Here is a 72,060-nt window from a genome sequence, read left to right on the forward strand (position 1 = left end):
GGGGCCTCGGGCCTTCGACCAACACATTCTCAACGCTGCCTTCCCGCCAAGGTACCAACCACCAACCAATATTCCAAAGTACTCTGGGGAAACAAACCCTAGACTATGGTTCAAAGACTATCGGCTTGCCTGCTAAGCCGGTGGTGTAGATGATGACGATTTCATTATCCGCAACCTTCCACTATTCTTAGCCGATTCAGCATGGACATGGTTGGAACACTAGCCGTCCAACAGAATCCAAAGTTGGGTGGACATGAGGGAGATCTTCATGGGAAACTTCTAGGGCACATACAAGTTCCCTAAAAACCCATGGGTCCTGAAAAACTATAGGCAGAATGCCAGAGAAACCATCTGTGGGTACATCCGGGGCTTCTCCCGGCAATGCAACAAGCTACTTAACGTTGCCGACGCCGATGTCATAGGAGCCTTCTTATCTGGGACCACCTGTGAGTCCTTGGTTCACAAGCTAGGACGCAAGGGCCCACGTACCACCAAGGAACTCTTTGACATCACCACTAGCCATGCCTCAGGCGAAAGAGCGGTCAGAGCGATCTTCGATCCTCTCGATGGCAAGGTGAGGCGGGACGAGGACACCGGCGAAGGTGCCTCCAATCGTCTTGCTAAAAAGAAGAACAAAAAGCAATGGCGCAAGAGCTCGCTCGTGGCTGTCGCTGACCGGAAGGGTGGTCGAAAGCCCGCGGAGGGCACTCTGAACCATTTCGAAAAACTACTTGAGGGGCCATGCCCAAACCATGCTTTCCCAGTCAAGCATTTGTACAAGGACAGTAGCCTCATGCGGTGGTTCTTGTCCAGAGGCTCCAATAAGGGGGAGCATAGAAAGGACCCTGCCCCCACCACAGACGATGCTGAGAAGGACGATGGCTTTCCAACACCAGATGGCTGCCTCATGATCTTTGGAGGATCAGAGGCCTACAACTCCAAGCACTGCTAGAAGATCGCTCGTCGTGAGGTCTATGCATCCAAACTGGCCACACCCGCCTTCCTCTAGTGGTCAGAATCCGCCATAACCTTTGACCAGACTGACCATCCGGATAGCATCCTACAACCGAGGAGATATCCGCTCGTGGTCGACCTGATCGTTGGTACAAAGTGCCTCACCAAGGTACTGATGGATGGGGGCAGCAACCTCAACATCCTATACGCTGAGACGCTCAATGCCATGGGCATCGACCAAGCACGTGTCCAGCCAACCAGAGCACCTTTTCATTGCATTGTGCCTGGAAAGCTGGCCATGCCGCTCGGGCTGATCGATCTGCTCGTGACATTCGGGGGTCCATCCAACTATAGGACATAGGTCCTCACCTTCGAAGTGGTTGGATTCCATGGAACTTACCACGCCATCTTGGGGCAACCATGTTATATGAAGTTCATGGCTGTCCCTAACTACACCTACCTTAAACTGAAGATACTGGGCCCAGGCAGGGTCATCACCATTGGCACCTCCTTTTAGCGCGCCTACGAGTGCGAAGTTGAGTGCTGCAATTACGCCACAGCGATCATAGCCTCTAGAGAGCTCACGGACATTAGAAAAGAGGTCACCGAAGAAGCGCTCGACCCCAAGAGGTCGACTGGGTCCTTCGAGCCAGCGAAAGGCTCTAAGGAAGTCCTCATAGACCTCGGGACCACCGAGTACAAAATGGTGCGCATTGGAACCACGCTTTCCTTCGAATAGGAAAGCGCGCTCGTTGACTTCCTCCACGACAACAAAGATATCTTTGCATGGAAACCCTCAAATATGCCAGGCATTCCAAGGGAGGTCACCGAGCATACCTTGAAGATCTACCCAGGCTCCAAGCTAGTAAAGCAACGCCTACGTCGCTTCGACGAGGGGAAACGCGGGACCATCAGAGAGGAGATAGCAAAACTTTCAGTGGCCGGATTCATCAAAGAAGTATACCACCCAGAGTGGTTAGCCAATCCCGTTCTTGTATGAAAGAAGAGTGAGAAATGGAGGATGTGTGTCGACTATACGGGTCTCAACAAAGCATGCCCAAAGGATCCGTTTCCTTTGCCACGCATAGACCAAATAGTTGACTCTACATCGGGGTGCGAAACCCTCTGCTTCCTTGATGCATACTTCGGGTACCATCAAATAGTGATGAAAGAGTCTGACTAGCTCGCGACATCTTTCATCACCCCGTTTGGATCATTTTGCTATGTCTCAATGTTGTTCGGTCTAAAGAACGCTGGGGCTACATACCAGCGTTGTATGCTCAAGTATTTTAGGGACCTCATTGGGTGGACCATTGAGGCCTATGTTGTTGACATCATGGTCAAGTCCAAACGGGCCGACCACCTTGTTGTCGATCTTGAGTAGACCTTTGCAAAACTCTAAGCCAACGGCATCAAACTCAATCCCAAGAAGTTTGTTTTTGGGGTCCCAAGAGGTATGCTGCTTGGCTTCATTGTCTCTGAGTGTGGCATCGAAGCCAACCTAGAGAAAATCTCAACAATCACAAGGATGGGCCTGATTCAGAACATAAAGGGGGTTCATTGAGTTACAGGGTGCCTCGCCGCACTCAGCCGATTCATCTCGTGCCTCGGCGAATGAGGTCTCCCCCTTTATCGACTCTTGAAGAAAGCTGATCGCTTCGAATGGACATCCAAGGCCCAGAAGGCACTTGACATGGTCAAACGGCTTCTGACAAAGGCCTCAATCTTGGTTCCTCCAATCGATGGAGAATCCCTTCTGCTATACATAGCAGCCACTACGCAAGTGGTCAGCGCCGCCCTGGTAGTGGAGCGGGAAGAAGAGGGGCATGCCCTCAAGGTGCGGTGCCCTATGTACTTCATCAGCGAGGTATTATGCGACTCTAAGACCTACTACTCCCAAATCCAGAAGCTCCTATATGCCGTCCTCATCACCAAGAGGAAGCTACGCCACTACTTCGAGTCACTCCCGGTGATGGTCGTGACATTGTTCCCCCTTGGCGAGGTCATCCAAAGCTAGGACACCATGGGAAGGACTACAAAATGGGCACTCGAGTTGATGGATCAGGGCATTATGTATGCCTCCTGAATAGCGATCAAGTCCTAGGTGTTGGCGGACTTTGTTGCGGAATGGATTGAGGTCCAAATGCCCCCAGCGGTCGTCGATCGAGAGTACTAGACAATGTACTTCGATGGATCGCTGATGAAGAAGGGTGCCGGCATGGGGCTAGTCTTTATGTCACCCCTAGGGGTACACATGAGGTACATGATTCGCCTCCACTTTCCCTCCTCCAATAATGTGGCCAAGTACGAGGCGCTCATCAACGGCCTACGCATCGCCATCGAGTTGGGCATCCGATGCCTCGACGTTTGAGGAGAGTCCTAGTTGGTTGTCGACCAAGTCATGAAGGAGTCATGCTACCACGACACCAAAATGGCTGCATACTACCAAGAAGTTCGACGGGTGGAAGATAAGTTCACCGGCCTTGAGCTCAGTCACATCCCGAGGTGCCTCAACGAGGCAGCCAACGCGCTTGTGAAAGCGGCATCCGACCGAGAGCCGGTGCAAATAGGGGTCTTCACCAATGACCAACACAAGCCCTTGGTTCGCTACGAAGGATCAGAACAGACTGATGACAATCCACCCAATCCAGGCTCGGGGGTCGATCAACCCTCAGCTCCGTCTAGCCTCGAGGTCATGGAGCTTGAACAAGATCCAGTAACAGAGCCCGACCCTCTGGTCGACTAGAGAACGCTCTACCTTAACTACCTACTCCATGACACACTACCAACGAACAAGGCGGAGGCTCAACGGCTCGCACACCGCGCCAAGTCCTTCGTCCTTGTGGAGGGCGAACTCCACAAATGAAGCCACACTAGGAACCTGTAGCGCTGCATCCCCATTGAGCAGGGAAGCACTTGTTGAGCGATATCCATGGGGGGTCTATGGTCACCACACCCCACCTAGAACCCTGGTTGGAAACGCATTCCGATAGGGCTTCTATTGGCCCACTGCAGTAGCCAACACCGAGTAGATCGTACGCACCTACAAAGGGTGTCAGTAGTATGCTCGGCAAACTCACCTCCTGGCCCAGGCACTCCAAATGATCCCCATCATGTGGCCATTCATGATCTGGAGGCTCGATCGGGTTGGACCTCTCAAGAAGGTGCCCGGAGGCTACACCCACTTACTTGTCACCATAGACAAGTTCACAAAATGGATAGAAGCTCAGCTGATCTCCATGATCAAGTCCAAGCAAGCCATACTATTCTTCCTCGACATCGTCCATCGCTTTAGAGTCCCGAACTCCATCATCACGGACAACGGTACGCAATTCACCAGAAAGAAGTTCCTTTAATTCTGCAATGAATACCACATCCGGGTCGATAGGGCTGCCGTCGCACACCCCTAAATGAATGGGTAGGTCAAGCGCGCAAACAACATGGTCCAATAGGGCCTTAAGCCTAGGATCTTCAACCGGTTGAACAAATTCATTGCACGATGGGTCACCGAGCTCCCTGTGGTACTTTAGAGCCTGAGGACAACTCCTAGTTGAACCACCGGCTACACACCCTTCTTCATGGTCTATGGTTTTGAGGCTGTCCTCCCAACCGACCTTGACTATGGAGCACTAAGGATCAGAGCATATGATGAAAAGGGAGCCAAGGTATCTCTTGAAGATGCTATGGTGAAAGCTCTAGTTTGGTTTTGGTGAATTGATAAAACCCTAAGTGCTAACCTAGTTTATCAAAGTGATCATGAGATAGGCAGCACATTCCAAGTGGTGAAACAAATGAAGATCATGACATGATGATGGTGATGCCATGGTGATGGTCAAGTGCTTGGACTTGAAAAGAAGAAAGAGAAAAACAAAAGGCTCAAGGCAAAGGTATAAGTGGTAGGAGCCATTTTGTTTTGGTGATCGAGACACTTAGCGAGTGTGATCACATTTAGGATCGATAGCTGTACTATTAAGAGGGGTGAAACCTGTATCAAAATACAGTTATCAAAGTGCCACTAGATGCTCTAACTCATTGCATATGCATTTAGGATCTAGTGGAGTGCTAACACCCTTGAAAAAGTTTGTGAAAATATGCTAACATGCATGCACAAAGGTGATACATATTATGTTTAGCACTTGGGAGCAAGGGTAAGAAACTTCACTGGTGGAGTGTTCGCCCATAGAGTGCGGACATTCAATGGTGCCACCGGTGCCCTATATAGAAAAGACAGATTTCCACAGAGTGCACCGGACACTAGCCTCAACTGGACAGGAGTGTCCGGTTAGTAGAAGTAGTGAAGACGCTGGCGTCGGTCTTCAACTGGACGCTGGGTCACTTCGTGACTAGACACTGATGGGGCGTGTTCGGTCCTGCTGATGTGGCACTGCACAGAGGAGATGTTGAGTGACCGGACGCTGGGTTAATCCGGTCAGGCATGATCGGACGCGTCCGATCATGAATTTTCGCGAATGGAACCTTACTAGAAACAACCGAACGCTGAGGTCCTACGTCCGGTCACTTCAAAGTAGCGCGCTCGGTCACAACTTAAAAGTACTGATGACCGTTGAGATCAAGCGATCAATGTTTGAAGCTAGAGCCACATGGCATGCATCGCGCAACCGGACGCTGGGGTCCAGCATCCGGTCGATCTGACTTGCTCGTCTGGTCGCCTCATTTTTCAGTGGACTGAGGAGTCAACGGCTCTATTTCATGGGGGCTTCTATTTAAGCCCCATGGCTGGCTCAAGCTCAAAACCTTTGGCTATTTGCATTGACATAGCAACCTTGTGAGCTTAGCCAAAGCCCTCCCACTCATCTCCATCATTGATCCATCATCTTTGTGAGATTGGGAGAGAATCCAAGTGCATTACTTGAGTGATTGCATCTAGAGGCACTTGGTATTCGTGTTTCGCTGTGGGATTCACTTGTTACTCTTGGTGGTTGCCGCCACCTAGGCGGCTTGGAGCAGCAAGGATCATGAGCGAAGGTTGGTCATTGTCTCTGGCTCTGATCGTGGTGATTGTGAGGGGTCTTGTGCCTCCCCGGTGGAGCACCAAAAGGTAACTCTAGTGGATTGCTCATGTCATTGAGTTACCTCACTTGTGGGTAGGTTCTTGCGGTGTCAAATGTGTGGACGAGGTTCGTGCAACACCTCTTAGCCACCAAACTACTAAGTGTTGGTCGACACAACAGGGACTAGCGTGCCGGCAAGCATGTGAACCTCGGGAGAAAAATTGGTTGTCTCTTGCCCTTTGGTATTCTCCTAGTGATTGATTTAGTATTCATCTTGTGATTGGTTCTCTCCTCTACATGACGGTATAATCACCCTACTCACTCATTTATATTCTTGCAAACTAGTTATAGCAAGCTCTTTAGTGTAATTAGAATTGAGAGCTTGCTTTGTTGTTTTAAGTTCATCTAGTGGAGCTCTTTAGTGTAGCAAGTGTGAGAGCTCTTAGTGAGTAGTGACATAGAAAATTATGTGTCTAGAGATCATAGCAACTAGAATTGTTGGATAGGTGGCTTGCAACCCTTGTAGAGCTAGAGCAAGTTTGCATTTCGCTATTTGTTATACTAATCAAATTGCTCTAGTTGATTAGTAGATTTTTAAATAGGCTATTCACCCCCCATCTAGCCATATTAGGACCTTTCACATGGACTAGCTGGATGAAGCCCGTGACGTTGCCCTCCTCCGCTCAGCCAAGTACCAGCAGGTGTTGCGACGGTACCATAGCCAACGAGTGCGGGATCGGGCCTTCGACGTCGTGGACCTAGTCCTTTGCCTCGTCCAGAGCAACAAGGATCACCACAAGCTCTCCCTGCCATGGGAGGGACCGTACGTGGTTGCAGAGGTGCTTTGTCCAGGCACCTAAAAGCTCAAAACCATCGACGACGAGATCTTCACCAATGCCTGGAACATCGAGCAGCTGCGTAGGCTTTTACCCCTAAATAAACATATACTTTCTCTTATCAGTTTTGTTATCAAAATCCCCAATCTTTCGTGACATCTGACCCCTGCAAACGGTAAAGGGTCGGACCTCACTCGGGGGGCTGATGTGAGCTCATTTATCCGACAAACATTCTCTGCGCATGCCCTCATTTTTCATGTTAATTCTGAGGAGCTTGATTTACGGGAACAATTCCTGAGTATGACTGGTAGGCTTGTGGGAAACCCATGCCTCGATGGCTACAGTCTCTTTGCTCACTAACGTGATCAGAATTGGCTCGCTCATACTTTGAGCTTTTGCGACTTGAACCACAGAAAGGGTCAGGATGCGCTAAACCTTTTTTACACAAAAGGGGAGAAGAAATAAGAAGTTGTTTGCTGTAATGAAATTTGAAAGCTTGTCCATTTGTTACAAGTTTCACCGCCTGGCTTCCCTGCTTAACTAAATTCTTGTGCGGGATGTCTACATCCATTATATCCATAGAAAATTCTTGTGTTAGCAGGTAGCCTAAATTGACCGAACGGCATGACCATTGCCAGGAAACGGATGGGACAAGCTTCCCCTTACAAAGTGATTTCATCACGAAAAGGGACTGATGTATTCATCAATACAAAAAACTGTTCACACGGGGGCTTCCTCACAACTTAAATGGTTACATTTGCTGACCACTTCTACTCTAAATACTACTGTGGCCGCTGCGCCACGCTCTCCATCAATAATGTCCTATTGCTCCATGGGATCCCTGAGGGTGCCATCGTCTGCAACGTCATGCACCACATTGGTGACCGTGGTGTCTTCGCCAGGGCATTCGGGGACTATGCCATCATGATCAGCCACAACCCTAACAATGCACCTTGGGATGAGGCAGCTCCTGGATGGGGACGTTGCCCACCGAAGTATGGCCGCCATGGCTGGTGGATGTCTCCGACATCTCATTAAACTTTATGAACTGGCCGACCTGAGCGGTTGCAAGGGCGAAACCCCCATCGGCGTAGTCCTAGATAGCTTCCCCATAGACAAGGCTCGCTCGAAAGAAGATTCACCAGAAGAAGTCTACGTACGGCTCCATCTCGACGAAGGCCTCATAGACGGTGACAAAGTTGGCGACGTGTAGCACCCTCTAGTGCGCCTCCTCCTTCAGCAGAAGCGGCCCCTTCTCAGCGAAGGTGGCTAGCACCATCTCATCTATGTTGGATGACCTCCAGCTCGACATCATGCTCCGGATTCATGAATAGATCTGTGAGTTTTCCTCTCCCTTGCTTTACCCTCTCTCACTTAGGAACCGCCATGACGCACGAACGCACTCAGTGAGAAGGAAGAAGGAGGAGAGGCAGCAGCTCAAGAATAGGCGGAAGAATGGGACGAGAACCCTCTCCCTTCTCCTATTTAAGGAGGAGACATAGCAGTTGGAGAAAGGCGAAGGATTAGGACGAAAAACCCTCTCCCTTCCCATATTCAATGCAGATGGGAATTCGATGGGATGCGTCCTGACCGACGGGACGCGCCCTGCTCGATGAGACAGCGCCAGGACAAATGAGACTTGGCCTAGGCATGGCCCACCACTACTGCATGCCAGACACAAGAAACAAGGCGCAGTCGCATGTAGGTGGCTCTCCGCCTTCCCAGGCAGGACCTGGAAGGGCCCAACGACGGAACCTCCATCGAGGGGACACCAATGGGCCTCCTAAGTCGATCGGACGGCTCAGGCGAATGCTGAGCGAAGGGGTTGAGGAACCAAATGGCCACTAAAAGATAAGCACCCTTATTTACTTACTTTACGTATCAATTTCACTACCGAGCCTCTGACCCTAGCAATGGTAGGGGCACAAACATCGCTCGGGGCTGCCGAGAGTGTCTACTTGTTTAGACATTCTCTTCGCCCGACCCCTCCTTATGTTTAAAACCCTAGAGGCACGGTGTGCAAGTATAAACTTTGAGTAAAACAGGTTCGAACCGCTAGACCCTATGCCCCAACGGCTACAATGTTTTTGTTCACCAACGTGATCGAATTCTTTATCCCCGCACCCCAAGCTTTAGCATCCACCTTCTTGAGAAGGGTTTGAAGGGGTCTACCTATAGAATCTCCTTCAAGGAGAAGCTGTCAGGTCACCTAGGTCCGATCAAACAGCTCGGATCGCTGTAGAGAGACAGAAACAAAAAATTGCGATGCTCGTGCAGGTTACACCAGCCCCGTCGCAAACATCGAACCCTGAACCCTGCACGGACATGTTTAGTAAGAGCTCCCCATCACTCATGCCACCAAGGTAACATCATCGACCCTCACCTTTGTTTCCATTATATCATACATTCATGCCATATATCCAAGTGTTGCATATGCAATTACTGCATCTCAACGCTTCGCGTCACATCATAAAGTGGTAGTTGCCTCATTCGATATGAGCGACAACTAACTGAGGTTCGAAGCCCAGCCCATGAAGGGCTCGAGGCCGCCTCATGTCAAAAAGAGCCAAGGGAGAAAAACCGAGATGAGCCCTAGCGGCCTTGCCCGACTCTGCTCAGAAGCGGACAGGGACATCTCGACCTTTCTCGTTCGATTCTAACCTCGAGCCAAGCCCATAGAATCTCCATCGAGGAGAGGCCAACGGGCCACCCAAGCCTATCGAATGGCTTGGGCATCTACCAGGAGGCAGGTTAAGAAGTAGTGGAATGGCACATGAGGGCTCTACCGACCCCGTCAGTGAATGACAGACCTAGATTCCACTCGAACATGCTCGTTAGCGAGCTCATTGAGCGCAACACTCGAGCCATTGAGGCAAGTATCATTAGCTCAGCCCCTCCGGTTGTGGAAACTGAGGATGGGGTGATGTGTGAAACACAGTCGACCCCTATCAGACCCTAAGGGGCTCGAGGGCTCGAGCCTCCCGATCCTAGATTGAGAGATCGAGGTTCAAAGGCTGGCCCGTGAAGGGCCCGAGGCCGCCTCACGTCGAACAAGAGCTAGGGGAGAAAACACAAATGAGCCTCAGTGGCCTTTGCCCAACCCGTATATAGGCGGATAGGGTTATCTCAACCTTCTTGTTTGATCCAGCCTCTAGTCGAGCCCATAGAATCTCCATTGAGGGGGAATCTGTTGGAAGGCGGGTTAAGGAGCAACGAAATGCCACCCGAGGGCTTTGTCGACCCTATCACGAGCAATGGGACTAGATTCTATTCGAATATCCCCATTAGTGAGCTCATCAAGCTCATCACTCGAGCCATCGAGGCAAGTGATGTCACCTCAACCCCTTTGGTTGCGAAAACTTCGGATGGGGCGATAGTCACAAAAATGAGCCGACCCTTCACTGAATCCCCACCACGCGCGGGGGCTCGAGGAAGGTTGGACTTGCAAGGAGACCAAACACATGGTCATAGAACGATAGCTAAAATCCTAAGGAAGGGGTACGTGTGAATACAAGAGTAGTTTCACTATCCTCTCTTCGGTCTCCAGTGACATTCGACCCCAGCAACCACAAGGGGTCAGATCTCACTTGGGAGCTGATAAAGGTATAAATACCCTCTTTTTTTAAAATAGTCACTACGTCGGACCTCTTCCTCATGTTAAGGTTAGTGGCAAGGTTTATGGGAATGAATAACCGAGTATGCCTAGTTATATTGCAAAAAACCCACACCCCGACGGCTACGGTAACTTTGCTCACCAGCATAATCAAAGTTTCCCTCTTACGCACCTCGGGCCCTATAGTCTTAATGAATGGAAGGGTCAGATTGCATGAGCCCTTCTTTTTCAAATACGAAAAGGGAAGAAAGCAAGTTCAATCAAACAAAACGAAATTACGAATTTGTTTAACGAAATGAAATTACGAATATGTTTTTAAGATACAAAAGGGTCGGCACTTGTCCACAGATTACAGATAATGTCTATTAGACCCATTCGACTAACTATCTCCTCCGAGGGAGAACTATGTCTTTGATTCTATTCTCCAGGTTCCACGCAATAGGAGTTACCACCGTCTCGATGTCATTCAGCTCAGAGGCTTTGTAGCCAAGCACGAAGCCGAGGATCATTGTCTCCAAGTCAATGCTCTCTGCATAATGAGAGTGGGCAATAACAAAGGCTTGGGTGATCCTGGCGTGAAAAGCGTCCTCCTCAAGCTGGTGCACCCGCGCCGTGATATCTATGGCATGGGCCACAAGCGAGCTGGTTCCCTCTGGCCGCGCCACCTCCATGTCATCGAAGACCACCCTGATGATTGAGTCTTAGCCAGGTTGACTCTTGCCAGATCCCCATGACTCCTCGGCGATGGTCCGTGCATAGAGGAGACTGCGGTGGATGAGGCCCTCTAGGCATTGGAGGGTGATATCAGATCTACCCCATGGCTCCATTAAATGATTGGGATGGGTGGATGCGAACTTAACGATGGCTGAGATGCGGATGCAGGGAGCTTGGGTGATTAGCGGGGGAGGTTGTAGATGAGAAGGCAAGGAGGCAAAGTATGAAATCCTAGGGTGAACCCTTTGGTTTTATAGGGGCGACGGATGCGAGGAAGACAACCATCTGCCTAGATCTCCATGCCTACCATGATACGCCACCACGTCACATCGCGGGATATGTGCCCGTAATCCCTATCCTTTCCCTCTGAAGACACGCCGAACGTTTCGCCTTCCCAGGTGGACCAGGACTCTTTACCAGCATAAGAGATACGGGTAAAAAAGCGTTCCTCTGGCCCACCTAGGCCTAGGAGTTTGAGGGCTGGCCCATCAATGATTTCGACAACTGTCCCAAGGCAGCCTTGTGATGAAGGATGGGCCCATGAGCGTCCAAAACCTAGGCACACGAGTGCCACAAGTATCTCAACCCATGATTGAGTCTCAGCCAGGCTGACTCTTGCTAGATCCCTGTGAATGGGATACCAGGATTCCAATCGAACTATCCAGTTATCAAAACACCAAATCTCATAGCTATACCCGTGAAGAGTCCGAATTACCCCCGAGTGATTCTATCCGAATCACTCGGGGGCTACACCCGTTGGGTGCGCTCACGCACACCCTCTAGCGAATAGAAATACCCTCCCGGGTGATTCTATCCGAATCCCAGGGAGCGCACCCTCTAGCAAATCAAATCACCCTCGGGCGATTCTATCTGAATCATCCAGGGGCTCGGGGGCTACTGTCAGGGACCAAATACTAGGATACCCACAGAGGAGGAGATAATAACCATCAAACGTTGATGCTTCCAAATAGACAAGAACGCAACTACACTTCTTGCCCAACGACCGAAGGTTAGCTCCGCCTCGCCCGACCACCAAGGGCTAGACTCTGCCTCGGCCGATGTCTAGGGGCAGACTTTGCCTCACCTGATATCCGAGGGCTGGCTCTACCTCACCCGATGTCCAGGGGCTAGGCTCCACCTCGCTCGACATCTAGGGGCAGACTCCACCTCGCCCGACGTCCAGGGGTAGACTCCACCTCACCCGACCCCTGAGGGCAGACTCCACCTCACCTAATGTTCGGGGACAGACTCCTCCTCGCCCGATGTCTATGCGCTACTCCTTCATAACTACGCGTATAGATAAGGCGGACACTAAAGTCAATCGCAATACCGAGGACCATACCCTGCATGCCTGTAGGAAAGTACTATCAGGATATGACAAGAGGGGCGCTTTAAGCCCTTCTAGGCATGTCAGAGTCCAAACAACGTTGTGGGCGTCGACATTTGTCTTATAGTGTTATGGGCGTCGTCATTTGCCCTCGAACACGAATCCTGACGGGGACATACGACAACCACTATGGTCCAGGAGAACACTCATGTCATCTATAGTAATGAACGTGCGGCCTCTACGCCGTCTACTCCCCGTAGGGTTGCGATTCGGCACCCTGGTGCGTCGCACCACCCGCCGGGGCAGGATGGGACGTGACCACTTGCTGAACGAAGCCAGAGCACGGCCCTATCAGAATCAACGGACATGCTATCCCTGGCATTATATGTCATGTTAGGGGGACTCGCTCAGAGGAAAAAGAGGACCCAGCATCATTGAAGGATCTCCTTGGCCTCTGGTTTTTCTTCCTTCTCCTCTTTGTAAATCCCTACTTCCCCTTGGTCTATAAAAGGGGAAGGCAGGGCACCCCATGAAGGGGATGGATCGATCCAACACATCACGCACAACATCACACATAGCTGAGTAGCATCAAAGTTCTTAGTACCCGTTTGACCTTTCCATCTAAGACTTGGGACATGTCCCTGTCACGCCTGTTAGTACCCCCTACTACGAACCTTTCAGTGCAAATAACACGAGCATCAACCTCAAACTGGACGTAGGGACATTCTGCCTAAACCAGTATAAACCTTGTATCTTTTTAGCACACCATCCAGACCAAACGCGCAATAATACAAATTTACTCGTTGGTGCTTACTCGAAACACCGCCAATAATATTCTACGGCAGCGCTGTGTAGAATATTATTCTACACCACAAGCCAAAACTGACCAGGAAAAAACACTGAGCAGTACTGAACCATGTTTAGTATCAATTGGTACTGCACCCAAGACCACGAAATACTGAACAATACTGAAATACGACTACTGAACAGTACTGGATTTTGTTCAGTAAACTTGGTGTATTATACACCTAGGGTGTATAATAGCGCATGCATATATATATGGCAGCGCTATTCTACACCCTAGGTTATATATACTATTACGGGGGGTTGATAACACTGGAAACTGCTGCAACAAACTCGAATTCAAAATTCAAAGTTAAAATTCTTGAGTTACTATTCATAGCACTATTCAAATTCAATGGTTACTATTCAAATTCGGAATATGAACAGTGCGTAGGCGCTCACCTGGGAGTGGCTCAGGCATCCAAACTCTCCTCACTATGCAAGCACTATGCGGAACACTTACGGTGGATGGTGGATGCGTGCATGATTATTAAGTGTGTGATTACGTATATGCGGATTATGGGTATACGTGTAATTCTTAGGATCTTTTGTAGGCTGGCGAGACCAAAGCTTCAGCTAGTCGTGCAACTATGCTTGTGTCAGTCCTACTCAGTACTCACCGTATGCATTACTGGCTTGCTTCAGAACTAGGCTAACCCGATCTTCTCCTTTGCTATCCCTAGCCACGCACATAGGACTCAAGCTCTATTGCCTCCCTAGGCAGTTTCACCCAAAGGAAACACTTCTCTGTGCACATAGGGTTCTCTACAAACACCACTATCAGGGCTAACATGAGAACAACACACGCAAAGCTTTCTCCTCTAGGGTCCCTAGCATAGAGACATTGTCCCATATAAACGAGCTTATAGCAGGAATTAAAATAGGAAAGCTTAATTCATTTCCACAAAGCAAGTTTACATACAACTTTCCCTTTTGGGAAATCCCAAGCACTTAGCACAAACCTTAGGAGTCACCTTACAAGCGTAGGAAGATCACGGGGACTTCCTTTATTCTCTAATTTATAAAGGTGGTGGAGTTATACAGTGGTGGTGGAGTATTACTACTAATGGTGGATGATTCTCAGAGGACTTCTGAGATTATGGTCTTCATGATTATGTGAGTGGAGAGATGGTGGAGTGGAGTGGATGAGTTGGTGGTCTTTGGTCCGATGTTCGCTTCTTCGCTGCTGAATGAATGCGCCTGACTTCTTTTTTATAGCGCGAAGGGAGTGTCCTTCGTGCTTATCTTCTGGAGTGCCTTCTAGGTGAAGTCTTCAATTATTTGTCTGAGGAGCCTTCGTGCTTAAGGAAGCGTCTGTCATCTTCAATTATTCTCCTTTACTGTTGCCTGGATAGTTAGACGGTGCTGCGTGCTTCAATAATTGTCCTGACTACAGTAGAGTGACTGTATATTCCTTTTGCACTGTCCTCTGTCGCGCATGGTCTTATCCTTCTAGATATAGAAGGATATTCTTTGGTATGGATATGGTCTTTCACGCGCCAAATAATTGATGTTGCAAACATCAAATCAAGGATTCTGGCATGTAGTATTATCCTACGGCCGAATTGTTGATAACACCTTATCAACACAGGGAATATATTCTTACATGAGATATATTTATTTTATTTTATTTTATTTTTCATAATATTAAAATCTAATATTCTGGCCGTTGCCCATGGCCATGAATATCCAACATCTCATCATCATTATCATCATCTTCATTATCATTATCAAATATCTGTATATTCATTTTTGACTCATAATTTTTCTTTATATATTCTTAATAATCTTGGTTTATAGATTCAAATTTTTTCTCTATTTCATGTCTTACTTCTTGTAAGACTTCTTCTTTTATATCTTTCTTCATAATCTTTTAACTTTTTCTCAATAACTTCTTCATTCAGTGTCTCTTTTTTTACAACATCTTTATATGTGGATACCCTTGAAGGTCCGTCTTCTCGTATATTAATTCATGGCAAATTTAACTAACTATATATTTGCTACCAAAGTTTATTATGGCATCTTTTAATTGTATAGCTTTATCATTTTTTCTATTTAATATTGCTTGATCCTTTAACTCGGTAATCCCTCTATCATTTTCTTCAATCATATTTACTTCATTGAGTTCTATTTTACTCTTTAGCTCTTCTAATATGCTTCTAAGCTATTTATTCTATTTTCTAAGTTTTTAATTCTACTTACTAATATTTTATCTTCTGGTTCTAGTTCAAGGGTATGTAGATACACCCAAAGGCCAAAGTGGTTTTTTTCCTCCCAGGCTCCTGGCTCTCCGGGCGTGTTTGGATGAAGACCTGGTCTAGGGGCACCCGCCCAGGTAGGTCGATCCAGCCCTAGGTGCCGGAAATCGACGGCTTGGGTGAGGTGCCTGGGCCAGGCAAGATTCCTAGTCTTGAAAGCAAACAAGCCTCTAATCCATGCGGCTCGCCCAGTAACCGAGCCTCGTTGTAACACCCTAAAATTAGCTACTTTCTAAAAAGAGTAAAATGATTTCTGTTAATTGTTTTGTGCTCATAAAAACATAGGTAAAAGAAATTTTTCTTTAAATTAAAATCCAATGTAAGGGTAACAACATGTTTGCGCATACATACCGTTGCATTGATACTTTTGTGATGAGTGGTTTGGAAAATAAATTCAAATCTCAATCTTTAAAATATTGCTTTCAAGTAGTGGTTTAAAAAGAATTTGAAAATTTGCAAAAACAAAAGTTAGATAAGATGCCTTGTTTTTAAAATCTAAAGGCTTGGAAAAGATTTTAAGACACGTTAGAACGATGCCTCTCTTTCCGACCTTTTTCAGAATTAAATTCATATTTCTTGGAGTTTTATCTTTTTCCTCGATCAATGCAAAAGTTTTTCTTGGGAGCTAAACCACTTTGGTTGTGTTCCTTATTCTTTCATCTATCCCTAGGAAATTTTCTAGTATTTTTCGGAGCTCAGAGATATTTTTCGGGGCCTAAATAGTAATTCCTGATTTTCTGTAATTATTTTAATTCCGAAAATCAATATTTACTAAAATATCTCGGATTTTCAAAATATCCAAACCCTACGTATATATATATGCCGGCGTAGCCCTCGATGCGAGGATTACAGAAGTACAGGCCGTTGTTCGATCCGCCACTCGTAGCCCCGCAGATCGGACGCCGAAGTTCTCCACAGCTAGGTTTCCGGCGAGCCTTCGGCGAGCTTTTCCGGCCATCTCGTCCGTTTCCGACGACAACCGCCACCACTAGAAGGTAGCCCTCTTCGTCCTCTACGCCGTCGTGTCTTCCGTTTCTCGAATACAAGTCCGTTTGATGCTTTCCCTAACTTCGTTTTCTCTTTTCCGGCGAGCTCCTCCATGGACATCATGTTCATCGTCTTCTCCGGCTTGCTGGTCACCCGGCGCCACCACAGCACCCTTCCGTGTCCCGGCCTGTGGCCCTGCGCCGCCCTGTCCCGCGCCCCTGCTCGCGAGCACAGCCAGGTAGCCACCGCCGCCCCTGCACGTGCGTGCAAGCACGCCGCACGGCCTGGCCGGCCAACCGCCGCCCCTCTGGACGCGTGCGCACGTGGCTGTGCCACAGCCGACGCCGCCCGCAGCCCTCCAGGCGGGCCGCCGACCAGCCCCGGCCGAGTCCCTCCCTCTCCTCCGCGAGCATCACAGCAGGCTCCTATGGCCACTGCTATGTACGTAAGAGAAGCAAGGTAGAAGATAGAGTATTTACAAGATTACCATCCGGTAATTATCTTTAATCCTTCGTCGTTTTGTCATTTTAGCTCTGTTTCGTCTCATTCTTGTTGCGTTAGTTTCGTGTCGAAGCGCTCTACGCAGTAGCGCTAATGGTTTTCATGTCACATGATTTTTCATATATATCTAAATATTAAATTGGTTAACATGCTTATAATTAGTTTTATAACTAGAAACAATATAGGTTTTATATCTCTGTGATTATACATAACCTGTTAATTTGATTAATCAGTAACTTCAGCATAGTCTTAGATTATAATTACTTGAATGTTGCATATGTGTTAATTATGAATTTATTGATTTAAATATAATTTGATTAGTACTAATTTAATTGTTTTCTAATTAAAAGCAACGTAGAGTTGTAATTCCATTCTTTTTGTGTTGCGACCATGCCGATGTAAGCTATATGATAGCAATGACTTTAATCACGTTACATGCTTGTAAATTTTATAAATAGAATATTAAATGGATTAATATGCCTGCGACTAGTTTTCCAATTTAAAAGTCATATATATATATATATATATATATATATATATATATATATATATATATATATATATATATTATAAGTTTGCTTAGCTTAACAAGACGTTAGATACAGTTCTATTAGAGGTTCTCACATGTTCTTTTATTTTGAAAAGCTAAAGTTTATTCTGGTTAAATAATACATGCTAGTTTATAAATTAAAATATGATTAGTTTAACCATATTACATATAATAGATGTAGATGCTCTCAAATATTTATTTCTTTTGCAAAGTAAATTTAAAATGACTTTAATATGTTTTTCCATATATAGTTAAACATGTTGGTTTAATTTATATATACATGCAACTAGTTTTATAACTAAAAATCAATATATAGGTTTTATACTTCGGTATTTTATATATAAATATTAATATGATTAATTGTTATCACCAATGTACTTTTGAGTTATAAGTTATTTAGCTTAAGCCGCATGATATGTAGTTTGAGTGGGTGTTTCACATGTCCTTTTATTTTTCAAAGTTACTGTTTAATTTTCTTAAATATATAACAAAATTGATAGGTAACATATGACTAGATTTAACTTGGCTTTTAAATTGAATTATGGTTTGACTAATCTGAACTAATAACCACTCTTTGATTTTGTTTAACTAAAATTAATCAAGCTTGTAGTCATCTCTTTTCTTATATAATTTAAAACTCCGTTAGTGGTTTCTTTTTAATGATAGTTTATCTATCGGTGTTTCTTACGTTCTCTCGGTCGCAGTAACAAGTTCTCGTTTAGTACGATGTTTTCTCCAGTGTAGTTTGTGTTGTTCTTAGTCTACTTTATTTCCTTGTATGTTGGTTGGTGTGCTTTGATCCGCGAGTAGAACCAGAATTGTTTGTAAGCGCCGGTGATAAGAAGCTGAGTACCGAAGCTACAGAAGTTGCACAATGGAAGATAGAGTGAGGCTTCTGAAGCAAGTTGCTTTGGGTGTAAAGCAAGACTAAGGCAAGTATAGCTTGGGTTTTCTTTCTGTGACCATGATTTTGAAACTTGATTAATGAATATGCTATAAACATAAACAAGATGACTTTTTAGCAACATAAGGACTTGTCTTATAACTGATTATCCGGGATTTAACGTACAGCTGTGAGGGCTATATGGCTCTGGCTCTAGTCGCTTGAGAAACCCTTTTCTAGCTGGTTAGAGGTCTGTGAGTTGGGTATAGGACAGCCTCTGTCCTATTGAGCCTAGCTTTGGAAGCGGCCGTTTACTTTATTTTTGAAAGCGGGGTTCCTATATCTGATGACCCTGCGGCCCTGGTCGGTTAGACGAGCTCTTGGGTAGCTTTATATGGTTCTCTATGTTTTAGGCCTAGCTAACCCGGGCATATGAGATTCATGACTCGCAGTGAAAGTGTACACCTCTGCACAGAGTTAACAAACTGGTATACTAGCCGTGCTCACGGATACGAGTGGCCTTGGAACACTTACATAGGGGATGATGACTTTTACTTGTTAAGATGATCATTTATGTTAATTGTTTAAGATATTGATTATTCATGTTCATTGATCATGTGGTTATGGAATACACTACATTGTTGTTATATTTGCTGAGTTTGACATGGACTCACCCTTGCAATTTCCCCCACACCTCAGGCTGGATATCAGTTTGCTAGAGTCTGAAGGATGTAGGCTTGTGATCAACCAGTCAGTTGGATCCAGGGGAGTGAAGTCTGCACCCGGAGATCAGAGTTGTCTATCCGTTAATTACTTTCTAAGGTTATCTCTTTTGCTAAGTTCGCTATATATTAAGCATTGTGAATTGATACTGTCCCTTCATTTGTAGCTATATGTGAGGTTGATTACCAGGGCTCACATATGGTGTGCATTCGGCTTTATCCTTAAAACCGGGTGTTACACTCGTGCGCGAGAAAACAGGCTACGGGAGCCGCGCATCACACTGATGATTCCGTTAAAACATCCGAGAATCATGCTCCTTGATTTGCGACGGATTTTTCAACTTACCAAAAATAAGCCTCCGTCCACAGTAAAACGGCCACGTGCATGCATCATTGGTGTTCACGTAGACCTATATGTTGTAGTTATTATATTACGAGAATCCATGCTTATAATATCCTTGAGTTTTTTTTTTCATCATCGTCGTGCATGAAAATCCCAAAGGCTCACGATCATGCATGAGAATCATATTACGAGATTTTTTTGTCATTTATGATAATTTTTAAATGATTTACTTGAACCTATGCTGCTTCTTTTTATTAGTAACGATAGTCTACTTACTAGACTTGCAAATTGTTTACTAGAATCTATGCCTTTCTACCCTTAGTAGTTACATTAATCTTTACTATATTTTTAGAGTAACTTTTACTAGATTTTTACAAAATTATTTACTAGAATATATGCCTTTCTGCCCCCCAGTGTAGTTACGATAATATATTTACTAGATATTTTTGCAGAATTATTTACTAGAATATATACTCCATGCAAATATTAAAATGTATCGCAGTTTACTATAGTTGAGGTTTGACAAGTTATACATATAAACAACAGAGAACCAAGGCAAATATACATGCAACAGAATAATTGAGCTAGAGGTTCGCAATTTAACAAAGCACACTGATAGGAACTTTAACTATATTATGTAATTACATCCAGAATTTGCGTGAGAAAATGTGCTCAAATCATTTAGAACATCTCCCATGGCTTTGGATCAGACACTAAGCCAACAGTTGGATATAGATAATGAAATTGAAGTCGCTGGAGAACACTTTGTATTTGCGCAGGGGCTTCAAAAAGGGGGGGAAAAATCTATTTTCAACCTGCATCAGCTGAGTGCACTAAAAAACTCCAACCTGACAAACATAAATCCAGGTTACGAATCATGATCCTGTGCGGCAGCATAAGCATCCCTACTGGATCAAGCGGCATAAGCATCCCTTAGATGCATGACCAATGGCTGGTGATCCAATTGGAGTTGATGCAGAACACCTATTGACTGTCCTCAAATATAATGAAGTCAAGCAGACATTGCCTACTAGTGGGTCAGATGTCTTTCTCACTTGAAACATCATGATACGAATAGTAAATATTATGGTTCTCTCTAAGAACCAGGACATTTACAGAAATTGTTGATTGGCATAATAAACATAATCTTTTCTCTAGCTAGTAACTATTTATAGTGTGGTAATTTAGCGCTATGATGATTAGAACGTATAAAGACAATAAATATAGGAGTTACGAAAATTTGTCATCATGAAACTTAGTAAAATATTTGTAGATGATTTACTAGAAAATATATGCCATCGAATGTGATTCACTAAAATTTATGCCCTGCGATCCCTTCTGAATTTGACAGCTATGATTTACGAGAATTTAGTGCATTATCTACAAGTATGAACATTGAATGTGAGTTACTATAATGCATGCCTTCCTGTTCTTGTGAATTTGACATTATGGTTTACGAGAACTTTATTTATGCATGATTTACTAGAATCTATGCCTTTGAATAAGATTTACTAGAATCTATGTTTCTCTACCCTTATAATCCACTTGGAGTTTGACTAACCTAGCAAGCAGGACACACTGATGGAATGTGGGAAACAAAAGGCATTATATAAATCATTTTAGGCTTCTGTCGGTATGACTCGGCTACAAAATATGGTATTAGGTAGCCAGCTATAGAGAGAAACACACACACACACATATATGTGTGTGTGTGTATATATATATATATATATATATATATAGATATATATATATAGATATATATATATATATATAGATATATATATACATATACATATACATATATACATATATATATATACATATACATATACATATACATATACATATACATATACATATACATATACATATATATATGTATATATATATGTGTGTATATATATATATCACAAAGCCACAGTACCACTAGTCGTGCATCATGTATACCGTACCATCAATGTCACAGACATGTGTACATGCATGCATCGGTCCTGCATGTGGGGCCCCCCTGGTCCTCCTCGTGCATGCATTGAGATAACGTACGCCGTACTATACGTGTCGTACGTATCGGATCGCATGCATCCTCCACTGCTGGTACGTTCCTACTTACGTACTGGTGATCGAGTAGATAAATACTCTCTCCGATCCATCTCTGTACTGTACGTACGCTTGACTGGTATAAATTCAAGCTGCTATTAGTATATATAGTATCTTGTACAGGGCCGGCTCTATAAATTTAAGGGCCCTTGGGCAAGCAAGACGATAAGGACCCGTTGAGCTATGTAAAGACCAAATAATAAAAGTTTATTTGCAGCATATACTTAGTTTGTATAAAAGATAACGATAGTACAACAAGAAAATTAAAAGAACAATAATTGTTATGATTACCTTAAATAAAAATATAATACTTCGGTGCCTTGTAAAAAACCATCTTTAGGCATTTATTGATGCAAAATCTTTAAGAACAATATAAAGATCAATGTGGTCTAAAATATTCTTCTCAATATTTTACTTTTCTGAGGGCCTGACAAATGCTTTTTAGGTAGCATCTAATAAGTATCTAAATAAATACATTGAATTAGAACTTTATAACCCTACCTCTGTACAAGTAAAGCGCATACACAAAACAATTAAACAAATGAGAAAAAATAGGCTTCAATATGGTAATGTCCCTGGCGCTAGCTTGCAGAGGTCCAAGTAAAAAATTGAAAATTGGGAAAATACTAATCGGTCATGGGTATTGGCATGTTGGGTTGCTTACTGTGATCGCATCTACTGTTCGCCGTCCTTGCATGCAGTTGCAGCTCGTGCCGTCGTGGCACCACGGCAGTGTGCCGGTGTGCGGTGCGTCGGCGAGTCGACGACCACGTCGGGTGAGTCGGCGTCTCCACGCAAGAATAGCGCGTCCACGTCGATGTGCAAGAACAGGAAGCGCCGGCGCCGGCGGAAAACGAACACTAGCTCCTCGCTCGATCCGCGGCCTGCGCGGCAAAATAGAAATAGGTAGGTATGGTACGGCATGGGCTGATGCTTGTTGGGCCTTTGAAAGCTTATGCCAAATAAGAAATTATATCACTAATTACCTATATGTTCTTGGCCCCCTAGCACCTTGGGCCCCCGGCGGTCGCACCGGCTGCCCTCCCCCTAGAGCCGGGCCTAATCTTGTAGGACCGGGCGGGGTATCTACGTACCTAAATTGGAACGACGATAGGAGATTTTACTTTCTTTTGTAACATTATTTCGGATATATATGATCATGACTCCCAACCACTATTATATCTAAATCGAGCGGTTTCCATGAAAAAGATCTTATCCACGACATACCTCGCTCTCACAGACCAGCCGCCATCACCACTCCGCCATCGTCGAGCCCACGAAGACGAAGACAAAGGAGATCTAAAGGGGTGTCACCGTCGGCCGTGATCTGTGTGATTGGGGAGAAGGGAGCCGCTGCCAGACCACATCAAATTTGCGGTAGTGATGACTTCACACGAAATTTGGGGTACGAAATTATCAGTAAAGATTAAAAATATCTTTTGATACTTAAAAGGGGGGGGGGGGTTCATTCTAACTAGGAAACTTAGTAAAGAGAAGGCGGAATGGTAATAAACTTTCTTGCTTCTGTCGCAAACCTATCAAACATTTCTTCGTTTACCATCATTATGTCAAATTCCTATGGCGGCCATCGTTGTAGTTCTAGGACCTCCCCACCGAACAATGGCAAACATTATTTGATACTCGATCAAATTTAGGAGCATAGAAACAAAATTTTCTATTAACAGGAGCTATGGTTGTTTGCTGGGCTATTTGGCTCACAAGAAACACTAATATATTTAACAATTTCTAACTGAAAACTTTGTTTTCTGCATATATTGTTCAAGGGAATATGTTAGCTTCGGTTCTAGGCTCTGTTAAAAGGCACTAAGAAACTTAAGGACAATCTAGGTACACTCTTGCCAACATTTATAGTTAAAGTCTATGGATGGCCTTTTATTTTTTTCGCATTGGCTTTTAGTGTTAAATTCAGTGTGTGGAGTCACTTAAACTTTACAAAAACTTTAGACTGATGCATTTACTTGAAGAGGTATGAAGCCACATTTTCTCCATTACCTAAAATTGATGTGTCCATAGTATCATGTCCATGCATGGCTACTATCTATATCTATTTATACAACTGCACTACGTACTCTGCCGTCGACGGTACACGATTGAGCTGAGGGCCGTGCCATAATACTGAATTCAAAGAGGTCCTTGTCACGGGGGAAGGAACGAAACAACCTACCACACCAGTCGATCGTCTCAAATAATGCTGATTCTAGTGCCAACGCTCGCTAATTGATCAGCTCTAGGGGCCGTGCATATTTCTGCTCTATAGGCATGAAATATCGCGTAGTTATAACATTGGTCTAACCATGTCAACATCCGTGGTTATTTAAATATTCTAAAATTTGAATTTTAAAATATGAGAATTTAAAATGAAATTTTGATACTCTAAAAAATTTAAATAAAAATTGTCAACTATAAAATTATAGATACAAAGTTTATCTTCATCTGATCTTATATGAAAAAATTATGAATTTTTTGGTGACACCTATTTATAGAGGAGGGTATCTTAAAATGATTGCTTCTTTTAATTAATTTACAAAGATGACATGTTTAAAAGTCCTGCCTCTGTCAATAGCTACTTTTGAGGCTAACTTCTAAAGACGTACGTAGCTAAAAATCTATTTATACATACGATTTTTTTTCTTGTCTAGCTATCTCCGTAAATAGACTGGCCACCTCTAAATGTCACAAGGCATTTTGAGAGGATAGTGATGTTTTTGTTTTTCGTCTCTCTGTAAATGAAAGGGATTTTCTACTAATACTTGTTTTCGTAGTAGTTGATACTTTGACTTTAAAAAATAAAGAAGAAAAAGGTTAAAATGGACGCTTGAATCGGAGGCAAAATATAAATACACACCGGAGCCGTGAAAGATCGAAATGCACGTACACGGATACGTGCAGAAAGCATAAATAGTTCCATCACCTTTACAGACTACAGAGGAGGAAGCAAAGCAAGCTAAGCCGCCACCCACGCCCGTCGTCGGTTTCAGCTGCTTCCGTTCAACTCTCGCCGTCTCGCGCGAGCGTTGCCGGCTCGCCGTCGACCACACGGCCGACTATTGACCCACTGGCAGCAAGGATGCCACCCACAGTGGTGGACGCCGTCGTGGCCACGCTTCCGCTGGAGCCGACGGGCCGCCGCCCTGCGGCGCTCCCCAACGCCAACGCCGGCTGCGTCGTCGCCACCGCGCTCTCCGACGCCAATGCCAACGCCGGTGCTGCGGCGCGCAGGACCAAGACCAAGGCCGTCGCCTCCCGCTACCTCACCCGCTCCTCCAAACCCACCTCCACCTCCATCTCCTCCGCTGCCAAGTCGCCAGCGCCGAGGGCGCCCGCCTCAACCGACCGGTCGCGTCCGGTGCTCCCCAACGTTGCCGCCGCCACGGACGCCGCGGTGGCGTCCGGCGGGAGCGCCACCACGACGACACGCACGTTCGCGGTGGCGTTCCAGAGCCCGGCATACTCCTTGGAAACCAGCAGGGCGAGCTCCGCCTCAGCGTCGTCCGCCGCGGCCACGCCGGAACCGAAGAGGCCCACTGCGCGCGCCAAGGTGTCCGACGCGAGCCAGAACACGTACCGGTGGCCGCTAGCGTCGGCGCAGTGCGGGCGCGACGGCCGCGCGCTCGCCAAGACCCCGGCGTGCTCTGCTTCGACCAAGAAGGAGGCGATTGCCGCCATCTTCGGCGCCGTGCGGTCGACGGCGTTCCGCGGGACGCCGAGGCGCGCGTCGGTGCACGGCGCCAACGAGTACCTGCTGGCGCTGTCCTCCGACACGGACAGCGCGTCGTCCGGCGGGTCCGGGTCCGGGGATGGCGGCGCGCCCCGACGCAGCGTCGGCTCGGGCCCGCGCCCGTCGCCGAGGAGCGCCATGAGCTCCTCCGCGCGGTTCTCGCCGGACGCCATGGGGACCCGCTCCGAGCGCTTCGCCTACCCGGTTATGCCGTCGCCGTCACGCGTGCCTGCCACGTCGTCTCCGGCGTCGGCGCCGGTCAAGAAGAGGTCACTGTTCACTGGCTTGCTGTCTTCGCCGTTCAGCAGGGCGTCTCCTAAGCAGCCGTCGCCGAGCAAGCCGGTGGCCAGCGCGTTCAGGAGGGCGGTCAGCGCGTCCCCGGCCCGGCGCTCCACCGAGGGCCCTGCCTCCGCCGGGAACACGCAAGTCAAGAGCTGCGGCGTGGATGGTGACATGAAGTGCAGGCTCCCGGAGGCGATCAAGACCAAGGAGGAGCACCAGCTGAGACTACTCTACACCCGGGAGTTGCAGTGGCGGTTTGTGAATGCGCAGGCTGGAGCTGCGACTTCGTCGCAGACCATGGGTGCAGAGGTGAGTGACTGAATGATTCTCTCTGTTCTGTTCGTATATTGAAGACATGATACAGGGTGATCATCGTGTCAGTTGTTCAATCATTTTTTGAAGGCTGTTGATGCTGCATTTCCGTAACACAGCAGCTGATGGTTCTAAATGTTGATGGCAGAAAAATTTGTGTGGCGCATGGGTTTCTATCCTGAGGATGCGCAAATCGGTCGCCATTAGAAAGATGCAGCTCCAGCTGCTTCGAAACAGCTGCAAACTCATGGCAATTCTGAGAGGACACGTAAGAACATCATGCTGGTCCTTCAGTCAATTCTCCATTTATTCCCTGGCACTGGCATTCCTCTCACAAAAAACCTAGAGTAATAATGCAAATTTTGATGGCAGGGCAAGAGCAGGGCTGTCTATTTCAGTTATAAAAAAGGACCGCTGTAAAAAAATTATTAGCAAACAGATCTTTACTAACACAAGTTGAAAAGTAGATGAAATCAGCTCATAAGTCATAATAATCAGATGATATCACTACTAAACTGGACTTTTGGAGTTGTACTAGCTTGCAAATTAAAATGGCCATGATATGGCTCATAAAGATACTTAGATCAGCTATAATTGCTATCTTAAAAGACTAAATTCGTACAGCCAGTTTGCCCCGCTGGACCTGCAGGAGTATCAAATCGCTAATTTATGACACTATATAAATTCGTTTTGAGTACACATTGTTTTGACAAAATCTGATAAACTTAGGCCTTGTTTAGTTGGCGAATTTTTTTGGGAAATGGTACTGTAGCACTTTCGTTGTTATTTGATAATTAGTGTCCAATCATAATCTAATTAGGCTTAAAAGATTCGTCTCGTGAATTTCGTCTAAACTGTGTAATTAGTTTTATTTTTTATTTATATTTAATGCTTCATGCATGCGTCCAAATATTCGATGTGACGGGGAATCTTGAAAAATTTTGCAAAATTTTGGGAACTAAACAGGCACTTACAAAATGCAGATGAAATACCTGGAAGAATGGTCCTTTTTGGAGAGGGATCATGCCCATTCTTTGTCAGGAACAACACAGGCTCTGACTGCTACCGTCCTGCGCCTTCCTGTCTCCAATGGAGCAATGGTTAGTATATCATAAAACAGCAAGAAAGTTTCATCAAGTTGTTGCTTTTCATCTGAAATATTAAGACCTCATATTTTCAGGCAGATATTAAAGGAATAAGAAATGCTCTTGGCTCTGCAGTTGACGTCATGCATACTATAGGAAACTCAACAAGCACCCAGCTGCCTAAGGTGCTGAGTTTATACAGAAGTTTCTTTTCCACTTCTCTTTGAATCACATAACATTTACACAAACAGGATGCTACCAGTATCACAATAAGTGATGCTGCTGTTTTCAGTCTGAATCGTCTGCCATTTTCTGCAGTTAGCCCGGACAAATGTCTTGGTGTCCCAGCTCTCCAGTGTTTTCATTCAAGAACACATTCTGGTGGCGCAGTGCAGAGAGTTGCTGTCCACACTAGCATCAATGCACGTAAGCACTACATCCAGACCAACAAATTCGGTTTTATAGTCTGTCAGCACTCAGCATTGTTGATGTGCTAACTGTTCTGGATTCAATTTTGCTGACACAGGTGAGGTACAGCAGCCTACAAGGGCAGAGGATACAGCTGAACCAAACAAGGCCTTGGCATTTTCAGTAGTCTTCAGACCACTTTCTCCACTCTCTCTGAAGCATGTGGCTACAGTTTGAGAGTTTTTTTTTTCCTTCTCAGTTTGCCAAGTGCAGCAGGAACTAGGAATACAAGATGAGTGACAGAGTTACTGTCGTCGCTCTTGTCCAAGATCAAAGAGAATGAGCCTTTTATGGTATTTTTATTCTTAGTTTTTTCTCTTGTCCAAATGACACTGTATAGATTTCTGCTCTGTATCAATGAAAATGGCACAATCTTGTGCCAGTTCGGAAACCAAACCAGTATTGCTGTTGTACAGAATGCACGAAGACAACAGAATAAACCAAAGATGAATCTGTGTGCTGGCAGCATGGCACATTTAAACCCGTATTATTAGGAGTAGCTGGTATCCTGTGAAGCCGTCGTTTGGTTCACTGACAAACATTTTTTTACACGATATTGACGTACTATTGTTCGAATTCGAAACAACTGACAAAGACAAGAAGGGAATCGACACTTACTGTACAGCAGCAAGCTACACAAAGTACAAAAGAAACAAGTAGACAAGACCTTCCAAGCAGCAAGCACGCACTTACCAGCTACTAAATCACACCGCGTAGATAAATTGCAATTGTGCAGGCAAATTTACAAAACCCAACAATATTGCCGCTTCTATGATCAGAAAAAAAAAAACTTTATGTACAACCAGAAGCTACTACTTGTATCATTCTGTTACCATCACGTACGTATTTTGAGCCCCTTTGATTGAGTTTACAGAGAACCTGCATATACATAAAAAAACGTGGAGTGGTTTAGTTCTGATTGCTCTAGCTGAACGTAACAGAACTTGTGAGCTATGAGACTAAGTTTTTATCAGGACAATATGCCAAGCCTATTTTACCATAAAGCACTAAGTCTTGCAAACCAGAAATGCGATGGGGAGAACAAAATCCTAATCAGCACAGATATACCAAAAGGCACTAAAAACTGAAAACCTGTCGCATTATGACTCACAAACAAGAGACATTCACGATCAGACATGCTGTGTCTGCAGCAACGAGTCTGTTTGGTGCAGACAGCAACAGGTATCCAAGCTGCTGCAACCGCCGAATTTTTTACTATTTGGCTTTTTTTTCGAAAGTTTCTCACAAATAGATCCCTGGCGGAAAGAATTCTAGAAATGGACCCTTGGCTCGGCGCCAGAGTGACTGGAGCCGAGCTCGGCGCCATGGTCACTGGTGCCGAGCTCCTGGGCATGGGGAAATGGCCTGCCAGGGGGCTCGGCGCCAGAGTGACTGGCGTCGAGCTCGGCGCCGTAGATCTTGGCGCCGAGCTCAGCGCCAGTCACTCTGGCGCCGAGCCCCCTAAATATCTGCCGCCCCACCTTTCTTCTTCTCCATCTCGCCCTAGCCGCCCCTGCCCGCGCCGTCGCCGCTCCACCGCCGCGCCCGCCCGCGCCGAGCCCGCGCCGCGCCGCGCATGCCCGCGCCGCCGCTACTGCTCCGGCGGCCGAGCCCGCGCCCTCGTCGCGCCGCGTCGTCTCTGCCGCTCCGGCTGCCAAGCCCGCGCCCTCGCCGTGCCGCGCCGCCGCTGCTGCTCCCTCGCCCGAGCCCGCACCGTGCCGCCGTGCCCTCGCGCCGTTGCCCGTGGTTGGCTGCAGCGTCGCGCCGCCACGCCCTCCACCGCCGTCCTCGCCTTGGTCTCCACCGGCGGCCTCGGCCTCGCCCCGCCTTGCCCCCTCCACCGCCGGCCTCGCCCCGCCTTGCCGCCGTCCACTGCCGGCGTGCCTCTCGCGCCCGTCGAGCCGGACTCGCCGCGCGGAGCGCCGGGCACCCTGCGGCCGCCGCGTGCCACCTCTGTCGTCGGTCGCGCCACCGCGGGCCCGGATCTTCGCCTTGACCTACGCCCGTCGTCCGTCGACCCGGAAAGGTAAAAATTATGAATATGCAATGTACCTATTTAGTTGGTGTTTGTTATTTACTAGTTACTGTGATGACTCAGTTAGTTGATTTAGTGAGATATATATGTAGATAGATAGAAACATATATACATTGGTAAATAGATATAGTTAGATAGCTACTTAGATATGTAGTTATATTTGTAGTTAATTACGTATGATTTAGCTATTTAGTGAGTACATTATAAATATATACGTAGTTATTATCTTGATTACTTAGTTTGTAGTTAGAAAGTACTTGTTAGGTACTATCTATCGTCTAATTTGGACTAAAGGACATGTGTTTCGTTACGTTTTTAAAATAGATGGACAACCTAGTGACCATATATCATGGAGGCACGGTTGAAAGCGATCGCTATGGATATGTTGAGTTTCTTGACATGCAAAGCGTGCCTGTGCTATTCAATGATAGGCCTTCATTTAGTGAGATTGTTGCAAGGGCTCGAGAGGAGCTGCATTGCTTTGGAGATGATGACATTGCAGTTGATGGTGTACTGCACCTAGGTTGTCCTCCGAACATCTTCAGGCGAATGATCTCAATTGGTTGTGCGGATCAGTGGGACAACTATGTGAGATCGGCTATGAAGAGTCAGCTGCAATGTTTGGACGTGGTTGTGCGTCGGGTGTTAGTTGATCCAATCCCTCATGGGTTTACCCCAGCAATGGATCATCCGGCACACATCGACCCTCCCGTTCCAGAACCTTACCTGCATGTGCAGATTGCGCCTACGGTTCCTGATGCTCAATCTGCCCCCAATGCGGTATTTGGAGATGGTTGTCATACTCATGTTTTCATGGCAGATCCTCCTTATGAGATCCCTTTGACATAGAATCATCCGAGTAAGTGTCTTAACCGCATGGTTTTTGGGAGCTTACCCCGTTCCTTACATCTATGTCTTTCATTCTTTCCTCATTTCTGTAATGATGTTGTAGGAGACATTCTTGAGAATATGGATATGCCCCATGTTGCTGCGCAAGTGCACTTTGGAGATGGATTCCGTGGCTCCAATAGTGTTGAAATTATGCATGATTCGGAGCCATATGAGATGGCTAGGGCTCTTGATTCTGATGATGATCGTCCTGTTGGAGAGCTGACGGAGAGTGATGTTGAGATGATGAGGCGTATCTTTCCCGACCACCGTGATCCTAGAGTTCATGAGTTCAGTGATCTTGCTCATTCCGATCAGGCGTTTGCAGAAGGACATGATGATGAGCTCCTAGAAGCTCCTGAGGCCGGTCCTAACATGGTAATTGAGGAGGGGAGGGTGTTCAATGACATCCCTGCTTTGAAGAGGTGGTTGCAGGCTTTTGCAGTGATACGAAAGAGGCCTTATAGGGTATTGCATTCATATGTGGAGCGCCGTTATACAGTTGTGTGTGACAAGGAACGTTGCCCATGGAGGGTTTATGCAAGGAAGCAACTGGTGACCGGAAAATGGAAGATCACAAAAGTTGTCGGGCCACACAATTGTGCTGACCATGAGCTGACATTGAGGCATCGGCAATTGACATCTACCCTCATTGCCAAGCGGTTGATGGGAATTTTGCAGGGAGAACCCAACATGAAGGTGAGAACAATTATCAGGACCGTTGAGGCGTTGTATGGAGGATATGTGATAACTTATGATAAAGCATGGAGGGCTAAGCAGCGAGCGTGGAAGATGATATATGGGGACTGGGAGGATGGGTATGAGTAGCTGCCAGTTCTTTTCAATGCAATCAAAGTGGTGAATCTAGGCATGCATTATGAGTACATCCCAAAACCTAATGCATGGACGGATGGGAGGCAGATATTTTTTCGTGCCTTCTGGTGCTTCCCTCAGTGTGTCGAGGCCTTTAGGCACTGTCGTCCCATCTTCTCCATTGATGGTACGTTCTTGATTGGCAAATACCAGGGCACACTTCTTATAGCCATATCCTATGACGCGAACAACAAGTTGGTTCCTTTGGCATTTGCTTTGGTTGAGAAGGAGAACAATGATAGTTGGGGATGGTTCTTGAGGCTAGTCCGGATACACGTGGTTGGGCCTGGCAGAGAGGTTGGTGTCATATCTGATAGACATCAGGGCATACTTAATGCCGTGCGAGAGCAGTTAGAGGGGTATGCACCTTTGCACCATCGTTGGTGTACTCGACACCTTGCCGAGAATCTACTCCGAAAGGACGGTGTCAAGAAAAACTTTGATCTGTTCCAGGAGGCTGCTTGACAGCTTGAGGACAAGTACTTTAGGGAAAAGTTGGAGCAGGTCAAAACCGCATCAAATGCAGAAGGTAGACAATGGCTCATAGGTTTGATGAGGGATTTGGAGAAATGGACGAGAGCTCACGATGCTAGTGGCTGGAGGTACGAGTTTCAGTGCAGCAACATGGCAGAGTCATTCAATAAGTTGCTATTGGGGATACGTGGTATGCCCGTGAATGCAATTGTTTAATTCACCTTCTATAAGCTTGTTGTCTGGTTCAACGATAGACACGCCCAAGCATTGCAGTTGAGGAGTGATGGAGAGATATGGGCTCCGAAACCAAAGGCACACCTAGAGAAGGCAAGAGAAAGGGCTGGCACACATGAGGTTGCATGCTTTGACCATGCCACAGAGACTTATCAGGTCAAGCATAGGGGTGGTACAACGTCCGACGGCGAGGTCCGAGAGTCAAGGATACATGTGGTTCTCCTCTAAGATTTCAAGTGCACTTGTGGTAAACCAAGGCAATACCACTTTGTATGTTCTCATTTGGTGGCAGCATCTAGACATCGCAACTATAATATCGAGAGGAGGATACCTCACGAGTTCAGTGTCAACACGCTTGTGAACACATGGAGCCCCCGCTTCGTGCCTTTTCGGGACCCTGGAGAGTGGCCTCCATATGATGGGCCGAAGTACATTGCGGATCCAGCTTACCGTTGGAACATGCGTGGATCAAGGCAGAGGACGAGGCATAGGATGGTTATAGATCAGATACCTAGAAGAACTAGGCGTGGGAGAGGAACTCTATTTGTTACTGATCCCGAGCAGTACGAGTGCGACAAGTGCGGTAGACTTAGCCACAACTCACGAAGTTGCCGTTGGCAGATTAGTGAGGTAGGACTATTGGTTTATAGTATTATTTTATATTTATCTTATTCATATATTTAAATATGCATGTCTCAATTTATGCTTGTATTTGTGTCAATTACTTAAACATTTATAAGTTCATATTTCATTGTACATTGCAATTCTAATTCATTCACTTTTTTTAGGATGGAGCAATTCCACCTGCTCGACCCGACGTACGAGGAGACCCACCGAGGACGTCTCGTTGCGCTGGGGCAGGTAATAATCTATAAGTTTTATTCGTACATGTGTTCGTGAAGTAACATGTGACTATGTTTTATTCGATGTAGGACCTTCCGCACCTTCGTTCTAGGACCCACGGTGGGTTCTTGGACATTCGGTACGACGATAGGTACACTCCTTTCCTGCAAAGAGCTGGCCTGGATGTCATCTTCTTTCAGGTTCGTCGTGGGTTGCCCAAGTTCAACTCAGCGGCTATAACTGCGTTGGTAGACAAGTATTAAAGTGAATCATTGCCTCCATTCATGGCCATTTGTTCATGCAATTCACTTTTTGACAAGTAATCTTGTTTGGTGTTAAATATAGGTGGCGGCCGAAGACTCATAGCTTCCACCTACCTTTTGGGGAGATGATAGTATCGCTTCAGGACTGTTAGAAGATGCTAGGCCTAAGGATTCATGGGAACCCAGTCACCGGGCAGTGCAGGTTAGAGGGCTGGAGAGCACGAGTGGAGGCCTTCCTTGGGCGTGAGCTTGGCGAGCAAGGGGCTCACACTTCTAGAGTTCCCATCTCATGGCTACGTGTAGAGTTCGCACAGTGCCCTGAGGAGGCAGATGAGGAGACGGTTGGGTACTACTGCCGGGCGTGGATCCTACACCTTTTTGCTTGCGTTCTCTTCCCCGACGCCAAGGGTGACAATGCGTCCTGGATGTGGATCTACTACCTCAGTGACTGGGACCAGGCGGGTCAGTACAGCTAGGGCTCTATAGCCTTGTGTTTTCTATACCGGCAGCTGTGCGAGGGGTGTCGTCGGTCTACGACGAACCCATCATTTGGTGGATGCGTGTACCTGTTACAGCTGTGGATGTGGGCTCATTTTCTAGTTGGTCATCTAGAGGTTCTGGCTCGTCGTGAGTGGTTTCAAGGTCATCCTCCAAGTCACCAGCCGACATGGGTGTACCTTTGGGACCAGGTCAGGGTTCCGCACACGAGGATAGACTGGGCGTACATTGAGTACATGAACGAGCTAGATTTGCTGACGACGTCTAGTGTAAGTAAATTTTATTTTCCATGCTACATTAAAAATGATTAGTATACCATCTAACATCTTATTTGGACATATTGCAGGTGGAGTGGGAGCCGTATGGTGGAGAGGACGCACTTCCTTTTCAGCTGAGCAATGTCTGTGGGGCCGATGACTACTTCTATAGGATGAGGTGCCCTCTAATCTGCTTCTATGCCGTCGAGTATCACATGCCAGATAGGGTTGCACGCTAATTTGGAGTGAGATAGCTTTGGCCTTTGCCTCTGTTCTCGACTGGCGTTGACTTACACAAGTAAGTGTTTTGATATTTCAAATGTCTCTTGATGATGGTCCATTTCTTATAATATGGTGCCACGTACATGGATTAATGTAACGATGACATACGTGCAGGTTGGATCGTCAGAGGAACAAGAAGATTTTTGACTGGGAGAGGCACCACTAGTCCTACATTGAGGAATGGGAGGAGATGCACGACAACTTGGACGACAACAACGAGCCGCACACGAACCATGAGTTCAGGCGGTATCAAGCTTGGTACCAGTGTTCGACACGGTGCAGGCTTAGGCTACAGTGGACCAAAACTGACTACACCGACATCGAGTCCTCCGACGATGAAGACACGGCGTACGACCAGTCCACTAGTGCAGGAAGGCAGGTGGAGGCAGGACCGATCTTGGACAGAGTGGTAAGTCAATCGCCTTTTTTTGTTACGTTGAGTTACATAACAATACATTAGGCGTTCAGAAGTCTTATTATTGAAAACTTTGTTGCAGGGCAATACACTGAAATGCTCAGTTGAAGAGATCGAGCGCGTTCGGCTGAGAGTCAATGACGACTACATACTTGGCTTCCTAGACGTAAGATTTAAAATATTCTTTCAAACATATCATTAATACGTTATATTCTTTTAGTTAACATAGTTTTGTACAACAGAGGCTGTCATGTCGTCTCCGCTGTGCGGCTGGTCATTGTGGTTGCAGGACAAACACGATGCATGACGTGTATGATCCTTCTGCAGGAAGAGGAGCCTTGGGTTCCTCTAGTCAAGCAGCTATAGGGGACGGGGATGAGGATGAGGAGGACAACGACGACGATGACATGGACAAGAGGCACGATGAGCTTGGGCCCTCTCAGCTCCATGATGCTGCATCGACTCATCCTACACCGTCTCTAGGCACTAGGCGACGCTGTCCGCGTGACCCTTACACTCCAGGCACCAGCGCTCTGGGTGACAAGGGTAGGGGCAAGAGTAGGAGACAGTGAAGAACGTGGTAGGTGTTACTATGAACTATTATGAATTTTGTATTTACTTTTCTGTAACTATTCGGGACTGTATGGACATTGTGGACTATTTGGACTTTGCATGACATATTATGTTAGTTGTGATATTCGTTGTGGTTGCATTATGCTCGTTGGATGATTAAATGTTTGGAATATATTTTGATGTCTCTGTTTGTAACTGTGGATGCTCCTAATACAAGACCGTACCTTGCGAATTTTTTGTGTGAACCTTTAATCATACTACACTTGTACAAAGGCGGGTATGTAGTACACAGATTAACTATAAATTTATTATGTGTATAATCTAGGAAATATTGTACATATGCTTTGTAGAAGAATCTAGGATTACCAAGCAACAGTGAACGAATCTATGCTTTTCAGACAATAAACATAGACTTTTCAGATACACGGACAACATCGAATTATCACATCACTGATATAGACTTTTCAGATACACGGACAACATGCAAGGAAGCACAACTCCAATCTATCTCCACCATCCATCTTATGACTGTTTGATCTAAGGGCTGAGGTGAAGAGGCACACAGATCGCTGACATGGCACATTGAGAGGCCTCCACTCCTCCTCTCAACCTATAAATAACCACTCACTCCCTCTTATTCACACAAACAACAAGAAGAACACTCCTCAGCATTTGCTTTCGTTGCAGTACCAATGTCTGGAGGGTCGTCCAGAGGGAGAGGAAAGGGGAAGGAAACTACCTGGGGATGGGAGGGTCCTCTTGGTCCCGATTTCTTTGAGGAAGCTCTTTATGAGAGGTTCCCAGTTGAGAGCAAAAGTGATTTCACCAAAGAGGCACCACTGCGAGGATACGATGAAAGGAAAGAAGAGTGGCTAAAATGCATGCATGGTGAGGACTGCCTAGTGCAGATGTTCACCGAGGGAATAGATGGAGGTCGTCGTTTCTTCAAATGCCCGCGAGCATGGGTAATTACTATTACTATTTGTTTCTTCAATATGTTTGTCTTGTATATCACTTACACGACATACTTATTGTAGTCTTCCTTGACCAAAGAAAACTGTTGGTTCAGTAGATGGGTCGATCCTCAACCTATTTATCCGCATGCGGAGTACTTCTACTACCTACAGGACCATATCTTCGATCTAGAAAGGGAAGTTAGCGGCGGTTACAAGGACGACGAACAGGACGACAACAATAATGGTGCTGATTCACAGGAGGCACTATGCAATGATCCATATTGCACCTGCCCTAACCACAAGAAGAAGGGGCCTCCCTCGTCACCCCCGCCACCACCACCACCAACAATGGAAGGCTACTATGGAGAAGGTGCAACACAATTTGCTATGTGGCCACACTACTAGGATGACTTTATCTTTTTCACATGTACCCAGGTTTAATTACCTAAGGCATGTTAGGTTTAATTACCTAAGGTATGGTTTAATTACCTAAGGCATGTTAGGTTTAGTCAAAGAAAACTCTGTACCCAGGTTCGGTACATGTAGTCATATGCCATTTAATGTGTTTCGTGTGTTGATTTCTATAATACCGTACGTCGTTAAGTGTTTTTGCAGCACGTGTTCAAATTTAAATACGTCTGTATCATTAAGCGGAATATTAAGACCATTGATAATGAAAACAACCACATAATGAAAAGTTCGATACTATGCCACATTACACAACATATTAATACTACAACTACGTGCCAACAGTAGACATAGGGGCAAATGCACTTCCAAATCCTCAGTTTGAAACGTACTGAGTAAGCAACTCATCATTCGAGTACCAATCCTCTACTACAACCCTGTTGATGTGGCTAGGCTCAATTGCATTGCTCTGACCTGCCTGTCGCTTGTAGTAAGCGGCCTCCGCTTCATCTGCGGCCGCTGCGGCCTGAGTGAAGAACACGTCGTCATCCTCCTCTGCCTGTAAGCCCTCCTCTGCTAGAGCGATGAGCTCGCTCAGTCTACCAGTGTCGTCGTCAGCCTCCTGCGCCTGAATGCCCGCCTCTGCTAGAGCGATGAACTCACTCAGTCTGCCAGTGTCATCCTTAGCCTCCTGCGCCTATATGCCCGCCTCTGCTAGAGCAATGAGCTCACTCAGTCTACCAGTGTCGTCCTCATCATCGTCTCCGTCATCACACAACACAATCAGTGATTGAACGGTGCGACCAGCTCGTGATCTATGGCCATCTAACTTCTTCTCCTCATACCTTGCACGAGCCACCTCTGCAGCATGTTCCCCGCTGCAACCAATCCCTTCATGTATAAAATGCAATCAGTTAGCAACGCGATTATATTATATTTAAAATTAAAGACCTGCATCTGTACTCTTGTCTCCTCCCTTGCCTCATTCCTTGCCCTCTCCTCCTCTAACGCCATCTGCCTCTCTAATCCTCATTTGTTTAGCCCAACATCGATTGGGTTACAAATACCGTGCTGTCTAGCAAACTCACGCATCTTTTCTTTGTGATGTTTAACGAATAGGTTGATGTAGTCAGGTCCATATCCCCTCTTCTGTGCAATTAGTTGCCTCTTCTTTAGTTCATCCAAGAACTTAGCTTGACCATCATAACATTCCCAACTGCATTTCCTAGTGCTCTGTTCAAAAGAAATATTATATCATATATGTCTTAGCAAAACAAACAAAATACGATTTCATGTTTATCAGAAAAATAACGAACCTCATCATACTCAATCATATGGCCGCAATAATGGCCTATTCCAAGCTCCGAAGGGACTAGGCCATAGTTGAATTTTACACCACATTCGCACATGACAGGAGGTGCTTTGTAGATTACCCGTTCTTTCTTCTTTTCCTTAACCCTCCGCGGTTCTTCCGGCCATTGGTTCGTAGGACCATACAACCACTTCTTGAAACGGCACTTCGCCATTGAATACACCTAAATAATGAGACATTAGTACATGAACACATATAGCTCAAGATTTTAACACATACACTTTGCACTTACTTCATGCTTGTTTGGACACACAAACTCCAACGTATTCTCAGGGTTTGTCACAGCTCGATCTTCGCAATCGCACAGAGGAGGTTCCTCGAGTCGTCTAACTGCGGCTAGGTGCTTCTCCTTAGCTGTCATTGCCGGAGGGTTAGGGGGGTGGAACCCACCGCTTGAAGTGCTCACGTGGATGTCTCCCTCTAAACCAATCGTCGAAAAAAGGTACCTAGGATCAAACTTGTCTGCACCATCGATCCACTGAAAGAAAAAGCACCTCTCATGGTCCTACAAAATGAGATTCCAACAAAATATTAGTACCATACTTAAACAAATAAAGAAAAGGATAGTATAAACAATTTCTTACATTAAACCGACTACATGTGTAGAAGCAACGCACGGCTGTGTCCGGATGTTTCGATTAAAAAACATGGGCCGGCAAACCACAGTCACAGTTAGGGACAGGAAGGTTAGGAGGGACGGGGGCATCTTTGCTAGACGCGTCGGGGTATAATTCTCGAGGACGACCCCGTTTTCGCCAAAACTCCTCCTGAAATATTTCTTGCATCTAACAAAACGGATGTAATATAACAAACATAAATCAAAACATCACAAATAAATATCAATGAGAACCATAAATACAATACAAACAACTTCGTTCTAAGAACCGAAAGCAGTTAACATTAAATCCTAAACCTAGGGTTTCTCATTTCATCCACAACAATGAACCCATAACATAACTTGGTTTGCTAGCTTTTTCCACGCCTAGTTTGCTAGCTTTTTTCACGCCTTGGAATCAACCTACGGTTGTATAATACATATATTGAGGGATACAATGAAACCCTAAGTGATGACGATTTTTAGGTTAAAAAATTCGACTAATATATACCGAATCGATGAAAAAAAAATAAGGAGGTGAGCGAGTATACCTTGCTCTCGAAGATCTACGGATCAAATAAAGGTTTTTAAGGTCCAATATGTCGATTCGTGAGGTAGGGTGAAGTGGGGAGAGAAAAACCCGAGAGGGAGGAGAAAGAAGAGGAAGAACGCTCGGGGGAGAAGGTTGGGCTGGGGTTAAATGCAGGGGGCTCGGCGCCAGAGTGACTGGCGCCGAGCTCAGCGCCAAGATCTACGGCGTCGAGCTCGGCGCCAGTCACTCTGGCGCCGAGCCCCCTGGCAGGCCATTTCCCCGTGCCCAGGAGCTCGGCGCCAGTGACCGTGGCGCCGAGCTCGGCGCCAGTCACTCTGACGCCGAGCCAAGGGTCTATTTCCAGAATTCTTTCCGCCAGAGGTCTATTTGTGAGAAACTTTCGAAAAAAGAGCCAAATAATAAAAAATTCATCTGGCTGTACAGCGGCCATGGTAGAAGGTTGCATGGTGTTGCAAGATGCAACTAGAGAGAGGATGAAGATATGAATAGGATAGTTATGATGAAATTATGAGGGAAATGAAATGACCAAGCCTTGTTCTGGAACGGGAAGCGACGAATAAAACCTGCACTCCATGACAGGAAGTGGGAGACTACTTCCTGGTTTTTGAACAGGTTCGAAGTGTTTCTCCAAACACTGCTATTTGGCATACTATGGTTTCTAAAACTGCAAAAAAAAAAAGGGTACCAGGTGCCTAATACTTCTTTTTTTTTTGAAAAAAATTATGGCACAATTATGAAACTAGAAAATCATGGCGTCTCCCAAAACATAATGTTTTTTTTGCACCCAGAGTCCCAAACACGAACCTTCTCCTGGACGATCAAAAGGCAGGGTACATGCCACTTCAAACACAATATGGAATATATATACAGATATAGAACTGAACACGGTAAAACAGCAGTGTCACAGAAATTTGCCTGTTTCAACTTTTAACAAAGAAGTGGAGAAATACTTACATTACACACAGTTTCCATTTGCTGTTGCCTGTTGGTTGACTAATGGCGCAGGTGGCAGGGGCAGCCTGTTTGTCTGCAAGTGTCAAGGGGCAGGAGCTCACATGGCGAAACCTCAGAGCAGCGCCGCCTGATCCCTCTGCAAGATCAACTCCTGCGTTTTCTATGTCAGTCACGTTCTTTTGACCCCTCTGCAGGATGCCTGCGTGGGTGAGCAATGCCCATAGGTGTGTTATGAACTCACCTCCATTTGCTAGGCATTCGATGTGCTCCTTCACATTATCCGATGGCGCCACATAGAGCATCATCTCTGCCCAGAAATCAGCCAGCACCTTCCAACGGGTGTCTTCTTCCATCTCCTCCAGCTGCTTCCCCAGTCTCACTCCCTTATGGAAGATTGACGTCTCTGATGGTTCAGGCAAACTTCTCATGGCCGCGTACTTGTCTCCTGGCAGAAAATGTGTGGCTTCCACTGCGACCGCGTCGAATACACGACTTGTATCATAGTGGTGCCCAGGAAGCAACTTTGGTGCTGAAACCACCAGGTGGACGCAGTACTTGGACAGTTTTGTGGCCACATCAATGTTGAACTTGAGTTCTCCCCCGGCTGTAGGGGAAAGGCATCTAAATGTTGCCATCTCGCTGTAACATGTTAAGGTGTGCCAAGTCAAAATAATGTGTGTCTGATTCTCATTTTCTTGTGGCAACCATCTTCTGCCCAAGTCTGAGCGCATGTCATACCTGCAAGCTCATAAGAGGTGGTGAGCTCTATTGGACACTAGTGATGATTCTCCATTTGTCAGTTTGCCATCGGTACGCTCAAGGGACTGGACAAGTGCCCTTTTCACCTCTGTAGGCAACTCCACAGGTTTCCCATGTCGCTTGTGGATACTCAATGCAAATTTGTGCATGTTATGATCAAAGGCTGACAAGTCTAGAAGATTGGTAAACCTGAGATATTTTCGTGAGACTGGGACATCAACACCTGCCATGGATGGACTCGGATCGTAGCTCACCGATTCAACTAATGAGTACTGACCGATCTTGTGACGATGGTAGTAGTTGTATGACATAGACACACCAATCTTAGCAAATATCTCTCTAAATCTCATGCAGTAGCTTCCCCTTGCATTAACAGCTTGTTCTCGGACATACTGGCAAACAAGGGATACTCTGCCCCAAATGGTCGTCCAGTAAAGCAACAGTTGTACTAATTCAAGCAATGCAATGGATGCTAGTATCAGGACTGTTATAACAGCATCAGTTGTTGTGGTGTTCAGGACAGCAGAACCATCCATATTTGATGAGTTCGTCGTCATCACCATCTTGGCTACCCAAGGAGATATGAAAGTTGCTAAACTGGCTGAAGCTAAGGACCAAAATATCCAAGACTTGGATCCAAAATAAAGGACAGCATACTTGGTGAAGAAGAAATAATACATAAAAGCTAACTCAACCTCAATCACTTTAAAAGCCCTGTCGTAGTCAATGGTATCAACCACATTCTTTGCGAGGAGCCCCTTGAAGACAAAATCATGTGTCTTCTGCTGGGAAGATTCATAGCATGCAAACCCAAAGAAGCGCCTTCTCAACAGATGAAAAAGGGAGAAGGAAAGACATGTGTCCTTAAGCTCTTGGCTCAGTGCCCTGTCTTTGCACAACCATATGTTCTCTATGTCGATGACTTGAACAGCATCTGCAGTCAGTGGTGGATGCAGGATGGGAACAAAGGGGGGGCTAAATAATAAAGATTTAGGGCTAGGGCTAGTGATTAATGGTGATTTAAGGCTAAGTAACCTTGGTCTAATGAAGAAATCAGGCTCACTAGGGGGCTGTAGCCCCGGCAGCCCCCCCTTTGGATCCGCCCCTGTCTGCAGTTAACCATGTGTCATATGATGTTCGAGCATCAAAAGTTGATTTGTGGAGGGGCCAGTGAACTAGGTAATGGTAACCTTTCATGCTAGTTGGATCATAAGATGATCCACTCTTGGTGTGCTCCTGATACATGTAGTCGGCAACTGTTTTATTCAAGTTCCATGATATGCTTGCCAGTTTTGACGCTGACATTCTATGCACAGATTTCCAATAAGCTATCATAGCAAGATAACTAACTGAGACGATATTAGAGTCTAACGGGACAGCAAAGAAAAGTAGCAATGCATATGCATAACAGAGAGAACTCTGAAATATCTGTGTCATGATTTGGTTGTTGTCATCAACACTATAAGCTGTGATCGAGTCAGCACAACCAAGCAAGATATTGAGGGATGCGGCCCAAACAGGGTATAAGTTGCCGCTCTTCACCGCTGAAGATTGCATTGAACCAAGTGTGTATGATAACAAGGAGTAGGACAAGGTATACGCACCCCAGACTCCCTTTTGGATGAAGAAGTTTCTACTTTGGCGACGCCAGTACCCAAAGGTAGCCATGAATAACAGGATGATAGAAGCCCCCACTACGAGCACCTCAATGTGGATCACTGTCCCCCTAGGGCTCTTCCAAAAGTCATTGGCGTGATGTGATCAGGCCATCCATGTTCCAATCATGTTCCCAAGGTTATCATGGTTCTGTGGATTCAACTTGAAACAGTGATCAGCAAGCCAAGATCAACTCATGTGTTGTAAAGTGCAATAGAATATTGGAAAACATCAAAGGCAGAAGAGCAAACTGATCAATAAGTATCAACAGCTGTGTGAACATATACACAAAATCCCTCGTACAGAGGGAAAATACAAGAGACAATGGTATATATACTGCAAAAAATAAAGTAGAGTTTCTCTGAACATGATTGCAAGAGGTGTAAGTTTATTTGGACACAGTTGCATTTGCATACCAGATGGTTACTCATCTTCTCCTCGACGGTCCACCAGATAAACTCAAAAGAGAAAGAATTCTTGCTAATCTCTTCCCGAAGTAATGAGCTTCCCTGCTCTGTGAGAGTGCTAGCTGATGCCCAATGACAGTGGCCACCTCTAGATGTTGCAGATGGTGCAGGGTGTGCACTCTGGCTGTGTACAAGAAGCAATTAAGACAAGCTCCGACTGCAAGGACAAATTGAGTCGAAGTGAAGAAACAGGTTTATTAGGTGAAAGTAGACATCAAGACTCAGGAGTAAGTCAAGAGTTTTCCAATTAATTGCTTACTCGACAACGTTGTTCCCAGCTGCCTGGAACACGGAATCTGAATCCGTCGACATCAGTACATCTGAGTTGTCGTCGGTTGGCGGATCCGACGGGGAGACGGGGACAAGCTGCAGGACCTGCGCTGCTCAGCTCCACCCGCACGGCCAAAGAGATAAGACCCCGACGGAGAGAGCATAATTTTTTATTTTGTTTTTATTTATTATGCATCTTTTTATTTGTTTAGCAAATATGAAGCAAACTTGACAGTAAAACCAAAGGGAAAGAAATACTTATCTAGATACATGGGGATGCTCCTCCTCCAAGCTGGATGTTGTCGTGTTTTTTCTTAGAGTCTACCAGCAGAAGTCTTTCTCATCCGTTCAGAAATTGTGTTCCTCGTGCAGCGAATGTAGTGACAGTTTGGAAAAATATACTTCGGATGGATGGCTTTACTCTTAATTATCCTGTAAAATACTCTAACAAGAACACCAAAACTCGTGGCACAGATTAGAATAAGGGGTTAGTGGTCAGTCATTCAGAGATTTGTTGTCCTTGGAGGTTTAGACATATTTCCTGATTGACAAAGTTATAGCAGAATGTCTATTTAATATTTTTGGATTTTCTTATTTATATAATGCAGAAAGAATATATATATATATATATATATATATATATATATATATAACATGCATGCATGCATATTTTTTTCTGCATTATATAAATAAAAAAATCTAAAAATATTAAATAGACATAAAAGCTCCTAGGATCATGTCATCAAGAAAGTAATTGCGTGCAGATCGGAATTAGCTGATTCGAATGCAGCACTGAAATCGGCTTTCTTCAGGCAGCGCCGGCAGATAATGACAAAGGCTACGATCGGCGTCAGGAAGCAACATGATGGACTCTACAAAAGGAGAAAGATTAAAGCCCAAGTTATCTTAAATTATGAATGTTTTTCTTTATACCGAAGATTGTAACGAATCGTGATCAAGTAGGATTCATGTTTAGACTCCGGGTATAAATACCGAACCCCGGCTATTGTAAAAACAACAATCAATCCAATATACAAGTCATTTACTTTTTCGGCTTCGGCCACCCTTTAGAAGTAGAAGTAGAGTAGATCTCGACGAGTTCTTTAGCAAGTACGGCTGCATCGATCCGGTCGACCTCCACTGCTGGTTGTAAGTACCGTTATGACTTATACCTCTGTTCGTACGGCTGCATCGATCCGGTCGACCTCCACTGCGACTCTGGTATAAGTTAGTTATCGATTCTTGCCTAGTTCAAGTATGGCTGCATCGATCCGGTCGACCCCCACTGCATGAACTAGATCAAGGTCAAGTTATCGGCTCTATCTTAGAATGGCAGTCTTTGGTAGATTCATTAAGTTACCGATATTGCTTATTGCTTTCATTATTTATCTAAATTACAACAATATCACTCTACCCGATTGGGATTGATCTAGATCGGCCTTATATCCTATTTAGCCCATCGTTTGTTAATCTAAAACTAATATAATCTGTACATTAAACGATGAGTTACGTTTTATCGGCTGTTTTATATCAATCTTGATCGTGCATAGCGTGCGGTTAAAGCATGTTACGTCTTGAGTAGATTTATTGGCTAGCGAAAACCGTTCCATGGCCCATTATCACGGCCTGTGTGATTCTGCCTCACACCCCACTGTTAGCACCGTGGAGTGGGGATCGTTATTCGGTAGATCTATTCCTGATAAGGCATGACTTTAACTGTGCGTTATGCCTGAATCGGCTGTTTTAGCCGATATCAAGTGCTTTCACGAACAGTTCGCATCACAAGACCGTTGAAGTAGAGATAGGTTGAAAGATGTGTTAGTCCCATGATTTTATTATTGTATTACGGCCTGCATGATTCTGCCTCATGCCCCACTGATATTAGTAATGAGTTAGGGTCGTTGAGTCTATTGTTATTTCTACAGTCTGCATGATTCTGCCTCATGCCCCACTGGTCATAGCGATAGATAAGATCTAACATGTTCATTAGATTTATCTTTATTAAACGGTTAAATAGTGTTGAATTGTTTCTTTACATAAAAGGGGTTCGGTTGCTTGTAATCATTGGCTCAGCATAAACCAATCATTGTTGACATCTTATTGTCAATGATTAATATCTGCTCAAATAACGATATTTATCTTGAATGATAACCGATTCTTTTTATACAACCCAATGAGTTTTAACCGATTTATTCTCATGAATATGCTGGAATCGACTATTTAGTCGATCTCTTTTCATATCGGCTCTCAGAGCCACACATTCAGGACTGTCTGGTAACACCGGCAAGTTCCGCCCTTAATTACTGATAAGCTTTCTCTCCTTATCAATTACAGGGTCAAATTGACTGGCATGTCTCAGGAGGAGTGCGCAGGATCGACCATCCCTGCACTGAAGCTAGGCGGATCTACAGCTCCATCGAGCAGACCCTTCCAGCTTGCTGCGTGTGTCCTCGACACGGGACAAAAATTCTATGTCGACACACGTTTCTGGCACGCCCGGTGGGACCACCACAATCGTCATGGCGGTTCATAACAACAACGACATTCTTATGCTGCATTATAAAGATCTACCTGATGGGGATAAGGGTATCATCAGCAAAGCTATAGAAGAGTTTTAGAACAAGTGTTTGTTGTCCTACACCAAAACACGTGACAACATAATTGTTTAAAAATTTCTGCTACCATGAGTTCTACTACATGGGCAGACAGATACGACTGAAGATGAAGACAGGCGTTTCTTTAAGGAAGTTATAGACAAATCTGTTCATGATGCCATATCAAGCTATAACGAAGCTTTCGTGGACATATTCTACAACGCCATGAGAGAGGCGATTCATGGATTTCTAGTTGGTCAAGGCGGACCGGCTTATTACAACATTCCAGATTCATCGACCCAAGGGACTAATCAAGTCGGTACCAGCCATCAAGAAGCAGCACGAGCTGGTAATGGTAATGTCTAGACATTTCGGGGTTCATCTGAACAGGCTCAAGAAACTACTACGAATCAGATACAGTATAATCCTGGACCATCAGTACAGCATGTGCAACAGCCGGCGGGCACAGTGAATCTTCCCGTGGGTGTTTACACACTTTAAATTTACTCACGTGTGGCTTAGGATTTATGTTGCAAACTTGCAATACTGTAATACAGTCATGAAACTTTTTATCTTTCTGTTCTAAATGCAATGCTAATGCAGAAAAGTAAATATGTTAAAGTGAAAAGTAATTCATGCAATACTAAAAAGTAAATATGGATAACTACTGATATTACCTCTTGGTGAGGGTTCAAATTTTTAAGTCCTTCATACAGGACTCTTTTCCCATCTTGTTTATTCCTTAGGTGCATTAGTCGGTCCTAGGGATGGGGACCCTAATGGTTGTAGCTCTTATGACTCTGGTGGCGATGTTACCTTTTCTTTCCATACCTACTTGGTCTGTGGACTTGACTTTGGCAGAGCGGGCTCATCTTTTACAACTTCTTTAGGTTCCTCATCTTTCTCCTAACTTTTCTTTAGGGATTGATTCTTTTGGTTTTGAGATAATCGATGTCTCCTCTCGGAGTGGGACTTCTTCGGCTGCTCATAAGTGGTATAACTATTAAAATAACATTATACTTTTTCTCCAGGGAACTGGAAGTGGACTTATCCAGATCTGATGTAGATGATCGTGTTGGTAGTGTTGAGGAACGGTCTTCCAAGGATGATGGGTGTATCCTCTTCTTTTTCTACCATGTCTAGTACCATGAAGTCAGCAAGGGCATAATGATCATGTATCCTTACCATGACATCTTTTGCTATTCCTTCTGGAAATCAGATTGATTGGTCTATCATCTGCAATTGCATATATATAGGGAACAAAGGTTCATTATCGAATAAGTATTCATTTGTTACCTTGGACATTATATTGACACCCGACCCAATGTCGTAGAAGGTCTTGTGGAAGATTCTTTATCCAATAGTACACTCGATCGTGGGTACGCCTGAATCATCCTTCTTAGCAAGGAATGGTGAAGCGAGGAGGTGGTCGTACTCTAATCGGAGTGTGTTGATTATGTTGACTGATTCTTCTTGTGGCTACCAGGCCTTATTCTTCCTCCTCCTTCTCCTATTGTTCTTCTTCTTAGTCACGGTTGTCTCTTCAGACAGGTACGGGGTCTATGGATGTCCAAGAGATTGCAAGATATGATTCTTGAAAGAAAACTTTTCCTTCCTATCCTTGATTGTGAAGCAAATCTTGACACTGTCCGCATAGATGATGGCTTTTGCAGTGCTTAGGAATGATCAGCCCAAAATAATGGGTGCCCTTACATCTCCACCTATTTCCAAAACCACAAAGTCTACAGGAACATATGATTGTCCCACTCGAATAATAGCATCTTCAAGAACTCCCTTGGGGTAACAGAGTGACTGATCTGCAAGCTGCAAATGCATATTTGTGTACAACAAAGTATCTCCATTAATTTGATCATAAATTACCTTAGGCATGATGTTGACACTTGCTCCGAAGTCATAGACAACTTCTTGAAAAATGTGAGGTCCAATGGCGATGGGGATGACAGGTCACCCTAGATCGCTCTTCTTTTCTGGCAAGGTATAGTCTATCCACCTTACCGCCGATGGTTGTATACAATAATATGTTACATTGTGAATATTGATAAGATTTGTAGTTTCTAGATCTTTCGGTTGCCTCAGAATCTTATCTTTGTTGGACGGAGGAACAACAGCAGCCAGCGGAGCTATTTGTGATTCTATCATTTTATTAAAGCTATGCTAGTTTTAATGGCAGAAGCAAAACTATCCATTATATTATTTATGTTCTCTTGAATTTTATCATTGGTAACTACCTTTCTAGATAATCCCTCCATAAGTTTGGATTGGCCAGCAATTAATTCTCTCAAGGTTCGTTGATTGAAATTATTAAAATTATTACCTTGATAGTTACCTTAGTAATTACCTTGATAATTCGGCCTTTGTTGCTATTTCCATCCTTGATTCTACTGAGGACGAAAATAGTTGTTATTGACAAAGTTCACTTCCTCTTGGGTTTTAGGACAACTGTTTCCTGAATGCCCAATGTTTCCACACACTTCACATGTCATGCGAGAATCATGAATATGAATGACTTCTTGCTTCTCATTGGCTTGATCTTCAAGCTTCTTCATCAGTAGGCCCATCTTGGTAGATAACATGTCTACCTCCTTGAGTTGATGCATACATCCACCCCTCTTGTGGGTTTGAACACGTTGTTCATTCCAACCTTGATTGGAGATCATGTTCTCCACAAGAGCAATTGCAGCTGGTATGGTGAGTGATAGGAATGCACCTCCAGCAGCAGCATCCATAGTCTCATGAGTATTGTTGGTCAACCCATGGTAGAAAGTCTGCATGAGTAGTCAATTCTTCATCCCATGATGAGGATATTCCGCAATGTAATCTTGAAAGCGTTCCCATGCATCAGGGACGGATTCATCATGTTGTTGCTGAAAGCTTAAAATTCTCCCATGCAGAGCATTGGTCTTGCCTGTGGGAAAGTACTTTGCTAGAAAGACAGTGGAGCAGTTATCCCATGTAGTATTTCTATCTTTGTTGGCGTAGAACCATTACTTTGCCTTCCTCAAGAGTGAGAATGGGAAGAGGCGAAGTAATATGGCATCCTAGGTTACTCCTTTGATGGTGAAAGTGCTACAAATCTCCAGGAAGTGTTAGAGATGTGCACTCGCATCTTCATGTACCTTTCCACAAAACTGGTTTGCTTGCACTATGTTGATGAGAGCTGGCTTGAGCTCGAATCCATTGTCCCCAACAGTCATGTTGATGAGACCTGGCTAGAGTTCAAATCCATTGTCTCCAACATTGGCTGTTGCTCCAGTACAGATGTTGGCTGTAGTTGGAGCAGAGAAATTCCGAAGAGTCCTGTTAGCCATGGCTTCAAATTCTAGTATTAAGCTTCGCCTTATATGGTTGTCTTCCAACTTTAAAGCTAGAACTTTCTTGAGTTTAGCTCTAGTCCTTCTGATTAATGTTTCTGGATCTTCAACGTAGTTTATCGGAAGGTCAAAACAGGTCATACATTACCCTGCATAAGATACACAAGTAGACAAAACAAGGGTAAGCCTATTTAAGAAGAGGTCAATGGTTATCTTCATTCACATCAATAAGTATAAGTTTATCAATACTTCCTTTGCCTAGCTACCTTCGCCGGCAATGGCGTCAAAAATGCTTGTTGATATTTCTTAGCGTCGTTATTAATAACAGAGTTTTAAATCTAGTCCGTAGCAACAGCGCCAGAAATGCTTGTTGGTATTTATTAACATATCACTTGTGTTTTAAATAGCCACCTATTATAAACCTATATCTCCTAATTTTACTAGGTTGTCATCCCTAGTGATGATATTAGAGATACTTGTTGGTACTACATAGCATTACTACTAGAATAATACTAAGTTGTTCTTTATTAATTATGTGACTAGGAAGAATAAATAAATATATGAATAAAAAGAATCTGCAAGCGCACAAATAATATACTATTGTAGTATTTTACCCGAGAGTATTTCAGGTATCGTTATTTGTATTTTTACCATAGGGAAGGTCTAGCATGGACATGTATTGATAACTTATACTATTGAAGGAGAAGTAAACCATAACCAATATTCTACTCATAACAGGGGTAAGTCATAGGATAAGATATATATATATATATATATATATATATATATATATATATATGATAAGTATTAATCAATAATAATAACAAATCACTCAGAGTACTCCTTTCTATGGCATTAGCATAGTCAGCTAGAGTATTAGAGGAATAATTCCTAAGTCATTCTTAATTACAAGTCAAAGCATGCATTGATTAGTGCAATTATATCTAGTAATCATTGCTAAGATCATCATCATATCTACACGTAAGGGATATTTCTAAGAAAGATTAAAAATAGAGCTTGCTCTTCCTTCATAACCGAACCCTACGTGCGCCTATATTCGGGGAGTGGACTACAAAGGACTCAACGGTAGTGTCATATTCGCGATCTACCACATGACTCAGAATATAGGGTGTATCCGTAGGTAAACAACGTATAAGCATCATGCTTACTATGTTGACCACCCACCTATGGATCCTTAGAGTGAGCGCTATACAAACTTATGCATGAACATAATGATAAATCCAACTATACTAAGCATATAATCAAAGTATACCATGAATATTATAACAAAGAACATGAATAAGATGAATACTAATATTATCATAACAATTGTAACTAGCATATAAAAGTAATGAAGATACAAAAGAGAGCGGGGTACAAAGATTATACCAAACCACGCTCTTGACAAGATTGGGAATCCAAGCAAAGCCTGCTTGCCTCCCTCTAGACCTAGCCTAACTAGCTATGCCCTAGAATATGGTAAAGCTCTGAGGATGATTAGGGTTTCTATCTTCTCAAATGACTTATAACTTCTCAGGGGGGCAGGGGCTGATATATATAGGCCGGAGCGTCCAACGTGAGCCCTTAGATAAAACTGACTTAAATGATGGCGTTGATGTAACCTAGGAGGCAGTGGAGAACCGATATAACAACGAGGGCTGATAGGTGGGCCCCAAGGTTCGGGTGGCTTACAGGTGGGGTTGGCCGGGCGGCGTCTCACCCTCCGCTTTGGTGTGGAGTCCTCCCGAGTCTTCTAGAGTCTTCTGGTGTCCGTTTCGCTGTGGATAAGCGTAATTAAATCGGACATGTAGGTCTATCTTGACGGTTTTCTGTATAAACCCTGCAGAAATTACAGATTCACCAAAGCTCGTGGAATTTGTTAGTTTAAACCCCTAAACCTTCATTGGTGATTATATTTATGCCCTTATATATATTATATTGACGGTTTATAATGGTTGTTAACTACCGTCAACAATGTTCTACGATGTATTTTGTGATGTTCAGTACGCATACATTGATGTTCTAGATATATTTTGTGATGTTCGGTAGCACATTTTCTTGTTTTTATTTCGCTATAATTAATTACTTCACTAATTTTATTTTATATTTTATATTTTCATGATGTTTGTGATGTTCATGTAGTACATATATGATGTTTGATGCTATATTTAGCGATGTTCATGTAGTCTTAATGTGATGTTCTACGATGCATCTGTGATGTTCGGTAGCATTTTTTCTTCTTTTTATTTGACTATAATTAATTACTTCACTAATTTTTATTTTTTTATTTTTTATATTTCATGATATATATATATATATATATATATATATATATATATATATATATATATATATATGTATGATGTTCGCGTAGTATACATATGATGCTCTATGCTATTTTCTGCGATGTTCGTATAGTGTTAATGTGATGTTCGATGATTATCTTTAAATACAGGTTCATTATGAGATAAATGGTCGTTAAATTTTTTATCAAAATATATCCACGTGGGATCTTGTTTTGAAAAGTTTATTGCAACGAACACGATGGTGCAATTGGATTTTAATTAGGATATTTGGTTTAGGAGATATGATTTTTTTAACCTGATAAAGTATGGCATATGAGCTGATGTCAGCAATTTTGGCTTTTAGTGCATGTCTGATCTATGGTCCGCTATTTGGTCTAAGAATACAATTGAATTGAGTCCAATTTAGTGCATAGTTGGATGAAAAAAATATTTTTATTGGACGAGGAGGGAGAGGCGGAAGTGCCCCTACCACCCAGGTCGGCAGCTAGGCCCCCGCGGTGCTCGCTGCCACCAGGTCGGTAGCTAGGCGTCCCCCGGCATACCCTGTGATGAGACTGGCGAGTGTAATACATGTACGTAATAATATATATGTATTTGTAAAAAAAAAAACTTACCTCGATCAGTGGATCACGCTCACGCTACCACGGCCACGGCCACACGGGAGGCCCATGTGACGCGGCCCACCGCCTACGCGGCGAGTCCAAACGTCCAATCCGCCAATACGTACACCACGACGTTTCCTTTCAAGATTTTTCTAATCCACAATCTCGATCGGAGTCAGAGGGGAGAGGAGAACACGGCAGACAGAACAAGCCGCCTGACGCAGGGATTATTTCCTGATGGCGTGACGGTGATGCCCTGCTGGCGCCGCTCTCCGGCCTGGACACCGGATCGGAGGCTCGCCGTGTGCTCGTGTTGATTCTCTATTTTTGGTCCTGTTCGGCTCCCTGAAACTTGGTTAAAACTGACTGAAAAATACTGTTCTGGCTGAATTGTTGTGAAAAAAAAATATTGTTCCGCTGAAAAAAATAAACCGGTTTCTAGGTACGCCGAACGGGGCCTTTATACGTTTGCGGTTTGCACGGCCGTTTTGATTCGCTATTTTATACGTCTTCATTCGCAATATTGTTTAGGTAAAATTTAACATTTGCTCTTTGGTCTCTTCAATTGTCTCGTCCTTTGGATGGGTATAGTCTTTTGAATGATTGTCTAGTTATTTTCATTGAGCGGGACATTTTTTTTCTTTTTAAAGTTGATGACGATGATATAATCGAGACATTCATATCCCTTCGAAAGTGTCGAATAAAATGGTCAGAAAAATAGCATTGTAAGTCTATGATACTGTTTATGCCTATATTTGAACTATCGGTATGCTTTTGAATTATTTATATTGTATTTAGCAGATGGTTTCAACCTAATCCTTAAATTTTAGCCTTATCGTGATACTTAGTGTATATATATACAATTATGTTGTAAATTTTATAATTGTTACCAAATTGTTAAATTGAATTTACCGAATTATATATAATTTTTTTTTGGTATACCCTAAGATAAAATTCTAGATTCGCAACTGCGAGGGAGTAGTACGCAATGTTATCGGAATATTGTGAAAGTCTGTACAAAGAGCAAGGATTCCCCCGTGTCTTCTTTGGAAACGACGTCCTTCAACCCTTTGGCTACCTCTAATATATTATTAAGGGCTAGTTTGATAGGGCTACGGCTTCATGTGGAGCAACTTCTCTAGTGAAGCTAAAGCCATTTTCAGAAAACGTTTGGCAAAAACAACTCCAGTAGTAGTTTTATAATAATTTATTTTAGGTTTTTAACAAGCTTAGAAACCACACTTTTTTAGCTCTACCACCATTACATCGTCAAGCCCAAGCTTCACAGCCTCACAGGATTAAAAGTAATTAGTAGCAGTATACTACTAGTCTCTCTTGCGTTTTCTTAATACAACGAAGCATAGCTCTCCAGCATTTTCGAGAAAAAAGGTATAATACGTACGCGGATGTCATGGATAGATAAATGCCCCAAAAAAAATAATTAATCATTGGATGCACTGCCCTATAGTATATCCCAAAAAAAAGATCACATACGCACACGTACGCAGATTATTTGAATGAACACACAAAAAAAATGCATAAAAAGCATGCAATCTATCCGAATGGAGGGAGTAATCTTAGCCGCATCCAATCAAATACCTAACACACCTATCATGTCCAAGCAATCCAATACCACAAAGAGCCATCGAGCACTTACAAACAAGTTTTAAGCATGGCCAATAATTGAGCTTCGTCGACTTTTCATGTACACAATATAATGGGAAAAGCAGTATAATCACATATCGTGCGAGAAAAAGCAGTTCACCTTTATTTTGCTCCATCAGAGGACATATCAGCAGAAAATGGGAGGGAGATTTTTTTTTGAGTGGAACAAAATGGGAGGGAGATGCATGCCGCCTTTGCCTGTTAGTTTTTTTTTTTTTTTTGAGGGGAGCCTTTGGCTGTTAGATTAGAATCAGAAACATATATTGCTTTGGGACCCATATACTGGCAGACAGCCGGGGCGGATACGTGGGCCACGGAGGTGTGTAGTTCCAGACCAGTTCGTGGGCCCGGGCCTTGGAACCTTCTTTCTGTTCGTGGACGACAGGGAAAGGCACGTCGAGCTTTCTGGCGGATGCGCAATCATCTTCTGCGATCTAGCTCCTGTTGCTTTGTTCGTTCGTTCTTTCTTTCTTTCTTTTTTTGTCTTTTTCCACCCTCAGATCTTTTTCTTTTTACCTAAAAAATATATTATTCTTTCTTTCTTTTCTAAAAAGAAAGAACTTTTTCTTTCAGGTTGTGGATCAGATAGGAGAGGAAATGCTCAATGACTATATACTGAGTTTTCAACAAGAACGACATGGTCCACTTTCCGGGAGGGGGAAGAGAAAAGAAACATGGTCAATTTGGAACATGAATTTCAGGGGAATTTCGATCGTGCTGTTCGAAAGTGATTTGTTTTAGATAAAGGTAAAGAAAGGATCCGGCTTTGTCTCTTGTAACCAAGAGAATCATACAATATTTGGATCTGTTGAAGAACCACATATATAAAAGCTAAAGGGCTTGTAGACTACTGGTTATAAGAGCCTCAGTAGCCTACTTTGTAATTCTAAAAAAAAAAAGAACCACATAAAACCAAACCCTATGTACCTTTTAGTTTGTTTGAAATTTGAACCATGATGAGTGTGTGTGTAGTATGGTTATAGTACGTGTACCAGCTAGTAGCCAGCTACGTACGTACTGTCTATTTGCTTTGCTTCTACTAGTTGTGGAGTATACACTATACGTAGTCCATGAGTAGAAGCAATTCCGATCCATTTCCATGCATGCATTCCATGAACATTGCACTGCAGCTAGCTGTAGCCTGCATGTGACCTTTGTAATGGCCACAACTAAGCCTGGACGAAAAACTCAAAACTCGTTAGCTCGCTCGGCTCGTGGCTGGTTCGACTCGGCTCGGATCGGTTCGTTATGATAACGAGCCGAGCCGAGCCAAGATTTTAGCTCGTTAGCTATAACGAGCCAACTCGAGCCAGCTCGTGAGCCGCTCGCGAGCTAAACGAGCCAAGCTTCCAGGAAAAAAAAATATCAAAACTTATATTAGTTTTTGTATTACTTTATGTCTTGCTCTTTACAATTGACTGGTAACTGATCTAGACCCTATAAATTGATTGGTAACTGGTCTAGATGCATTTCTTTTATATTATTATTATTCTCAAATTTTAGATAAATGTAAATATTATATTTTGTGTATTTTTTATACATGACTCGCGAGCTTAACGAGCCAGCTCGAGCTTTTAACGAGTCGGCTCGAGCTTTTAACAAGCCGAACTGAGCTAGCTTTTTGGCTTGTTAGGATAATGAGCCGAGCCGAGCTAGCTCGTTATCTTAACGAGCCAGAACGAGCCGAGCCGAGCCAGCTCGTTATCCAGCCTTAGCCACAGCCATACAAAAAGGAGCGAGCTGAGGCCAATGAAGACTCTATTCGATTTATCCTATATTCGGCTTGTTCGATTTTTTTTTTCAGCCGAAACAGTATTTTTCTCTGACAACAATTTAGTCAGGACGATGTTTTTCAGCCAGTTTCAGCTAAAATTTTGCCAGCCGATTGGCGGTAGGCATCAGGTCCTTGTTTATACTCCTACTCTACGTAGGGCTAAATCTAGTTAGTTTAGTTCCTCCCTAAAGGTTTACTCTCTGTCCATCGAATGTTTAGACACATGCATGAAGTATTAAATATAGACTAAAAAATAACTAATTACACAATTTGTGATTAATTTACGAGACGAATCTTTTAAACCTAATTAGTCCATAAATTGATAACTTAGTGCTACAGTAGCACATGTGTTAATGATAGATTAATTAGACTTAATAAATTTATCTTACGGATTACTGACGGATTCTGTAATTTATTTTTTTTATTAGTAACCAAACATTCTATACAACATTCCATATCACACCCAAAACTTTACGTGCTGAATTTAAATTTAAAGAAGGCCTCGTTCACGCGTTACATTACCGGCTTCTTCTTACTGTGCTGCAGCTGCAGCAGTACAAGTACACACACTGTCCTATTGTCCTGTTTCTGTACTTGCGTTTCAATCTGCCACTGCTAACGCTAGACAAGGACAGGACAGGACCGGAGCACAGCAAACAGTCGCTTAACGGATCACTGCTCGTGTCCACAGTGGCCTTGTTTAGTTCTCCCTGTCAAATTTACTCTCTGTTTTCATTTATTGTTTGACACATGTATAAAGTATTAAATATAAATTAAAAAATAATTAATTATATAATTTGCGATTAATTTGCAAGACGAATTTGTTAAGCCTAATTAGTCCATGATTTGACAATGTTGTGCTACTGTAACACATATGCTAATAATGGATTACTTAGGCTTAATAAATTTATCTCGCGGATTACTGACGGGTTCTATAATTTATTTTTTTATTAGTATTCGAACACCTCATATAACACTCTAGTACCCGATATGACATCCTAAAACTTTACACCTGAATTTAAAGAAGACCCCTGTACGGTGCTCGAACGAAATCAGTAGCCTGTCGACAACATTCTACAGGACTCGATGATTCGGTTTGGTTTGGAACGGCTTGGTTTGTCTGCCAGCCTCATGTGAGGGACAGAGTGTCGGCATGGACTCGCACTCACTCCATGCATCTTTCGTTCTTTGCCAGACAGCTACCATTTCAGGTGGATGGATGGATGGATATGCCCCACTTTTAAAAGGGAAAAAATATAAACGCCACTCCCCCTTCTGTCGGTTTCAAATTTTGATTTATTTTAATTTTGATTTTTTTCACGCACATAGCTTATACTATGCATATAGATATATAATACTTACCTATAACACCTAAAAGTGTTAAGATACTCCATCCATTCCAAATTGTAACTCATTATAGCTTTTTTACATACATAGTTTTTAAGTACGCAACTGGACATGCATGAGCACCATGGATGCAGATTGCTGTTGCAGGCACCGTGATTGTCAAAGGGAATACCAATCAAAAGAGGTGCATATACTTATGTGATCGTCAACAATAATAAGATAAAACAATGTATGTCATGCTATGGGGTTGTTGAACTAGATTTCTCCTTGTTTCTCCAGTTCCGAGCAGGTCAACCGTGCAGCATTATCTATATCTAATATTAAAGGTAAAAATTCTCTTCGCCTATTTTTTTCGTTGACGTCCCTCTAGGACAGTGGAGAGTTAGAACAACTCGCGTCTAGCGATGATGAATACGTAGTCTAATTCCAATATGTATTAAGTTACGCCCAATATATGTCATATATGATCCGGACTCATGACCTGAAGCTCCCATATGTATTGAGTTCCGTTAGGATGCACAAGCACTTTTGCTAGAATTATATATAAATAAGAGTTACTCTTGTGTCGATACTAATTGAGTCGCATTGCACCGCCGATGGATCCACCCATGACATGAGGGCGACACTACGGATAACAATAACCGTATCTGTCCTCACAACCACTAAATAAAGCTTCTCTCAAGCGTCGTCTTCAGCGTCGTCTCTCTCAAAATCCAATACCGTATCTATACTATGTACATAGAGCTTGTCCTGACGCGCTGATTTTTTTTAGAGGTGGCTCAATCTACGGCCGTCATAAAATGAGGACAAATATTATTGTACTTGTACGCATTATTAATGTCTCCTTAAGTTGTCGTAATCAGCTGTAGTGCGTGCCTTTCGGTTGTCATTGCCCCTCCAATCATGATCATGTCGAGTGGCAGTCCACACACAGCTTCTCGACGTTTTTGCACCACTCCCGCTCATCCAATCATGATGATGCGTAACGCTTAAAATGTAGCTGAATTCTGGTGGGAAGCTGATGAGTTGTGAGCGAAAAAAACCCGCTCCCCACCACTCACCGCTACTCTCCATTCGATCACCACTAGAATCACTTCAGAATCAATTCTCACCTGCTCCCATACTAGAATTACACTATCGAAGAATCCAGAAGTGAAGCTCAAGAACTAAGAAACGAAGCTTTGCCAAATTGACCCTTAACTTCTCGGTATTCAATCCGTCCTCAAAAGAATGCACATCTCGCTCTCGAGATGTCATAACTTTTGAAGTGCGACTGGGTTTATAAAAGATAGTATCAATATTTATATTTTGAAATAAGTTTATTATGAAAATGTATTTCACAATTAATCTAATGGTACTTACCACGTATCATAAACGTTACTACATTTTTGTATATACTTGCTCAATCTTAAAAAAATGACGAGAAGCTGTGTGGACGGATACTTTTAGGCTGAGCAATGAAGTACGTACGTACCACTGTATGTTGAAGCTTCTCCATTGATGTAAAGCGTTACTGTGAGCCGCGAACAGTAGTGGCGCTGTGCAATGACAGCAAATTAGAACCTGTAACAGCAAATTAGAACCGATGGATGGAATAATGATCAGCCCAGCCCTGACGGCGAATGCATGCATGGTCAAGGGTCTATTTCAGGTTCAGATTCCATGATTGCGTTGTCGCTGTGCAGCAGGTGCATAACAACCACCCTTACTCCATCCAGCAGAGCAGAGCACACACAACCTCGGCCGGCATAGCTCGCTAGCTCGCCACAGTTACATGTAAACAGCTAGCTGGACTGCAAGATTTGGACGGCGCCGAGGTAGTAGAGGCAGGACACAAAATGAAGCGAAACAAAAAGGCATTTCCTTCCCACTAATCATGCTTAATTTAAGCTAAAAACCACTCTTTTTTCTCTACATCATTACTCCCCTCCTGAGAAAATGAAAAAAGAAGAAGCTAAGATGCAACCATGGACACTTGGGCAGCTCCTCAGCCGCCGCCTCCTCAAAAAAAAAAAGCCATGCCGAAACGCTCATCTCGGCCGTCGGATGCCAGATCGACGGCGGAAACTAACTGGCAGACGAAGAAACGGCTAAAACTCCCTCGGGTCCACGAACATGGAGGCGCCGGGCGGCGCCTTGGTCCAGTCGCCGAGCGCGCCGTCGCCGTACCCGTCGGCGAGGCGCTTGATGCACCAGAGGTCCTCGGCGCCGAGTCGCGGCCAGTGCGGCACGGCGCCACGGAGCGGATCGCAGGCGGCGACCTCGGTGGCGACGACGCGCGCGCCCGCGCGTCGCGCCACGTTGTGCGCGTGGCGGCAGAGCGCGGTGGCCATCCGAGGCGCGTCCGGGCCGGCGCCGCCGAGGCCGTAGAGGAAGTGCATGCCGAAGGGCTCGAAAAGGTTGGGAAAGGACGGGACGCGGAGGAGGAGCCAACGCGAGAGCGCGCTGTCGGCGGCGCGCGTGGCGCGCGCCGCGGCGCGCCACAGCCGCGGCGCGCCCCGGACCTCGAGGCGGAACGCGTCCTTGCTGTTCCACACGCTTCCCACCGCCCACGACGGCGGCGGCGACGCCAGGAACGCCTCGGCGCTGCGCCACGGTTTGGACGACGCCGGGACCGCGAGGAACGTGCCGAGGGAGAGCGGGTTGGACAGCACGGCGTCGATGTCGCGCGGGAAGAACTCGACGCCCGCGAACCGCGCGCGGTAGAGGAGCTCGGCGTCGCGCGGCGGGATGCGGAGGACGGCGACCCGGCGCGGCAGGGCGAGGTCGTGGCGGAACACTGGGTGCACGAGCACGGACGGGGTGCGGAACTTGGCGTAGCCGCAGCGGGAGGTGAAGAGGCGCACCGACGGCTCGTTGTCGCGGTCGGTGGCGACGTAGGCGTAGTCGGCGCCTGCCTGCCGGAACCACTCCTCCATCCGCGCCACCAGGGCCCGGCCGATGCCGCGGCGCCGGTGCGCCGGGGAGACGCGGAGGCCCAGCAGGTAGGCCACCTTGGAGAAGAGGTCGTCCTGCCGGCGCCCGCACGCCACGGTCTTGACGCAGCCGCGCACCACGCCGACGACCTCCCCGCCCGCACCTGCCTCCGCTACCTGTGGCACGCAAGGCAGGCATTCGCACTTGAGCGATGGATGGATCGAGGAGCTAGCGATGGCTGACTGATGCGAGCAGCGGCGGCGGGCGGGACGTACGAGCATGAGGAAGGCCGGCGAGTTGCGGACGCGGCAGAGCGGGTCGCCGAGGAGGTCGGTGAAGAGGCAGAGCTTGCCGGCGGTGGGGCCGACCTCGCAGGCGCCCTCGAGGCGCTCGACGGCGGCGCGGTCGCGGTCGCTGGTGCCGTCGAACTCGCGCACCGTCACCTGCCCGCCGCCGTGCTCCACCACTGCCGCCACCACCACCACCATTGAAACGGGCGCGCAATCGCTTCTACCTGTGCTCCGAACTGCCACGTGACGAGCTCGCTAGCCAGGTGCTCTCTCTGTCTGTCACTCGTGTATATATAGGTGGGAATCTGGCGGCGGGCCGGCGGGCGGGCGGGCGGTTGAGCTCCTCCTCCGGACGGAGTGGGGGTAGTGGAGTACTGCAGTGAGTGGCAGGTAATTATGGAGTGCAACCGAGGTCGAGGAGGAACTGGCCGGAGCAGCAGGAGAAAACTGACGAGGGTGGATTGGAATTGCAACAGAGAGGCGGGAGAGGAGAGGCCGGGGCGGGCAGGGAGAGAGCGCGGGGAAACGAGCCGACGCCGTAGTGCCTAGCTGAGTGGTGATCGTGCTACGTCGGCCTGCGCACCCGTGCAGTGCGGCGGCCTTCTACGCGTAGCCGTAGCTGGAGCAGCGCACAACCTCGAGGTGGGCCCCATGGGGCCGGGAGTGGCCGCCCGGGCCCACCGCGCCTCCTCTTGTGCTTCCTCTCTTCCTCGGTTCCTCTACTTGGCTTTCCTTTTCTGGAAATTTACAAACCTCTTGCATTTGGGGAGTACCAACTACTAAAATGCTTATCTTGTCCTAATCCCCCCCCCCCCCCCCAACTAAGATAGTTGGCAGTTGAGGAGTAGCAATATAGTAATGCTTATTTTCTCTCGTTTTTATTTGGCAATTGTTCTACCATATGCTGGAAAATAATTTTCACAAACCACATAGGATACTTTGTGACTCTGGTGCATACTATAGCACATGCTAAATGTATCATACGAACTTTAAGCAAGGTGCTTGTATATTTTACCAACATTATGCAAACATTAATAGAGAAGTTTTGAGTTCAATACTTTACCGAAATAAGCAGTATATTTATATAACTACGGTTGTATAGAAGGACCAAGACAGCTCGATAGACCGGCATGAAGCACAAATCACTGTGCTTGGGCCACCTTGACCCAACACCTAGTGTTGTGCTTGGGCCATTAAGCAAAGGTAGGGCTCATGCTAGCTTGACAACCCATCACATATATAAACCACCATCTATCCCTGAAACCATATTCTTGCTCATTTCTTCCCTACCCAAGCCCTTAGCGCCAGCAGCCACCATTCACTGCCTATAGCTGCCCTCAACCTTCCTCATCTTGTGCTGCCTCTCCTATCTCCAGCCACCAGCCCAGTAACTCAAGCGACTCTCCTGTGATGGCCCTTGGCGTGGGTCCCATCTTAGCCGAGTTTCCTCACATGAGTCTTATGGGGAACTCGGCATTTAGAGAACTCGATCAGGTGTGTCAACTCGATGATGCAAAAGCCTAGATACCTAGGGGGCAGAGTACCCCCAATCCAGGTATTCATCAGTAGCAGAAGCGGGTCCTCGGACAGTCATGACCATGAAGACGCCATGAACGTGGCATCTGCTCGTAGGCGTGAGTTGAGCTTCGAATACATTTCCATATCCGGGAAGTGGCTCTTTAGGGGCACTGGTAGGCTTCCGGAGAGCTTGGGGAAGGTGCTGGCTAGCATGTAGTAGCCACGCCCGAATTTTTTATTTTTTAGCCCCTTTTTTGAATTTTTTTCACAAATATACCCCTAGATGTATGATTTCAAAATCTGGACCCTTAGCTCCAAGCTTACACGTCTCGATGCCATAGATTTTGGCGCTTAGGTCTTGGGCTCGAACGCAGACGTGGCGATGACTTGGCAGGTAGCTTGGCGCCGTAGATCCTGGCGCCGACCTCGGCGCCGTAGATCTTGGCACCGAGCTTGGCGCCGTGGTTATTGGTGTCGAGCTTGGCGCCGTGGTTATTAGCACCGAGAACGATGCCAAGATCTATGGCGTCGAGGTGGTGTTTTAACCCGACCCCCAACCTTCCTGCCCGAGCCTTCTTTCTCTTCTTTCTCCTCTCTCTCAGGTTTTTTCTCTCTCCACTTCACCCTACCTCACGAATCAGCATATTGGACCTTGGAAACTTTGATTTGATCCGTAGATCTTCGAGAGCAAGGTATCCTCGCTCCCTCCTAGTTTTTTTCACATCGATTCGGTATATATTAATAGGATTTTTCAACTTAAGAATTGTCATTACTTAGGGTTTTATGCAATTTTAATATTTATATTATACAACCGTAGGATGCCAAGGCATGGAAAAAGCTAGCAAACCAAAGTAACCTCATCGCACATTGTTATGTTATGGGTTCATTGTTGTCCGATTAAATGGGAAACCCTAGGTGTAGGGTTTAATGTTAATTGATTTTGGTTCTTAGAATGAATATGGCTAAATTGTAGTTAAGGTCGGATGACCGGAAATACCTTCGACCCATTGCCTCTGCCTAGTGGTGTTCTAGTGCCCATGTGCTTTTGCGGCAATCCTTGCAAGGTAGCCAAGTCTGATGAAGAGGACACGTATAGTTAGAGGTATTGGATGTGTTCCAATTTTACGTTTGAGCCTACACTTCGTTAGCGCCGCATTAACAAGATGGTGAGGAATTAATATTTGTGTCATATGACATCTTGCATGATTTTTTTGTTTTGTAACAATTGCATTTTTTGCAGACCCCTCCACCGCTCTATGATTTTGAGCAGTGGATCGACGCTGAGATCAAGCTTGAAGACAAGGAATGGATGCAGAAACTGTTGTGGTGGGAGGTAGAGGACAAGGAGATGATGGAGAAGAGACACGGAGAGAAGGCTGCAAAAAAGGAGCACAAGGAAGAGGAGGAAAGGAGGCGTGTTGCTGCGTATAGGGAGGAGAGGGAGAAGAAGCTTGAGCGTGCACGTCGAGCGAAAGCAGTGATGGAGGAGAATCCCAATGCCCTGAGGAAGGGAAAGTGGCCTCGTTGAACTCAGTAGTCTCCATGACTTGCTAGTTCTATGGTTTATTCATGAACAATGTTGTCTACTGTTGAACTTTTCATTCTGTTGTCATGTAATGCACTTTAAGTATGAGCATGCTTAGGTCATGTACTGCGTTATTTAGTTTGTCGGCACGTACTTCTAGTATTATTATGTTGTTTAATGTGTTATAGTATTAGACTTTTCATTACGTAGTTGTATTCATTATTTGTGGTCATAATATTTAGTTTAATATTATGGACGTAGTGAAATGTGATCACGTGCTGCAAACAAAACCTAACGAAGTAGGGCATTATATAATTCAACACACAAAACACATGAAATGGCATGTGCGAACATGTACCGATCTAGGGTACAGAGGTCCTGAACTAAACCTAACATGCCTTAGGTAATTGAAGCGAACAACAAGCACAAGAAATGGCATGTGAGAACATGTACCAAACAAGGGTACATAGTTCCTTCGACTAAACCTAACATGCCTTAGGTAATTAAACCAAACAACAAACACATGGATGTGTCATGTGAATAAAATAGGGTCGTCCTAGTAGTGTGGCCACATAGCAAATTGTGTTGCACCTTCTCCACAGTAGCCTCCCATTGTTGGTGGTGGTGGTGGCGGGGGTGATGGTGGATGCCCCTTGTTCTTGTGATTAGGGCAGGTGCAATATGGATCATTGCAGAGTGCCTCTTATGAACCGGCACCATTGTTGTTGTCGTCCTATTTGTCAACCTTGTAACCGCTGCTAACTTCTCTTTCTAGATCGAAGATATGGTCCTGCAAGTAGTAGATGTACTCTGCATGTAGATAAATATGTCGAGGATCGACCCACCTGGTGAACCCACAATTTTCTTTGGCCAAGGAAGACTACAATAAGTATGTCATGTAAGTTGTATAGAAGAGGAACATGTTGAAGAAACAAATAGTAATAGCAATTACCCATGCTCGCGGACATTTGAAGAAACAACGACCTCCATCTATTCCCTCGGTAAACATCTACACTAGGCAGTTCTCACCATGCATGCATTTTGGCCACTCTTCTTTCTGTTCATCGTATCCTCTCAGTGATGCCTCTTTGGTGAAATCACTTTTGCTCTCAACTGGGAACCTCTCATAAAGAGCTTCCTCAAAAAATCAGGACCAAGAGAACCCTCCCACACAATGGTAGTTTCCTTCCCCTTTTCTCTCTCTCTAGACGATCCTCCAGACATTGGTACTGCAATGAAAGAAAATACTAGTTGGGAAGTAAGTAGCAATACATCCAACATTATTGCATATATATAGGCAGAGGTAGGTTTAGTTGCCGTTTCAATGTGTCATAACTAGTCATAAGAAGCCTAATTAGTTTCACTGAAGAGCCTATTTCAATGGACACTAAAAAGCCTGGATTCATTTCCTAAAAAGTCTATTCGTCGTTGACATGATAAATCACTAAAAAGCCTAGATGCTATAGGTGTACTATGTAAGTGAAGTGATAAATCGCTGTTGTCATCATACTCCTCGTCCTTGTAACTAAAAAGTCTATTTTCATTGTCTGAAAACTCTAGTTTCATTCACTGTTACTGAAAAGCCTAGATTCATCTGCAAAGCATCTATATGATACGATTGGACTATACACGTTCTAATGAATTTATATTTAATCTATGTACTATATTTGTTCCTTTTTAGCAGTGTAGTATAATTAATGATTCACAGAAAAATTCATAAGAGTTTTCCTTGTTTCAAGAGCATCCATGGTTACAAATAGAGACATCATTATATAATCCAAATATTTAATCATCCAAAGAGCACAATACAACAACATCAACATCACAATCAACATAATATGTCCTGCATAGTCCAAATAGTCCACAATATCCATACAATCCCAAATAGTTATAGGAAAGTAACTACAAAGTCCATAATAGTACATAATAACATCTACCACAACCCCTCACCGCCTCCTAGTCTTACCCTTACCATTGTGACCAAGAGCGCTAGTGCCTAGAGTGTAAGGGTCAGATGGACGACGTCGCCTAGTGCCTAAAGGTTGTATAGGCTGAGTCGAGGGAACGTCCTGGAGTTGAGACGGGCCAAGCTCCTCGTGCCTCTGGTCCACCTCGTCGTTATCCTCGTCCTCGTCCTCATACGCAATGCCTATGGACCCTGTAGGTGCTTAGCTAGAGGAACCTAAGCCTCCTCTACCTACGGAAGGAACGTGCACGTCTTGCGTCATGGCTGTCCTGCAACCACAACAAGCAATCGCATGGCATAACCGATGTGACAACCTCTGTTGTACAAAATTATGTTAACTGAAAGAATTTAATGTATTAATAATATGTTTGAAAGAATATTTTAAATATTACGTCTTGGAAGCTACGCGTGTCGTCGTCCCTGACTCTCGGACGAAAGCGCTCAATGTCTTCAACAAAGCATTTGAGGGTATTGCCCTGCAACAAAGTTCTTAATAATAATACTTCTCAACAGATAGCAATAAGTTTTGTTTTCTTTTGTAGAAGAAAAATTCACTAAACAACTACTAGGACTAAACCCATCTGAATTTGTACCGTCACCTACAGATCATCACAATATCCATTTGGTCATGCATCAAACTACATCCAGTCCTCTTCTGAAGGCATGATTATGTTGCATGATTAAATTAATTATAAGGATGCTACAACTCGAAGGTGCCGCTAACTAAAATAGATACCTCTTACGCATAATGTAGTGGTATGCAACTTAACATAGAAAAATAAGGTAATTAACTTACCACTCTGTCCAAGATTGGTCCTGCCTCCACTTATCTTCCTGCATGAGTAGATTGGTCGTACGCTGTGTCTTCATCGTCGGAGGACTCGATGTCGACGTAGTCATCTTCTATCCATTGTAGCCTCAGCCTGCAATGTGTCACACGTTGGTAGCAAGCTTGGTAGCGCCTGAACTCACGGTTCATGTGCGGCTCATTGTTCTCGTCCACGTTGTCGTGCAACAGCTCCCATTATTCAATGTAGTACTGGTGGTGCTTATCCCAATCAAAAATCTTTCTATTCTTCTGATGATCCAACCTGCACGTATGTCTTCATTACTTCAATCCATGTACATGTCACCATATTAATGGAAATGGACCATCACAAGATAATTGAAATAGCAAAACACTTACTTGTGTAAGTCAACACCAGTTGAGAAACAGAGCCGTTGGCCAAAGTTGTCTCACTTCAAATTAGCGTGCAACTCTATCTGGTAGGTGGAACTCGATAATATAGAAATAGATTAGAGGGCAACTCATCCTATAGAAGTCGTCATCGCACCCACACATGTTGCTCAACTGAAAAGGAAGTGCCCCTTCTCCATCGTACGGCTCCCACGACACCTGCAACATGTCCAAACAAGATGTTAGATGCTATACTAAACCATTTCAAATCAGCATGGGAAATAAAATTTACTTACACTAGACGCCATGAGCATGTCTAGCTTGTTTGTGACCTCAATGTACACCTATTGTAACCTCGCATGCAGAACCCTAACCTCATCCCAAAGGTACGCCCACGTCGGCTGTCGACGTGGCGGCTGATCCGGGAACCACTCACGATGAGCCAGAACCTTGGGACGACCAACTGGTAGATGAGCCCACATCCATAACTAGAGCAGGTACACGCATCCACCAAGTGACGATGTGGACGAAGTTCAACGACATGCCTCGCAAAGCTACCGGTAGAGAAAACCTAAGACTATAGAGCCCTAGCTGTACTGACCTGCCTAGTCCTAGTCACTGAGGCAGTGGACCCACATCCATGACGTAGTGTCACCCGTGGCATCAGGGAAGAGAACACAGGCAAACAGATGTAGGATCCATGCTCTGCAGTAGTACCCAACTATGTCCTCATCTGCCTCCTTGGGGCACTGTGCGAACTCTTGCCGGAGCCAGGAGATTAGAACTCCAGAAGTGCAAGCCCCTTGCTCGCCAACCTCATGCCCAAGGAAGGGCTCTACTCATGCTCTCCAACCTTTTGACCTGCACTGCCCAGTCATGGTGTTGCCATGAATCCTCAGACCTAGCATCTTCTGACAGTCCTAGAGCATGACTGTCATCTCTCGAAAAGGAAAGTAAAAGATGTGAGTCTTCGACAACCACCTACATTTTAGACAAAGCAAGATTACATGTCAAAAAGGTAAGCGCATGAACAAATGGCCATGAATGGAGGCAATGATTGAAGATAATACCTGTCAACCAATGCAGTTATGGCCGCTAAGTTAAACTTAGGTAACCCACGATGAACCTAAAAAGAGATTACATCTAGGCTAGCTCTTTATAGGAAAGGAGTTTACCTATTATCGTACTACATGTCCAAGAGCCCATTTTGGTTTCTAGGACGAAGGAGCGGAAGGTCCTGCATGGAATAAAACATAGTCTCCCGTTACTTTACGAACACATATACGCTCACAAAAATTTAAACAAAATGTATAGATTATTACTTGCCCCTCCGCTATGAGACATCCTTGGTGGGTCTCCTCATACGTCAAGTCAAGCAAGTGGAATTGCGCCATCCTACAAAAAAGGTAATGAAATAGAAATTCAATATACAATGAAACATGAACTTAGAAATATACAAGTAATTGACATAATTACAAGCATAAATTGAGACATGCATAATTAATTAAATGAATACGATAAATATGAAATAATGAAAATAACCAATAGTCGCACCTCACTAATCTATCATTGGCGAGTGCGTGAATTGTGGCCTAGTCTACCACACTTGCCGCACTCGTACTGCTCGGGGTCAGTAATAAATGGGGTTCCTCTCCCATGCCTCGTTCTTCTGGGTATTTGATCCCTAACCATCCTGTGCCTCATCCTCTTCCTTAATCCACGCTTGTTTCAACGGTAAGCTAGATCCACAATGTACTTTGGCCTATCATATGGAGGCCACTCTCCAGGGTCCCGAAAAGGCACGAAGCGGATGCTCCATATGTGCACAAGCGTGTCAACACTGAACTCATGAGATATCCTGCTCTTGATATTATAGTTGTGATGCCTAGCTACTACCACCAAATGGGAAAATAGAAAGTGGTACCGCCTTGGTTTACCACAAGTATATGTGAAAATCTTGGAGGATTACCACATGTATCCTCGACTCTCGGACCTCATCGTCGGACATTGTACCGCCCCTATGCTCGACCTGATAAGTCCATGTGGCGTGGTCAAAGCATGTAACCTCATGTGTGCTAGCCCTTTCATTTGCCTTTCTCTAGGTGTGCCTTTGGTTTCGGAGCCCATATCTCTCCATCACTCCACAACTTCAATGCATGAGCATGTCTATCGTTGAACCAGGCAACAAGCTTATAGAAGGTGAATTGAACGATTACATTCATGGGCATACCACGTATCCCCAATAGCAACTTATTGAATGACTCCGCCATGTTGCTGCACTAAAACTCGTACCTCCATCCATCGGCGTCGTGAGCTCTTGTCTATTTCTTTAAATCCCTCATCAAACCTGTGAGTCATTGTCTACCTTCTACATTTGATACGGTTCTGACCTGCTCCAATTTTTTTTGAAAGTACTTTGTCCTCAAGTTGTTGAGCAGCCTCCTAGAATAGATCAAAGTTATCCTTTACACCATCCTTCCGGAGTAGATTCTTGGCAAGGTGCCGAGTACACCAACGATGGTGCAAAGGTGCATACCCCTCTATCTGCTCTCGCACGGCATTAAGTATGCCCTAGTGCCTATCAGATATGACGCCAACCTTCCTGCAGGCCCAACCACATGTATCCGGACTAGCCTCAAGAACCATCCCCAACTATCATTATTCTCCTTCTCAACCAAAGCAAATACCAAAGGAACCTACTTGTTGTTCGCGTCACAAGATATGGCTATAAGAAGTATGCCCTGATATTTGTTAATCAAGAATGTACCATCAATGGAGAAGACGGGACGACAGTGCCTAAAGGCCTCGACACGCTGAGGGAAGCACCAGAAAGCACGAAAGAATATCTGCCTCTCATCCTTCCATGCATTTGGTTTTGGGATGTACTCATAATGTATGCCTGGATTCATCGCTTTAATTGCATTAAAAAGTACTGGCCTCGACATGCCTTATAATAATAATAATTATTATTATTATTATTAGTATTATTATTAGTATTGTTATTGTTATTGTTATTATTATTGTATTGTTATTGTTATTGTTATTATTATGTTATTGTTATTATTGTTATTGTTATTGTCTTCTTCTCTCTTCTTCTTCTTCTTATTATTATTATTATTATTATTATTATATTATTATTATTATTATTATTATTATTATTATTATTATTATTATTATTATTATTATTATTATTATTATTATTATTATTATTATTATTATTATTATTATTATTACCGCTTAATTGCATTGAAAAGTACTGGCCTCGACATGCCTTATTATGATTATTGTTGTTATTGTTGTTGTTATTGTTATTATTATTATTATTATTATTATTATTATTATTATTATTATTATTATTATTATATTGTTATTATTATTATTATGTTGTTGTTTTATTGTTATGTTATTATTATTGTATTATTATTGTTATTATTATTATTGTTGTTGTTGTTGTTATTATTGTTATTGCTATTGTTATGTTATTGTTATTGCTATTGTTATTGTTATTGTTATTGTTATTTTTATTGTTATTGTTATGTTATTGTTATTGTTTTGTTATTGTTATTGTTATTGTTATTGTTATTGTTATTGTATTGTTATTGTTATTGTTATTATTATTATTGTTATTGTAATTGTTATTATTATTATTGTTATTATTGTTATTATTATTATTAGAAATCAGTGCTTTGGAAAAAAATCTAGAGCCAGTAAAATACTGATAAAGTGATAAGGATGCATGGCAAACATGATTAGCATAAATATAGCAGTGACTAGTGACCATGCATGATATAATACCATTTACCAATGTGTTGGGCAAGTAAAATTAAAGAAAAACTTGGCTAGCTCGTTCCAAATTGACCTAGTCATGCATGATATAATAATAAAAATAAGATTTAGACAAAGAAGTTTAAAAAAGATGTCGAGAACAATAGAACGACCCGGCTACCATTGAGTTCAGTTTAGCTTAGCTTATTAATTCTTTTGAGAATGTGTCCGTTGACATCGTGTTTTAGCTTAGCTTATTTAATTTTGAGAATCCCTAAACTCGCTAAGCACTCTTCCTGCCTCGATCCCCTTCTTCGCCTATTGCTATGCTGTTCATCTGATTCCTGCACCCAATTCTCCCCTTCCCTGCCTCCTGCTAACAGTGGTACGTACTGTCGTAGGCTTATGTGTAGCCGTCACGAGTTGCCATCGTATGTGGCACAAAGGAAAGGAAAGGCGGCCCATTATCCCGGTCCCGCACGCTTTGTCCGTATCCGTAGCACTAGATCTGCATTCGTAATCGTTCTCAGCTCATGAGCCCATATCCGAACGTCCGGAGCCGCGCTGGCACTGGCACGCGGCAGCAGCTTCTCCTCTCTCTCACACCGGAACATCCTAGCACCACCGTACCGACCGGCCGGTGCGACGTACCGTGCCCGGCCGGCGTTCGAGGCCGACCAACTCGCGCGAAGAGGATCGCGATCGGACATCCACGGCGGTGGTGGTGTTCGTTCCGTGCGGCGGCTGCATGGCCGGCCGGCCGGCGGCGCACCGCGCACGAGCGAGGAGCGACAGGGGCATTTGCTGTCGGCGGGGCGCGTGGGCGTGGAGAGTGGAAGCGTGGGACGGATCGAGGAGCTAGCGAGGTGGCCGTCACTTTTGCCCCGCGGATCAGAGGAGGCGCGCGACGGCCGCCACGTGCATGGCGCGGGAGGGCAGCATGGGCGCGAGCGCGGCGGGGACCGGACCTGACCTGACATCGGCGGCGGAGGGTACGGTGGCGGCGGCGGCCGTCTGTTTGCTAGCAGGTGCAGGTCGGCATCACTGGCCACGTACGGCGCTCCGGATCCACCTTCACCTCCGCGCGCGCGTCGATGGAAAGTGTCGTGGCGCGCATTAACTAAGGCTCCGTTTAGATCAAAATTTTTTTTTGGATTTTGACTCACTGTAGCATTTCGTTTGTATTTGGTAATTAGTGTCTAATTATGGACTAATTAGGTTTAAAAGTTTCGTCTCGCGATTTCTCGATCAACTGTGTAATTAGTTTTTTTTCATCTATATTTAGTACTCTATACATGTGCCGCAAGATTCGATGTGACAGGTACTGCACAAAATTTTTTGGATTCTAAACATGCCCTAATTGACGTATAGCTGCGGAGTCGTAGGGCTGCGCGGTACTACTCAGGACGAGACGAAATTGACGTCCAGCCGCCAGGCGTAAATGCTCATGATTAGCCATAGATCTACGAGTATCTTGGCCCAACGGACGCCCCAAGCCCAAGACTAGACAGTAGGTATAGGAAACAGAGTAGGATGCTACGTACCTAGTGGCACGTGCCTTCGTCCCAACAAACTGGTACTCTCCTCGTACTAAAAAAATAAAATCATTTTAGACAGAATTTAGCAATATCAAGGGATTGCAGTATCTCAACTAGACTGGTTAACGTGGTGAGGCCCGAGGTAAGAGGTGCAAGTTTTGATCCCTCGCGCTCAGCACTGTGAACTGTTACAATTTTTTTTAACGTTGGCACAAGTTTTTTCCTTTTGCGCTCAAGATTTCTTTTCGCACTCTTTTCGCTTGATCGTTTATGTGGCTTATAAGCCTACTGATACTGTTTTGTTGTGAGAGAAAAACACTGTATCATGACTAATATGATCAAACGAACATGGTGTCAGTTGGTGCGGATCTTCGCATGGCACTTTGTGTTGGTGCAATCTTTTTTTCCTTTGCGCTCACCATTTTTTTTACCTTGGTGCTTGTGTTGGTGTGGAGGCACCTTTAAATGTTATCCTCGGGAGTGGGTGACGGGATACAAAATGATCAGGGGTAGTCTTGTCCAAAACACAGCTAATGCATGCAAAACGACTTCATTTGTAAACAACAAAAAAACTGGACCTGCGAGGGTATA

General features: G+C 44.7%; 2 protein-coding genes and 1 non-coding gene across 3 annotated transcripts; 2 read left to right on the forward strand and 1 right to left on the reverse strand.

Moving 5' to 3' along the window:
* The first annotated feature begins 24,621 nt into the window (after positions 1–24,621).
* On the forward strand, positions 24,622–27,847 carry LOC136550797 (QWRF motif-containing protein 2-like). Its single transcript, XM_066542384.1, has 6 exons — positions 24,622–25,973; positions 26,125–26,244; positions 26,960–27,076; positions 27,157–27,246; positions 27,380–27,487; positions 27,588–27,847. The coding sequence occupies exons 1-6, from the start codon at positions 24,732–24,734 to the stop codon at positions 27,654–27,656; spliced, it is 1,746 nt and encodes a 581-aa protein (XP_066398481.1). The 5' UTR covers positions 24,622–24,731; the 3' UTR covers positions 27,657–27,847.
* A 20,709-nt stretch (positions 27,848–48,556) lies between these two features.
* LOC136553033 (small nucleolar RNA R71) lies at positions 48,557–48,665 on the forward strand. Its single transcript, XR_010782939.1, has one exon. It is a non-coding gene; the product is annotated as a small nucleolar RNA R71 (small nucleolar RNA).
* Positions 48,666–58,397: 9,732 nt separating this feature from the next.
* On the reverse strand, positions 58,398–60,747 carry LOC136550798 (probable N-acetyltransferase HLS1). Its single transcript, XM_066542385.1, has 2 exons — positions 59,966–60,747; positions 58,398–59,866 (listed from the first exon to the last, which is right to left on the reverse strand). The coding sequence occupies exons 1-2, from the start codon at positions 60,176–60,178 to the stop codon at positions 58,865–58,867; spliced, it is 1,215 nt and encodes a 404-aa protein (XP_066398482.1). The 5' UTR covers positions 60,179–60,747; the 3' UTR covers positions 58,398–58,864.
* Positions 60,748–72,060: the final 11,313 nt, after the last annotated feature.

This window comes from Miscanthus floridulus, chromosome 4 (assembly GCF_019320115.1).
Source record: "Miscanthus floridulus cultivar M001 chromosome 4, ASM1932011v1, whole genome shotgun sequence".
Taxonomy (NCBI): Eukaryota; Viridiplantae; Streptophyta; class Magnoliopsida; order Poales; family Poaceae; genus Miscanthus; species Miscanthus floridulus.

Bases quoted from the DNA above. Each gene is read 5' to 3' on its own strand.
- LOC136550797 (XM_066542384.1), top strand. From the start codon at position 24,732: ATGCCACCCACAGTGGTGGACGCCGTCGTGGCCACGCTTCCGCTGGAG. The intron at 26,245-26,959 runs GTAAGAACATCA...TACAAAATGCAG, and splicing joins TGGCAATTCTGAGAGGACAC to ATGAAATACCTGGAAGAATG. The intron at 27,247-27,379 runs GTGCTGAGTTTA...CATTTTCTGCAG, and splicing joins CAAGCACCCAGCTGCCTAAG to TTAGCCCGGACAAATGTCTT.
- LOC136550798 (XM_066542385.1), bottom strand. From the start codon at position 60,178: ATGGTGGTGGTGGTGGCGGCAGTGGTGGAGCACGGCGGCGGGCAGGTG. The intron at 59,867-59,965 runs GTACGTCCCGCC...TGCGTGCCACAG, and splicing joins CGCCGGCCTTCCTCATGCTC to GTAGCGGAGGCAGGTGCGGG.